Raw genomic sequence first — 72,089 nt, 5'->3', positions numbered from 1 at the left:
AATGTTGAACCTTAAGCCAACTTTTTCACTCTCCTCTTTCACTTTCATCAAAAGACTCTAGTTCTTCTTCGTTTTCTCCCATAAGGGTGGTGTCATCTGCATATCTGAGGTTGTTGAGATTTCTCCTGGGAATCTTGATTCCAGCTTGTGCTTCCTCTAGCCTAGCATTTCTCATGATGTACTCTGCATATAAGTTAAGCAAGCAAGGTGACAATATACAGCCTTGACGTACTCCTTTCCCAATTGGGAGCCAATCTGTTGTTCCATGCCCAGTTCTAACTGTTGCTTCCTGACCTGCATATAGATTTTTCAAGAGGGCAGGTCAGGTGGTCTGGTATTCCCATCTCTTTCAGAATTTTCCACAGTTTATTGTGATCCACACAGTCAAAGGCTTTGACATAGAAAGTAGAAATAGTGCAGAAATAAAGCAGAAATAGATGTTTTTCTGGAACTTTCTTGCTTTTTCCATGATCCAGTGGATGTTGGCAATTTGACCTCTGGTTCCTCTGCCTTTTCTAAAACCAGCTTGAACATCTGAAAGTTCACAGTTCACATACTGTTGAAGCCTGCCTTGGAGAATTTTGAGCATTACTTTACTAGCATGTGAGATGAGTGCAATTGTGCAGTAGTTTGAACATTCTTTGCATTGCCTTTCTTTGGAATTGGAATGAAAACTGATCTTTTCAGTCCTGTGGCCACTGCGGAGTTTTCCAAATTTGCTGGCATGTTGAGTGCAACACTTTCACAGCATCATCTTTTAGGATTTGAAATAGCTTAACTGGAATTCCATCACCTCCAGTAGCTTTGTTTGTAGTGATCCTTCCCAAAGCCCACTTGACTTCACACTCCAGGATTTCTGGCTCTATTTGAGTGATCATACCATCGTGATTATATGAGACCTCTTACCAGTCTTAACAAAAGAGGTCATGTCAGAAGAGTGCTCCCACTCTCTCACTCTTCATATCCAAGAGGCTCCCACTTGGCAAAGGTAGAATCAAAATGCGAAGATGATGCCTATGGACTGAAATGCATTAATATATAATTATTCATGAGCTCATAATGGTCACCTTTGTACCAGAATTGATCAATAAAGAGAATTAAACACTCTGCTTTTTCCTGTACAGACTATATTTCAATCATAAAATAGTCAATGAGGGAAGTTCTTTAGACCAGAGTTAATAAATATGGTACAAATAATAGAAATAGAAAAAAAAATCACCATTTTGCAGTGCCTAATAAAATAATGGATTTAAGCAACAATCATTAATGTCTGCTAAAACCGTTAAGTGAAAGTTTAGTGGAGAACTTAATAATACGGTAGGACTGACATCATCTTGAACACACTGATCAAGCTTAACATCATTAAAAGTGGAAGAAGCACATCCTAATCTGATGTATTTGGAATTACACAGCACTACCTGTGATGTATGCTTGACCAGAAGAAACTGAACCTCATACTTAAGCCTGGCTAGATCTAACTGCTGGTTTACAGAAAATATGAAGGATAGAAGAACATGTTAAATGACACCATGATAATAAAATCAGCAAAATCCAGAATATAGACAATTTTAGAGGCTAAATGATCCATTTTCTCCAATAAATGACAATGAAAGGAAGGGTTGGTGGACTGTTTGTGATTAAACGGAATTTAAGATACTTGTTGACTAAGTGTAATATGTGGACTTTGTTTAGATCCTGTTTCAGACGAACCAACTGTAAAAAAAGAAAAAAAAAACACTTTTCTTGGGCAATCAGTAAAAATTAAACATGGACTATACAGGACAATATTAAGGAATTGTTCCTAATAATCTTGGACTTAAAGATAGTATTGTAGTTATGTTGCTAGTTTTTTTCCTTAAGCCCTTATCTGAGATGCCTACTAAAATATTTAGGGGTAACATGGCAAGAACTGACTCACTGGAAAAGACCCTGCTGTTGGGAAAGATTGAGGGTAAGAGGAGAAGTGGGGTTCAGAGGATGAGATGGTTCGATGGCATCACCAACTCAATGAACATGAGTTTCAGTAAACTCCGGGAAACAGTGAAGGACAGGGAAGCCTGGCATGCTGGAGGAGCCTGGCAGGCTACAGTTCATGGGGTCACAAGAGTTGGACATGATGTAGCAACTAAACCACCAATATATCAATGCCTACTTCAATTTTGGGGAGGAGTGGACCTGAAGTATTTAAAATTAAATCCCACACATAATGCCACTAGAGAAGGAAATAGCAACCCACTCCAGTATTCTTGCCTAGAGAATCCTGTGGACAGAGGAGCCTGGTGGGCTGCTGTCCATAGGGTCGCATAGAGTTGGACATGACTGAAGCGACTTAGCATGCATGTATGCATTGGAAAAGGAAACGGCAACCAACTCCAGTATTCTTGCCTGGAGAATCCCAGGGACGGAGGAGCCTGGTGGACTGCTATGGGGTCACACAGAGTCAGACACGACTGAAGCGACTTAGCAGCAGCAGCAGCATAATGCCATGTTCTTGTTGTTCAGTCACTCAGTCATGTCTGACTTTACGACTCCATAGAAGGGAAACCCATTGATAGATTAAATAATAAGAAGAAAATTAATATATAATTAAAATTAACATATAATTAATGTAAATATAATTATATATTGTTATACCAGAGGCTTCCCTGGCAGCTCAGTTAGTAAAGAATCTGCCTGCAGTGCATGAGACCCGGGTTCAGTCCCTGTGTCAGGAAGATCCCTTGGAGAAGGAATGTTCTATTTGTGGATCTCTAGGGGTAAAATGTTTCTGTTATAACTTAACCATAATGTCTTTTTTTTTTAATCCAGTTAAATTTTGTAAGTCATAATATTACTTCATAGAAGGAACATTGTTTAGGTATAGTGCTGTTAACAAGCTTACACATCAAAATACATGGACATTATATGCTCTCTTTTAGACCAAACCACCCTGGTAGAACAAGTAAAAAGAGTCAAAGAAATTGAAGCCATTGAAAGTGATTCTTTTGTTCAGCAAACATTCAGATCAAGTAAAGAAATCAAAAAGGTAAGTTTTCATCCAGGCATTATGAATAAGCCTTTACATTCCAACTAAAGAGAAGCTTTATTAATGGATTTTACTTAAATATAAGTTCTTCTAGTAGATGAAGTAGGGCAAGAGAGTGTCAGCGTGTTATTGAGAGAAGAATCGGTGAGAATCAGTTTGTTTAAATTGTTAAAAAAAAAAAAACTGTAAAAATGTTTCTGATGGTATTTTTATTTTAAAATTCACCAAGAAGACAAAGTAAAATGTCAACATGACAGTTCTATAGCAGTAATGTGCATTTTGTGAACATACACCATTTTCTTTTCAAATGGATACACCTGCTTTTTGAATTGACATTGCTAGAGAAAAGTTAGAAAAGAACTTCAACAATAAAATTATTGCCCAAATAGTAACGTATATCTATCTACACTCTTTGTCTATATATGGATATCACTTACTCAACTCTAATAAAAGGAGCTTTCGTTGGCATTTTATTTCTGTTGAGTATTTGATTTATTCTTTCAATCATTATCAGGGTTATTTTTTGGAATTTGTGTTCTTTTAGGAAGAAAAGGCTGTCTACTGTGAAGTACATGTATTCTTTAATATCACACATATAATGAAGATGTAGTGTAGTTACTACTTATTCAAAAATATTCTGCATCTGTAGATATATTAATGACTGTGTGTATGGCATTCTCCTGATGAATGTATTGGATTGGCCAAAAAGTTCATTCAGATTCTTTTGTAAGATGGTACGGGAAAACCCAAATGAACTTTTTGGCCAACCCAATATCATAATTCGTTCATTTTGTTTCCTCTGATAAGTAGATATTTAAACAGTTGTACATTTGGAGGTATTATATATATGTTTGTGAATATCCATTATTATCACCAGAGGATAAATTTTTCAAGATGGAGTTATTTGTTAAAGGTTAATATTGTTTATTTTTGTACCTATTTCCAAAGTCATTCTCCCAAAATACTGTATCAGTTCAAATTCCACCCCGAAGTACAGGGAGAAGTGTGCCTCTCACAGCCTGGTTAACACCTAACTTTTTAAGTCAGACTTTTTCATGTTTACTGACCTAATAGGTAAAAATTGACCTTTTGTTGTTCTGTTAGCATTTTATTTTATTGTTAGTGAGATGGATGGCTTTTCAGTTACCATATATATTTTAAAATGATTCATTCTGGAGACATGAATTGAGCATGTGCAAGATGCCAGGATGTACTAGACAACCTTGGTTAGTTCATGCCCCTGCCCTGTTATTTCGCTGATTTCGTGTGAACATTTTGTAGTTTGCCACCACAATCTCTGAAGAAAAAGGAGCTGTGAAATGCACATTCATAAATATAGCTGCCCATTTTATTTAATATCTTACTTGTACATGTTATGGGGTCATTCACTTCTCCTAGGAGAATTGTAATTTATTTTGAAGTTGACTTCAGTAGTATTTGTTTTCTAGAGTTCACCTTGAGTTCCCAGTTCTCACCGGACACACTTAAGATAAACTAGCATTTTCTTTCTGTGGAACTATTTATTCCTCTATGGTTAACACACTGAGTTTTCTTCTAAATAACTTTTTCCCATTTTGTATTAATTATTAATATAATAAATTTATTTGCAGTTCTGTTCCTCTCTTCCAAGATAATAGCAGTTCTTCCAGTAACTAGTAAAATTGACAGTGATTGAGGAAATTGATCCAAACCCTGTTTAATATAGTGGAAAGAGCATGAACTTTGGACTCAAGATCTGACTTTGAACTTAACTTTTACACTTCCTACCATAATTTATGATCTAGAGCAAACCTCAACCTCTTTCTAAGCCTCTGTTTCCAAATTCATAACATTAAGCTAATAATATCTACTTTTTAGAGTAATTGAGAATTAAATATAATGATTATCAAATATCTAACATGTTTCTTAATCCATTAAATGTTTATTTTTAAATTATAGACTAGCATCTAAATTATTTAATATCTAAGTATGTTCTACACACCAAGTATGTATAGTGTATACAAAACTTGAAAAGTTCTACTGTAGGTATTCAATCCGTCTTAAGTATAAACTTTACTTCATTTATGTTTTTCTGATACGCCTCTTAGTTTCCCTGAGTCTCCTTGCTCACAAATCAGAGACCTTGCTGATAAACACAGAAATTCTTCAGAATTTCTTAAAAGACTTCTGAAATGTATAAATGTAATAATATCTATATTTTTTAATTTCAGGATTAGTAATTTTTCTACCTTGTTATATTCCCAAGAAAAGTTTTAAAATATTATTTCCTATGGTTATTAATCTTAAGATAACTGATTAAATCCAAGAGAAAAACTGTTCTTCCCAAATTTATAACAAACCCTTTGTGTAGTTAAATGGGCTTCCTATGAAAGCAATATAAAGGAATTTCACCTATCTCTATCATCAGAGGGACCACCATTATTAATTATTTTAATAATCAGCTTTTATTTGCTTTAGTTTTTAGTGCTGAGTTGGAATTTACTCAGTTTCAATATGGCTTTTCTTATACTTCCAATTCAGATGCCACAGTTAAGGATTAAGAGGACAAGGATGGAACCCCTGGGGGGTCTCTTCATTTTGTAAGCAACCTTAAGAAATCTGTGTGAGGGAAACCCACCTTCTGTCTCAACTATCTTTTAAAAAGAATTTCCCCTTAACAATAATTCATAGAAAGATATAAAATTGGAACAGGCTAGCTCTTGGCTGGATAAGAATGACAGAGAAGCAGAAGCAGCCTCAAAATATTAATCCAGCACTGTGAGTTGAGCCACTTAGAAATATGTTTAGTTTAAATATTTTACCAATAATTTTATTTATTTCCTCTAAAATGCAAACCAGATTACAATAAATCTTGCATTTAGCAATTAGGAAGCAGTGGTCAAAAGCATGAGATGAGGGTCAGACGTGGAGCCACATTCTGATTCTGCCATTTGCTGACTATATCCTTCAACTATGTAATGGTTTCATTACACCTTGACTCTCTTCTCTTAAAATGGGGATAATACCTGTAGCAGAGGTTTTTATGAGGATGAACAAGATATTTACATAAAACAGTTAACCACATGCCTGGCATATATAAGTATTCAAGAAATGAAAGCTGTTGCCACGCCTCGTCTTCCTGCTACTAATCTACCTTCTCTCACTGAAGACCAAGTGCTGGATGTGTGTGCGACTTCCTTCAGAGCGATTTTAGACACAAAAATTTCCATTTTAGTTATGCCAGAGATTGTTTTATGTAATTTTTTATGTTCTCTAGACCTAAAATTCTCCTTGCTTGAGGCTTGGTGATCTACTGTATTACCAAGCAAAGAGTTTTAAAATTACTTTACACAGTAACTTACTGGTTTCGTGTATAGACATCAGCTTGAAACCTGTTTGTTTCGACACAGCCATTTGGAAATGTTAAAGCACTAAGCAAATGGTATAAAACAATGTTGTATCCCAGCCCCACTTTTTCATATATATTTAAATAACAACTAAAATAATAATTACCATTATAATGGCTACCATTATACTAGACATTTAACTTTTATAATTTAACTAGTATCCTAGTAACATTTATAACTGAGGTTCAGCAAATTTTATAATCCATTGTTAAATCTAATAAATGATTGAAAGCAGCATCAAAACCAAATTTGTCCAACACCAGAACCCACTTTTTTCCTACTGATTAAATGTCTCTCATAATTGTAACTCAATGCATATTCCCTGTTAAGTTATAAAGAAAGCATGCCTTGAAGTGACCCTAACAGGGGAATATGCTAAAAAGCCTCAGAAGATGGCATTTACCTTGGTAAATGTACAGTAAGGCTAATAAAATATTAGCTATCCAACCCTGGGCTTGTATTAGTCGTCACATATCAAAATCATCAGAAGAGCAGTGATGGGCCAGCAAAGCATAAATTCGCACTGGACTGTAATAGAAAACAGTGGGCCAATTTATTAGTTTAGAAAGTGATATCCCTTCCATTTGCTAAAATGTCTGTGTCTGCAATATGAGGTAAAGATTCAGGATGTCCAAGAAGATGAATTATTTATCAGGAGATGACTTAGCAAAGGGAGGTAAATTATCTAGAGGACCATTTCATCCAGGTCATGGGGAGATCTTATGGGCTATCCTTTTCTTGAAAATTAAATTATGACCCAAGTTTCAACATCCTTTTCTCCTGGACAATTCTACACACGTTTGGTATAAAATTTGTATCTCTAAAGAAGGCTTTTGTATAACCTAATGACCCCTTCCATTGGTAGAGTCTTCAGCTGTATAAATTCTACTAATTTAACTAGGGAGATATTACCAGAGAAGTGGCTATCACCAGTGACATGCTAGATGGTGTGTCTCCTGCAACACAGTGATTTAACTAGTTTTAACTCTCTACCATCCTATTTCTCTAATGTGAGTAGATAGACAATCTGATAGTTCCTGATACATCATCAACTTGAGGAACCAAGATGCAACTTGTTTTCAGACTGCTCTCCCAGATAAACTTATTATCAGTTATTCAGTCCTAACCTTGTATTTGGCTGATATCCACCAGTATTCAAAAAGGGTACCTAACTAAGCAGCGTGGTCATTTGTTCTTTTACTTACAAAGTGCAGATTAAAACAAATTGTTCCAAACTGAACCACCAGGTGGCAGTGCTACTTGAAGCCAGATGTTTGATCGTGGGCTGGCCATATTGAGGGTTTTTTTAAAGTCAAATTTTCTCTAAAACAGCTTTCCTCACTTAAAGAAGCAATTAATCATTTTCCTCACGCATTTTTAAATTAGCCATTATTAGATAATAACTTTTATGTTCTGATCCTAACCATTGAGAACTTTGTTTTCTTTTTATACCTTATGTATATATAAGCATACTGTGTAGGTAAAAACAAAATCAGATTACCTGATTTTTATAATAGAATGTTATCTCTGCCACCTGAATATGTGCAGTCCGCATCTTTGGCAACTAGAATAACAACACTTCACAATTTTTCAAGGTTGTTCAATATGGACAGCCAGTCTCCTAGCTGAGCCCTGTCATAGCCCGGCCTGGTTACGCAGAACAGTATGCCCACTTCAGTATTTTTGCTTGGAGAATTCCATGGACAGAGGAGCCTGGCAGGCTGCAGCCTGTGGGATCGCACAGTCAGACATGACTGAAATGATTAGGCATGCACGTACACATACTCTTTTATTCCCTGTATGGCAACATATAATTTTAAAAAATTGTGTCTTGGACCTCACTGGGCTAGGATACTTCCCCACTTCCCTCTCTGCGGAATATGGGGTTTTACTGTTACATGCCTTCAGTTTTATAAAAAGTCAGTGTCATATCCCTTAGGGCTATGAGTCTTCTGTGACCAGTATTTTGGAGATGTAGTAATGTTAGAGGTCTGGGGTAAAATATATTGGCTGCAAAATAAAAGAAAAAAACTTCCAAATCAAATTTACCAAATATTTCTTTAAACAGCTCTGTTGTAACTTGTTGCAATTTGTCTTTATATATATATTTTGGTATTTTTTTGTTAGAGATCTGTCACCCCTTCAGCAAAATGTCATCTTCAGTTCGGACATGGAACATGTCTTCTTATTCTCCCTGGTGTACCCAGTGCTGAGCAATTAGTAGTGCTTAGTAAGTACTGGTTAAAGAGACTAATCTCCAACTCTGAGATAAATCATTCTAATAACTAATTCATGCGTATTTCATTTTCTAGATGTTTTCCCCAGTGACATCTGTTTTACACTTCATTCAGAGAAGTGGATGTTCAGAAGTAGGAAAGTCAACAAAACATGGAAATTGAAAAGCTATAGGTTTAGAACAATGGGTGTAGAAAAAAAAAAGGCTAGTCAATCATCTAGAGTTTTTTAATTTTAACTTTTAATTCCAACTTCTCATCTAGTTTATCTCATCATTCATTTCATATTATCCCTGCAGCCTTGCTGTTAATTAGGCACTTCCCTGGCCTTTTAGCTCAGGGAAGGAGATGTTGAAATTAACCTGAGCAGCACTACACTCTTGGTTCTTTCCAAGCAGGCACAATGATTTATTAGTCTTTTGTCCCTGGTACCAAGCACAGTACCTGGCCTATAATATTTTATACAGTGGAATAGGATTCAACCACAAACAGGAATGAAATACTGATATACATGTTAAATGAAAGAAGCCAGTCACACACACACAAAAAAACACATATTGTATGATTCCTTTTATATAAAATGTACAGAATAGACAAATCCATAAAGACAGAAAGTAAATAAGTGGTTGCCTAGGGATGTCAGAGTTGGGGAGAAATGGGGAGCAGTGACTGCTAATGGGTATGTGTTTTTTTAGGAGGGTTATACAAATGTTCTAAAGTTGTTTGGAGTGATAGTTTCAGAACTCTGCTGATGTAATAAAAGCGATATGAATTGTGATATGGAATTATATTTCAGTAAGGCAGTTAAAAGACTCTGATGCTGGGAGGGATTGGGGGCAGGAGGAGAAGGGGACAACAGAGGATGAGATGGCTGGATAGCATCACCGACTCGATGGACAGGAGTTTGAGTGAACTCTGGGAGTTGATGATGGACAGGGAGGCCTGGCGTGCTGCAATTCATGGGATCACAAAGAGTCGTGCACAGCTGAACGACTGAACTGAGCTGAACTGAACTGAAGGCACTTATTTAAGAAATAGTAATAAAAATCTTTAGATTTGCTTTTTATACCTAAAGAGACCAGCTCAATGGAGATTTGTTGCCCACGTGTTTCGATTAATAGAATTTACATCTGTGTAATGTATATACTTTTTCAATAGTATAGACTCATAAGTACAAATTTCTTAAGAAAAATATGTTGATTGAAAGAATAACATTTTCACAATTTCTTTGTATTTGCTTGTTTGAGGAATAGTCTGTTATTCAGTATCCTAGGGCCATGTTGCGGTTAGTATCATCTCAAAGGAGGCCAGTTTAGCAATTATTATTCAAAATCTAAAGTGTTTTATGTTTCAGGCAGTGGAAGCTAGTGAAGTGAAGCATGCAGCAACCACATCAGGACCCGCATCAGTGGTGGCTGATCCACCGAGTAATGAAAAGGAAATAGACCCAAGCAACATCCCTACTGCTATCAAGTACCAAGATGACAATTCTCTGGCTCATCCAAATGTAAGACCCTTAAGCTTTAAGAATGTCAGTTTAAGTCTAGTTCACTGAAGTTAACTCAGACTGCTGTTCTTTTGGGCTGATGACAAGAAGACCATTGAAGAAAATGGATTCATATGTTCATATTTGCCAAACATAAGACAGCTCACCCCCAGCCCTTAGAGCTGTTACCAGTATTTGAATCTGGTTTGGGCCACCCTATGTTACCTGATTTCTAGAAGATTCTTTATGTGGTTAAGAAAAATAGACAAAAAAGAAGAGTTTTGTTTCATTTTTTCATCTGGCACTAAAAGATCTAATTCTGGCTCTGCTTATTGACTTATTGGCTTATTGACTGTGGGCATGTCTTTAATGTCATATTGTGCTGTCTTCTGTGAATTAGGGTCGTACCACTCTGTCTCTCAGAAAGTTTGTAGGAAATAAACTTTACAAAATGAAATGTAAAATTGCTAATGATTTTTATATTAGTCCTTTCAAACTTTCCAAGGGTTATTCCAAATAGATGATCTTCAGTTAAGAAGTCATCAAGAGTTAAGTAGTATCTAAATGTTGTGCTAAAGGATGTATTCTATAAAGATGATTTGTAAGATCAAATCCAAGTTATTTGGCAAACAGTGATATTTTTCTTCTTCTTTTTTTTTTCATTTCAGTTATTTATTGAGAAAGCTGATGCTGAGGAAAAATGGTTCAAGAGATTAATCGCTCTCCGACAAGAAAGGCTAATGGGCAGTCCTGTGGCCTAAAGTAATATTCATGTGGTTGAATTAACAGTAACATTGGAAATTTAGGTTTTTAAATCCTAGTATTAACTTTTTACTCTTAAAAATAATTTAGCTGATTATATAAAAAGGGTAATCTCATTTCATTCTTTTCTCATGTAGGCTCTACTAGTTGATTTGAACTTAAACATTGTGAATATTGAAACTAGTATAAAGTTTAAGAATGCATGAAAATGTCATACTGTTAATAAAGCTAATCCTAGAAGTATTAGTATTAAAATAAATGGTATACAGTAGTGTTTCTGAGTACAGTTTGAAAAATACCAAGTTGCTGTTTTAAGACACAATTTTGATTAGTCGTGAATATAAAAGAATCAAACTATATGCTGTATAAGTGTGAGATTTCATCTTCCATGTATTTTAAAACTGTTTGGAATGTTTTATTTCACCTTACTGCAAAATTTTAAGCACAATAACAAGCACTGTAAACAATCTAAGCAGAATGAGCCATGGTAATCTTAAAGGAATAATACATTTAGTGAAAAAGCTACTTGAAAATTAAATAAATTGATGGTTTGTTTGCTTTGAGATCAGCTTTTAATAGGTACTTCTTTGGGACATGTTAGCAGTTCTCAGCTCCTTCTTTTGAAAATTACACATTCACACAAGACCTAACCAGTTGACCAAATATTCATGATGGAGAATCATTTCTGACAAAACTGGTAAGAGCTCTCACTTCAGCCTTACTTAACCAACTGCTGTATACTGCAGAAGAATCCAGCTAATTGTAAGTTTGATAAGGCTATCTGTCATTGTAGAATGCCTTTCTCTGGTGGCTGAATGAAAATCAGCTATGCATTCCATACTGAACATGCCAGAGATAAACGCTTTTAGGCCTGTCTTACAAACTAGTTTTCAACAGCTGACATGAATATTTCCCTTTTCTATTCTGCTCAATTTTGTATCTGTGAAGCTAAGAACAGAAGCTAAGCATGAAAAGCTCTAGGGCTCAGATTACCAATATATAGGACATTTTGATGCCATCTTTTTATATTTCTGAAACTGTTAAAATTGTAATCCCTGTTAAAAATGAAAACTCTAAATAACTTAAAATCAATTACAAAAGGGTTGGAAACAGACTAATGACAAAATACTTGCTTTCCATGCAAACATGTTTCCATTCTCTCAATATACACTAGTGGATATTTTTCCTTAGTTATAAGTAAAGTGCCCAGTATGAGCTCAGGTTTGCGTGATTTTTAACATATACAAAATTTTAGTGACTTTAAAAAGGGACCACAGTTACTGAATAATTTTATATTTCATTATTACATAACATAAATAGTAACAGAACTATCACCCTTTGGGGAAGTATTTTTTAGTGGTCTGGGAAAGAATACGGTTTGTCATTTGGGCCACTAATGATTCTCCAGAGAAGGTGGACTAGGCATTTTTTCTCAGAATGCCTGATATTCCTCATATATAAAATAGTGAAAATACTATGATCCACTTTAATTATACTTAACATCAGAGTTCCTCTTTGGCAAGTAGTCTAAATACAGAGGTTTGAACCGCAGTAGATTTATATTTTTGGAGAAGGCAATGGCACCCCACTCCAGTACTCTTGCCTGGAATATACCATGGACAGAGGAGCCTGGTAGGCTGCAGTCCATGGGGTCACTAGAGTCGGACACGACTGAGCGACTTCACTTTCACTTTTCACTTTCACGCACTGGAGAAGGAAATGGCAACCCACTCCAGTGTTCTTGCCTGGAGAATCCCAGGGATGGGGAAGCCTGGTGGGCTGCCATCTATGGGGTCGCACAGAGTCAGACACGACTGAAGCAACTTAGCAGCAGCAGCAGATTTATATTTTAAAACTAAATTTTTCATGAGATAGAGAATCGTTATTTTTTTAATTAACTAAACTTTAGTCCCTGCAGGAACTCAATGACTGCCGGGGTCCAGCCCCGGTGGATCCAGGGAATTCGAAGGCCCGTGGCAAATGACTATTCCCCTTCTTCCTGATTTCCAATGTGATTTATTTTAATGTATTATTAACTTTGTTTACCCAAATTCCTGTTGAAGACTACAGTGTTACCACATAAGTGAAATCAAATTTAATGAAAAAGACTTCATAGACCACTATCAAATATATCACCAAATTCAAGGTAGGCGATCCATGCAGGCCTTCTTTAATATCCTAATATAATGAATCTATAAAACAGAACAGTTCCTTTCATACCAGTTGATTACTGGCAACAATTTCGACTTACATGAGATCTCAACGTACTTCTTGAAACGTTGACTTCATACAAAATGATGAGAACTATATTTACAAGTTTTCATTTCTGAACAAGTGTGTTCTCAGGGAAAATGGAAGAAGAACATTTTCTTCTGTGGCCTTCTCTAGTCAGGAGGAAGCAAATGCCCAAGGATATGAGAAGAAAGCACTTTGAGTCATTCACCTACTTCTCTTTAGCATCCCAGCAGGTGAAATGAGGATACTGATAGCAGAAATGCCTACTTTGATTTTTCAGTAAAGTAACACAAAAGAAAGCCCTTGATAGAAAAAGTGTACTATTTATGCCAAGGGAGCATTTTGTCATGGCAGCCCATCTTAATGAAATATGGAACAAATGGTTGCATGTGTAATTATTTGAGAAGCTACACTCCAGCTTCAGTGTACTCCTTGTGTCTGTGCTTGAACTGCCGTGGCCAGTAGACCCCAGCTTTGTCCCTGGATTTCCCTGATCTCCCTCTCTGCCAAGACCACAAGAAGCACCAGATGCTCTGCAGTTAGTAACCTACTATCTGCTTACTCGAGGAATCTCAGGTCTTCTTCAGTCAGACTTATCTACTTACTCATTAATATTTTTCTAACTACCTAGTTTTTGCTGGACAGAGTAAGGGTGATTGGGTATACATGGCGAATCCAATGGGGATCCTGCCTTCAGGAGGTTTAGTTATGAAGCCTAGACATATGTATGACATAAAAGATATAATACTTAGTGACAGGGAGAGGACATGGTTGCAAAGAAGAAAGTTGGAAAATTAAGGAAGTTAATGTAAGTTAGAAAATTAAGGAAGACTTCATGGGTGAGATCACAGCTAAATGGAGACTTGAAGTATGAAAAGCCCCTGGAGCCACAGGATCTCTCAGCTATCCATTTCCATCTTCCTGATAGCTGCTCAAGGAGGCTGGAAACTGTTGCACTTCCCACCCTGGGAAGAGTCCCTCATGTAAAAGACCCAAATGGCCATTCCCTCTCCATCTTATTAAAAATCGTGGCAAAATCTTAGGTTCCTGGTTACCCTCTAGCCTTCTCTGATCATTGCTTCCTTTTGGTGGAGAATCAGAGGAGTAAGCCAATTTGGCCACTGTCTTCTGTCACCACCATGCTTGCGTGACACGTGCAATGGTAGCTGACGGAGACTTTGAGTGCTTCTGAGAATGAATCGCATCTGCCAGTAAGGCTTGCACAGCCATGGGGCCGCTGTGTGTTTCCTGACCCTGTTTGGTTTCCCAGCGTGTACTGTTATAGAAGACATTGTTTTGGAGAGAAATGATACAATCCATTTGCATATGGTTAAACCCCTTGCCAGACTTCCCTTTGGTTTGGATATCAAGTGAAAATCTTTAAGTGAGCAGCTAAGATAGTAACAAAAGCTAGAAATGAAACTAGACACTGGACATTTTTGGTCACTAAACTATGGATGAATTGATCTGGAATTCTTATACCCATGTTACTCCTTCCTTCCCCCCTGCCTTGCCACCCCAAAATTCTTTGTGAGTGTGACAAAAGAGGTTTTGAACCATCTCTTGGCCATTACTCAATAGATACAGCTCTTGGATTATTTCAAAAATTTTAAATGCCATTCTTTAAATGTAACCCTACTTATTACTCTTTGGAACTTCCTTATGGAATAATGGAAAAGCAACTCATCTTGATAAGAAGACATCTGAGTCTTTACAGAAGAACAGAAATAAAAATGGAGGTAAGAAAGAACTCTGAATTGTCTACTCATCTTCACTTTTATCATAGAGATGGACGTTGATCAGCATTCTGTTTGGTGGAGTTTTTTTTCCAAATCAAAGAAAATGCTCTGTCATCTTGTATTTCCAACTTATTTTTGCTATCATTGATCCTATGATCAAGAATCTAGCCCTTGCCTGACACAAAGAAAGCTCTCAATAAATATTTTTTCAATGAAGGAAAAATGAATTTGCCCATCTGAAATGAGCAGTCTGTTTAACAATATGCCTATTTATATTACTCAGACTATTTGGAGCCGAAAATAAATCGGTGTCCAGGTATATACCCAAAAGAATCGAAAGCAGAGTCTTGAAGAGGTATTTGTACACCCACAGTCATAGCAGCATTATTCATAATAGCCAAAATATGGAAGCAACCCAAGTTATCCAGGGATGGATGAAGTAAAATTGTAGTATATATGAATGTGTATATATACAATGGAATATTCCTCAACCTTAAAGGGGAAGAATAATATGTTGGCCTTTGAATGGACTAACTCCCGCTTGGGCCAGATGTAACAGTACACCTGGACAGTATTGCCTTATGGGTTTGGGGACAGCCCACACTTGTTTGCCCAGGCCCTGGGAAAGGAACTAAGGAAACTACACCTAAAAGAAGGGGCTATTCTACAGTATTTAGACATGTGAATATGTAGCCCCTCCATGGAGGCCTCAGATCAGAACACCATTGAAATTCCTAATTTCCTTGGGACCCAGGGTTATTGGGTCTCCCAGAAAAAGGCACAAAATCTCAAAGCAACAAGTTAAATACATGGGACACATTATAAATCCTGGAAGTAGACAATCATGTCCAGATAAAAAATGAGCTATATTAGGCCTGGGCACTCCAAAAACAAAAAGATATCTCTGTACCTTGGGCTTCCCAAGTGGCACTAGTGGTAAAGAACCCTCCTGCCAATGCAGGAGACATAGGAGACGTGGGTTCAATCCCTGGTTCAAGGAGATCCCCTGGAGGAGGACACAGCAACCCACTCTTGTCTGGAGAGTTCTTGTCTGGAGAATCCCATGGACAGAGGAGCCTGGCAGGCTACAGTGCATGGGGTTGCGAAGAGTCGGATATGACTGAAGTGACTTGGCACTTAGTGTAAGAGGAAGAAAATTGTGCAATCTGCTACAACATTGATGAACCTTGAACACATTATGCTAAGAGAAATAATCCAGTCACAAAAAGACAAATACTATGTGATTCTACTTATATGAGTAATTAAAGTCATAAAAGCAGAAAGTATAATGGTGGTTACCAGGGCCTAGTGGGGAAGGGAGATGGGGCTATTCTTTAATGGGAATAGTTCCAGTTTTATAACATGAAAAGGGTTACAGGCATAGATGGATGCACAGCAATGTGAATATGTTTAATAACACTGAACTGTACACTTAAAAATGGGTAAGAGAGTAATTGTGTGTACTTTTACAATGCCAAAAAAAAACTATTTAAAAAATTAAATTAAAAAAAAACACAAGTTTTGTTGCCAAATGAGTTTGGTTTCTGTGATTTGTATCTCCGCATGTCTCTGAACTGACCAAAGCCTTTGGATACCGTGAGGAAATAGAGAGTACACAGGGCCTTCTCTGTTGCATTAGTGATGAGCAACAGTGGGACCAGAGTTTAAGCCAGGACACTAGTTTCACTTGCCCAGACTTTCTTTCTGGTCCAATTTTTAAATTATAGAAATAATATTTTAAGTGATACAGATGTGGTCATTTAGGGTCCACACATGGATGCTGTGACTGCTCTCCTCACAAACGACAGGTCCGTTTCAAGAAGTAGACTCTACCAGCATAGTAAGACAACACTTTCAACTCAACAATGTACCATTTTATTTTTAGGTCTTGAATGGCAAAATGATCCTGCAGCAGTGCTAAGAGAGAATGATGAACTGAATTGACCCTTTCTTCTTCACATCTTGTAACATAGTACTCAGGCTTAAATCCCAATGTAAAAAAAACCTAGTATAGTACATGCTCCCTTCATAATCTTTTAAATAATTAACTGCCAAAATCCCACATCTTGAATAAAATCAATAGCTATAGTTTATCTACCTGTGCCTGTTCTATGAAAATATCATAAGCTTAAAATGGAACTGAAAACAATAATTGAGAAGTAAATAAATATTTTCGACATACCAGTACAATGGATTGAATGACTATATTAAAGAACAGGTAGATTTTTTAACTGGATTATTTAGCCCCATTGTAGCTTTTTTCTTTCCTCTTTCTGCTGCAGCAAATCTAGATAACTCACTTATTAATAGTTTGAAAAAATACTTTTTTGATAATGCTGTATATTTGAATTGGTTGCAGTTACCACATGCAGTGGAAACGAGAAGTCATCCAAGGTTATAATCTTCAATAAATATACTTTCTCCATGTTCAAGGTAGATTATTAAAAAAAATTTTTTTAACTACCATAAAGCATAATTAGCAGCCCAGTGCCTGTGTTATATAATAGCTATTCCATCTAAAACACTTGAACTTTCAGGAAGTAAACCATTTTCGTATTAACATTTGTTCTCCCACAAGCACACTTGTGTTTCTGAGGTCATGTGGGCCGTTTTCAACAAAGGTGCTCAGAGACTTTTAACTCACCTTCTTTATGGTTAACTTAATAAGAGAAGGTGACAAATGATTGGTAAATAGGTTAGTATTTGACACAGTCTAGAAATTCCCAGAGACTCCGTTTCTGTTTGGGGTTCTTAAAGTTCCACTTTCTAAGTATGTTTATCTTGCCATAATAGTGTAATATAATTCCCAAAAGACATTGTTCAGTTAATTTTTAAATCCCTTTGAAAGGCATTTACACAGACTTTCAGAGAATTTTGAAAGGGTTACAAAACTCTTTCAAAGAATTATCTTCTTATTTTTTGAGAAACCTATTTTAGAATTTATCACAATCCATGATAAAGATCTTTTACTAACAAAGATAGCATAGATTTGAAATGTATTTTTACTTTGGGAAATTTAAAATATACTGTTTAAATGTCAATGGGAGATTTGAATATTGGATTCTTTTTTTTTTTTTTAAGATTTCTTTAAATGTGGATCATTTTCAAAATCTATTGAATTTGATACAATGTTGCTTTTGTTTTAAGTTTTGGGTGGTGTTTTTTGTTTTCTTTTTTTTTTTTTTTAACCAGGAGCATGTGGGATCTCCTCTCCCCAACCTCTCCCTGGCCAGGTCAAACCCACACCTCCTGCATTGGAAGTCAAAGTCATAACCACTTGACTATCAGGGAAGTTCCTGAATGTTGGATTCTAATTCAGATGTGGAATTTGTAAATTAAATATGAACGGCCACCATTTTACTAAACTAATTCTCTTTCTGCTAAGTACTTCAAAATATTCTCAATATTCATTTATATATTTTTCTATAAATTATATAATTTATGCCAGCTAGCAAATGATCACATACAATTTATTAAATTTGACCATTTGCTAGTAAAAGAATACATAAAATGAGATTTATATCAAGAGTTAAGCTTTTTGTTAAGTGATATCTTCCACACTTTTGTGATTTGGATTTTTTTCATTGAAAAATACCAACAAAACACAAAAGGAAAGTCATCCATATGGAACCAGTTTTTCTTGGTCAGCTGCATTGTCTCTCCCTACCTAGTGACCATTATTTTTTTTTCTCTCTTTTTAAAAATTTTTAAATTTATTTTTAATTAGAGGATAATTGCTTTGCAATATTGTGTTGGTTTCTGCCATGTATCGACATGAATCAGCCATAGGTATATGTATGTCCCCACCCTCTTGAATGTTGCTCCCACCTCCCACCCCATCCCACCCCTCTAGGTTGTCACAGAACACCTGGTGACCACTAGACTGGGAGAAAAAGTCCTCCCAGCCTAGCCCTGTACTTGAACAAATGCATTTCTATTGAGATATTGACACATGGGCTCTCTTTTTGGACCAGGAAAACAGATTTGTCTGCAGTTAATTTTTTTCCATGATCATATGCTTTAGAGAACTTTCCAGAGCAGTCTACCTGTACCTCATTCTTTTTAACAGTTGCATAGCTTCCTAAAAGTGTAATTGCTGAGCCATAAACCAGTAAATAACAACAGTAAGTAAACTTTCAAACTGGACAATTTCATGCAAATCATCATCTCAATCTGTTTTTCAAATCATTTAAGAATTAAAAAGTCAGTTTATAATGAGGGGACATTGTATATAGCTTGTTCTCTCCATCGCTCATTCAGATTCATTCTTCACTCTCTTCTTTCTTTTTTTTTTCTCTGCAGTGTCCCAGGAAGCTGTCCTTTACAGACTGAATCACCCAGTTTTCCTTGCCCTCTGGCTTCTGATTGGGTTCAAGCAATAGCAGGCTCTAACAGAAAATCACAGGAAGGAAGAGAGAATTGGGTCTCCATACCCTGCTGTTTCTGCTGTAGCTGGTTTCCTAAGGCCACAACTCCTGCAGGCTAGCCCCTCTCTCAAGGGTACAGCTGTCACCCTGTTACAGGTACAGCTTCCTCCCTGGCCCTTGTCACCTGGAGACTGGTGTCAGTCCCTGATTGACTCCTTTAACCCTATTCACATCTCTGTATATAATGCCTTCATTAAACTCTTTAGAGTATGTCATTTGTTTCCTGCTGGGACCAAAGCTGGTAAAACTATTTGCAAGGGCAGTGGATCAATTAGGATTAATTAAGTACACCATTTAGTTTTGCCTTCATACACAATGACAACAGTTAACAACAAACAGTAGCTTAAATAGAATAAAAAACACACACATTTATTTCTCTCTCAAGGGAGAGACATTGAAAGGCGGGTATGGTGGCTTCATATGGTAGGAACCAGGCTCTTGTTCTAACATCCTCCTCTCTGTCAGTGGCTTCCACAGTGTGGTTCAGTGCAGCTCTAGCCATCATATTCACATCCCACTGCCTACATTCCAGGCAGTGTGAAAGATATACTTACTCCCTTTCTTTTAACAAGACTCAGAAGTGGAAAATAAAAGAAACTTGGAAGCTTATACCTCATCCACTAGAACTTGGTCAGCCGACAACTCCCCTGTCACAAGAGAGGTTAAGAAATCTCCTTTAACAATATAGAAAATCCTAAAGAAATCCAGCTACATAGCATATCTACACACTCAAATTTCTGCTTGTTCAGAAAATAGTTCCATCAAATGCTGCTGACTGGCATACTCTTTTTTTTGTAATTGAAGGATAATTGCTTTACAATATTGTGTTGATTTCTGCCATACAACAACATGAATCCACCATAAGTATACATATGTCCCCTCCCTCTTGAACCTTCCTCCCTCCTTCCACCCTACCCCACCCCTCTAGGTTGTCACAGAGCACAGGATTGAGCTCCCTGCATCATACAGCAAATTCCCACTGGCTGTCTGTTTTATATAGGGTAATGTATATATTTCAATGCTGCTCTCTCACTTCATCCCACCCTCCCCTCCCCCTGCTGTGTCCACAAGTCTTTGAGTCTCTACTGCTGCCCTGCAAAAGACTCATCAGTACCATTTTTCTAGGTTCCATCTATATGTGTTAATATATGATATGTGTTTTTCTCTTTCTGACTTAACTTCACTCTGGATAACATGCTCTAGGTGGATGAACCTAGGGCATACTCCTTTCTCCAGCTCTCCAAAAGCTACTCAACAAGCCATCTTTTCATGAAGATACATTAAGCTGTGACAGTGGCAGCTTTATGTGCAAACACTTCACACACGAAGTGAGTAGCATCTCAACTCTGAGATTCCTAATCACCATTGCTCCTCAGCTCTCTATTCCAGACCAACACTAGTCATTGAAGAGTGGTTCTCTGAGCCCGAATGTATCCGATTTAGAGAGGTCTGGCATGAACGTTTCAGCCTATGTCAAAATGGTATGATTATCTTGAAGTGAAGCCTCAGGGAAAAAGAGGCACCAAATCATCAATTTAACCCTTGGTCATAATCACCTCCTTTCCCATTTAGGTAGTTTCCATGTCTATTCAACTTTTTCTCCTTTAAAGGACAAAAAAGAAATTTTCATTCATCTTAGGTTGTAAACACATGGAAAATGCTCAATTCAATTCTAATTCTGCAGTTATCAGCCAACCTTTTCTTAATGATTTCTATCTACCCCAGCAGGGTCTTCCTGTCAACAAATATTTTAATTTACTAAAAATTGAATTAACCAGGTGTGTGATCTCAGGTGAGTGAAACAATAAATTTGGATTTTTTTCAGCTCTAGCTCCTGAAAAGCCAAGCAAAACCATCTAAGGTAAACGAGAAGCATAGTCTGGCTCTCTCGGTCTTAGAAGAAAAAGTTGAGAAGGGGACTGCCAGTGCTTCAGCTCTTCCCAGGTCAATGTATTAAGGCCATATATCAGCTAGAAATTAGGATCAGAAATCCCAACTAGGAATAGAGGTGCATTTACCTGGAGCATGCCCTTGCTTATATGTCTGGGAACCGAGTTAGCCAGCAGGAAGGGGCAGAGTGATAGATGAGAACCTTAACTCCAACACATCAGTGACAGGTAACAATATGTAATAGAATATTTTTTACCTACTGTGATGGCTTTAAAGCATGTCTTCAAATTCCTTGACACCTCTCATTGAGGGGTGGGAGTCTATAACCTCTTTCTTGAATCTGGGTCAATCTTAGTGACTTGCTTTTAACCAACAGAATGTATCAGAAGTGACACAGCATAACTTGCAAGACTAATTCACAAAAAGCTTATGCCTAATTCACTTGGGATACTCACCCCAGAGCCCTGAGCTGCCATACAAGATGACCAATGACTCAGGGGTGGCCATGTCCCAAGAAAACCCAGGCCATAGGGAGGGTCTACATTGTTGGTGTTCTGGTGTTCAGTTCCAGCTGAAGTTCCAGCCAACAACCAGCATGTGGATGTAGACTCCTCCAGCCACAGTCCCCTCCAGCTGAGGCTCTACAGACAAGCCATCTTCATTTCCCAGTCTATACTCCTTACCCACAGCATCTATGAGCATAATAAAATGTCACCCCATACCACAAGGTTTTAGGGTGGTTTGTTACACAGCTAGAGTAACCAGAACACCAACCCTATAGAGTCACTGAAAACTTGGTTAAACCATACACTGGACAAACACTAATGTTTATGTGGAGGTCTGCTGAAAGCTGGGTGATTGCCGCAATAGCAGAGAAGCTGTGTGGTGTATGAACATGAGCTATAGAGTTAAACCTCCTGTCTCCTAAGCATTTATTCCATATCTAATAAGCAAATAATAATTCCTATTTTGCAGAGTCTGTATGTGGTTTAGAGTTGATGTGTTTACAACACTCAGCACAGTGCCTAGCAAAGAACTAGAATCAATTAAATAGTTAAAAAATAGCAGTGCCCTATTTTCTGATTTTATATTCCTTATCATTTCACTTAGATTGAATCTTTATGCTCTTGTGAGTGATCTGATTTTATAATGTTGACTCATCATATACAGCTCAGTTGGACAGACAAATCTGTAACAGTATTTGGGTTAAATGGTAAATATAATTAGAAAATGAGAGTGCTACATAAAACCAAATACTGGGTTATTTGTTCTAGCTAAATACTAGCACCTTTAGCTAGAAATAGCATGACCTACAAGCTGACTGCCATAACACTGAAAAAGTGATAATCATCAAAATGACTGAGAATTAAGGAAGAAAATTAATTCCCAAAGGTAATCACTATAGATCTCATTAGCTCAAGAATAACCTACCTTAGGACTTTAATTAAAAATAATATTTATCCCAGATAAATGAGTGCTGGCAGGTTTCTGCAGGATCCATAATCTTGGTTATGCTAAATCTTCTTATATTAAGGCAGACATCATTAATCTCATTTGCAATGCCCTCCAGTCTGACAGCTCTTATAGCACTGGGGCTATTTCTTACAATATCCTTTTTATCTTCACAAAAGAGTTATAACTCATGCAGATACCTAGTGTAAAAAGATCTAGGCAATTAGAGACATCACTCCGAGATCTACACTGGCATTTTATCATGTCAGAAGGCTTCTCATAATGAGTTTGTTCTTAAATGGAGGCCAATATCTCAACACTACCATCAAATTAATGGTGGTTATGTTATTATTTTATTTATTTATCCCTATCATTCTTTGTTCCAGAGAAGCATCAAGTATTTTATAATTCAAAGGATATGACCAGATAAAGAGAAATTGTAACAAGTCAGTGAAGAAACTAGGGCCAAGAAGAAAATGAAAGTAGAGACAGCAGGAAGTTAGAAGGAATGAGGTTAATATCATAAATGCATGCTGTAAAGTTCTGCAGAATTACACACCTGCAAACTTGTCAGCTGATGTTGGCATATATTCCCAATCTTTGGCTCCTCCTGTGGCTCAGCGGTAAAAAATCCACCTACAATGTAAGAGCTGCAGAAGACAGGTTTAATCCCTGGGTTGGGAAGATCCCCTGGAGGAGGAAGTGGCAACCACTCCAGAATTCTTGTCTAGAGAATCCCATGGACAAGAGCCTGGTGGGCTACAGTCCATGGGGTCACAAACAGTTGGACACAACTAAAGTGACTTGGCATTCCCAGTCTTATATAGTGATTAATCCTGAGAATTTTTCTCTACCTATTCTGATTATTTTTGTACAAGGTACTAATAATGCATGCACTGGGTTGAAGAGCATCTCCCCAAAATTCAGGTCCACCTGGAACCTGTGAGTATGACCTTATTTGGAATTAGGGTCCTTGCAGTTGTAATCAAGTCACACTGGATTAGGATGGGCCCCAAATCCAGTGCCTGGAATCCTTATAAGAAAAGGGGAATTTGGATTCAGAAACACACGGGGAGCAGGCCATGTGATGACTGAGGCAGAGACTAGAGAGATGGGGACAAGCCAAGGAGCAGCAAGAATTCTTCCCCAGAGCCTTCCAAGCCAGCATGGCCCTACTGACAGCTTGCCCGCTATCCTCCAGAACTGTGAGAGACTAAACGTCTGTTGTTTCAGCCACCTAGCTTGCAGTATTAGCTCTACGAAAGTAATACAACCCTTAAACACCTTTTTTCCCAAGAACCTAGAGTACATGCCCAGTATGAATATAAGGATTTGAAGGGGAGAAAATGAAGAAAACAAATTAAATTCCAAATATGTTGTCTGTTAAGCTTTTTGTTTAAAACCTATGGCTCTCCCATACATGCTGAACAGTGACAAAACAAGTAACAAATAAGCGAACAATGTTAAGAGGGAAAAAACTCTTGGAGGCATCCAGTCACATTTAGTTTAACAGCTTGTTTTTCTATGGGTAAATAGGCTTTTGATATTTTACTGCATATATTATGAGAGTCTGATTTTTCCAAAGCTCTACAGGGAGGACAGTCTTGAGCAAGACTGCTGTCCCACTGGCACAGAGGAGACTGGCTCTTCCCTTAACTCCCATTGAGGGAGGGGTTTACTGAGAGCTGGAGTCAAAACCTACAAGTACTTCAGTTTGAAAAACTGGAATGTGAACTTTTTAGAGAGCAGGCAAGATGATTTCAGATCTACTTTAAGACACAGAACTAGAAAGGTAATGTAATACCCGAAACTGATAATCAACTTGTGCCAAGCTTATGCAAACCAGATGAAAACATTATGTTTATAATCTAAATACCTTGCAGAAATGAAGCTAGTGCTTCATAGTATCAATATTGTAAGATTTGTGGTGACTGGCGTCCACTTACAAAGGCCTTTGTCTGGGAGTCGGGGTGCTTCTCAGTTCTCACAGGACAGGCCTCGCTGTCAGTGTGGTTTTGAGCTACATTCAGAAGCCAGTGTACGCAGATGCTACCAGGCTCAAGTATCCTTTCCTGCCATGACAGCTCACTTTCACAGTAACTAGATCACAGGCTTGGGCCAGATTCAGCCCACAGGCTTGTTTTGTTTGCCTTCTAAGGTATCTTGTTTTTAATTAATTGCTCACTTTAAAAAATGGGAAGATTTCATATGAAATCCCATACTACCAGTGGACGTGAATTTCTGCAGGGCAATCTGGTCTGCTAGAGACAAATCCATTCAGTGCCCCACCATGCAGGACCCTCTAGGAGCCCATGGCCATACAGCACAGGTGCCCAGCAAGACTCGCCGGGTCCCACTTCCCGCTGTGTGACCTTGAGCACGTGATTTCTCTTCACTGACCCTTTCCTTCCTCTTATGTAAAATGGGTGTAATAATAGCACCTATCTCATTAGACTGTTTGAAAGACTAAGAGAGTTAAAACAGGTCAAGCACTTAAAGTGCCTGGTGCACAGTGGAAGCTCAGTACATGTTTGTTGTTATTCTCTCCACTGTCTTACCTGTTCCACTTTTCCCACTTTTCTTACTTACCTGGCCCTTATTGGTCTTGTGTTTCTGATGTGGGCTCTAGGTAAAGCCCCACCCTCAGTTGGATGTAGAGACAGCTAGTCTTCTATGTGCTAGACAGTGGGAGTTACAGCCAGTGCACTGAGTAAGAGCCCAGGTTCTAAAGCCAGACAACCTGATGTCCAGTCCCACCTCTACTGCTTGTTAGCAATAGCTCTTGCACAAATTATAATATTTAACTCTCTAAAGCCTGTGTTTACTTAATTCTATAAAATAGTGACAGAACTGCTGTGAATTAATGTGCCTAGCACATAGTAGGTTTTAGCTTTTATTATTAAGAACACTCAGCAGACCACAGCATTCTGCCCACCAGCAAACCCAGGCCTGGCCCACCTCAGTTTCTCTCATCAGGGTCCAGGGGCTTCCAGGTCTGAGGGAGATACGAATTAGGAAGAAACCAGGTATAGCTTGGAGCTGCTGCTGCTGCTGCTGCTAACTCGCTTCAGTCGTGTCCGACTCTGTGTGACCCCATAGACGGCAGCCCACCAGGCTCCCCCGTCCCTGGAATTCTCCAGGCAAGAACACTGGAGTGGGTTGCCATTTCCTTCTCCAATGCATGTAAGTGAAAGTGAAGTCGCTCAGTTGTGTCCGACTCTTAGTGACCCCATAGACTGTAGCCTACCAGACTCCTCCATCCATGGGATTTTCCAGGCAAGAGTACTGGAGTGGGATGCCATTGCCTTCTCCAAGCTACTTATTATTAACTCCTTGTCACCCTTTTATCATGTTATCCCAAAATATTTATCCCAGGTAGCTTTAAAACTTGCATGGCTCTGAGATTAAAAACACTTCCTCTAAGATGAAGCAAAATTTTTCCTACCATTTCAAATAGTAAAAGCATCTAAGCATATGACAAAGATGAAGGCATTCAAGTTTTTAAAGTTTTCCAAAATAATCCCCTCAAGCCCTGACAGTCTTCTCATATGATTGCCTTCACAGTGGGACATCCACCCACAGCTTGAATTCTCTCCAAATCTTATCAAAGGTTTAAAAATAACTTTTGAAATAATGCTTTAGACAGTCACATTAAAAAGTTCCTGAGAACAGATGACCTCAACAGTATTTCTTAAAGAATGCTACCTACTATTCAACTTGTTTTAGGCATCATGATTCTAAAATTTTTCATTTTTTTTAAAAAAAGCAGCAAAGTGCTTCTTCTATTCTAGACACAAAAGAAATAGACAGTTGCAAACATCAAAGAGTTGACTCAATAGAAAAATCCTCCTTATGAAATTATTGTCTGTAGAAAGTTTTCCAAATTTCAATGAAAATAAAGATTTTAAGAACTGAATGTTAAACTGATTTTTTAAATTAATCAAGTCCTGGGAATTCCCTGAAAGTCCAACAGTTAGGACTCGGCACTTTCACTGCTAGGGCCCAGGGTTCAATCCCTGGTTGAGTAACTAAGATCCCATTAGCTGTTCAGCCTAACCAGAAAATTTAAAAAATTAATCAAGTCATGTATAAGAAGGCCATGGCAGTGTTAGTCTTAAACATCAAAAAAAAAAAAAAAAAAACTTTTTCAGCAGTAGATGGGTAAATTACTTATGGTAAATTCCTACAATAAAATACTACAGAGCAATGAAAAAGAATAAACCACTGCTATATGCAACAATACAAGTGAATTTTTCAAACATGTTAAGCAAAAGAAGAAAATCTCAAGATGCTAGTTACCTTTGAGAGAGATGATCTGGGAGGGAACATGAAATTTTAAAATGTTTTGTGTCTTCAGCTGGGTGGTGTTTACATAGGGTTATTCAGGAGATCCAACCAGTCCATTCTAAAGGAGATCAGCCCAGGGATTTCTTTGGAAGGAATGATGCTCAAGCTGAAACTCCAGTACTTTGGCCACCTCATGCAAAGAGTTGACTCATTGGAAAAGACTCTAATGCTGGGAGGGATTGGGGGCAGGAGGAGAAGGGGATGACAGAGCTTGAGATGGCTGGATGGCATCACTGACTCGATGGACGTGAGTCTGAGTGAACTCCGGGAGATGGTGATGGACAGGGAGGCCTGGCGTGCTGCGATTCATGGGGTCGCAAAGAGTTGGACATGACTGAGCGACGGAACTGAACTGATTCATATGTAAATCTTATTGAACTGTACGTTTAAGCTTATTGGAGTTTACCATATTTATACCTCAACTAAAAAGTAAATTTAAAAAAACTGTTAGTCTTTGTGGATTTTTGAAACTACATGTGGCTCCATTATAGACTCTCTGGAAGTTTGTCACAGAAAAAAAAGTTATTGTAATATATTTGTACTTTACATTGTCACTCAGATTCTTTGGAGTAATAACTTTTGTTTTATTCATTAAATAACATTTTTGTTACTGTTTGTTTTTCAGGAAAATTCAAAAATCTTTTGATATACTTAAACCAAACAACCTATATCAATGTTCAGACAGCCGTAGGAGCTTCACGTGTATGCCATTTCACACCACCAAGTTCTTTTTTCATTATGTGAACTGCCTAGGGGTGTAGTGAGTAGAAAATGACCTTGAAGTGGTCTGATCTGGATCAGAATCCCTATTCTACCAGTCACCAGCTAGAGGACCTAGCAAATCACTCCATCTCCCTGAATCCATCTCTTCTGCAAAATGGAGATGGTGCCTCCCTTGCACCATTAATGAGAGTACAGGTTGGGATAAATTTTGTAAAACTTTTGGTAGAAAATTTATAGATGGAAACTGTCACTAAATGGAAGTGAGCCCTTATCTATGTTTATATTTTAAAAATATAGATGTGCTTAAAAATGTAGACATGCTATATTTTTAAAATGGCACATGCTTCAAAATATCCAAGCCTCAAACATTTACATCTAAGAAATGTGGGAAAGGCCAAAACTTGCCCATATTTAGCAATAGTATAATCTTTGGTTCAGCCCTGAGTCTGAATGAACTCTGGGAGTTTGTGATGGACAGGGAGGCCTGGCGTTCTGCGATTCATGGGGTCGCAAAGAGTCGGACACGACTGAGTGACTGAACTGAACTGACCCTACAGTGAGCCCTCACTCCCTCCCCAGTGTTTTCTAGCACCTCCATCCTCTCTGTCCTTCTAGAGCAGAACTCTCCCTGACTGCCACCTGAATGTTAGGACCCCACCCAGGGACTAATGGGCTTCCCAGGTTATGCTATTGGTAAAGAACCTGCTTGCCATTGCAGAAGCAAGAGACATGGGTCAGGAAGGCCCCCTGGAGAAGGAAATGGCAACCCACTCCAGTATTCTTGCCTGGGGAATCCCATGGATGGAGGAGCCTGGCAGGCTACAGTCCATGGGGTCGCAAAGAGTTGGACATTACTGAAGGGACTTAGCATAGCATAGCAGGGACTAAAGCCTCTATTTCTGCTCTCAAGAGCCAACTACAGCAACTTTGGCAAAGGCATATCTCTTGTAACCAATACCCCAAAGGTGATATTTTCTCAATATTTTTCCAAGTAAAATATGACTCAGTTACAATTTGTGCATAATAAATAGCCAGCCATGAATATATGTCTCCACAGAGAAAACGAGATATAAAAGTAAACACAACTTGGAAAGTGTGCTGCTTATTCATGGTTTGGTGTGAACAAAACTGAGAAAGTGTGCTGCTTGTTCTTGGTTTGGTGTGAACAAAACTCCTGGCTGTCACCTCAGTAGCAAGCACCGAAAAGGAGGATTTGACATGGAAAGTTTTTCTCCATGAAGTCAATTTGCTCTGTTACTTCACTGGAAGAAAAACTTGCTCTAGAGAGCATGTTTCTCAAAGGGAGAAGAATCCTATTGGCATTTAGGACAAGACAGTTCTTCCCTGTGCCAGACTGTGAGATGCTTAGTGTCCTGGTTCCATCCAGTGAGGGTATAAAGCTGCCTTCAGGGATGCAGCATGGTTGGCAACCAACTCCACTTTGGCATTGTCTTCCTGGGAGTGGGAAGGGTCACCCCTGGTAGATGGGAGCACAGAACATAGACTAAGGTCAGCTACAGAAAAATAAAATTACATTTCTTACTCATGAGTTTGTGAATGAGCTGGGTACATTAACTTCTTATGAGTAGAATTCAGGCTTGGGACTGGGGTGTCCATTACTAAGTGGGTGACTCCTGAGCGTGGCACTAGTCATATTGTACACATTGTAGACTTATAAATGATTGTCTCCTTAATGGAAGTATCTTGAGAGAGAGAGATGCCTGTTCCTAATTTGAACAATGGTGCCATATGGATCAGAGGTGGCCCCACCAGGGATTTTGAAGACCTTGGACCTATGCTTTTATTTTATAGGTCATGTAGCACTATGTATGATTTCCCCATTTCTCATAAAGGTATAATGCAAACCTGTATGAGGGCTGGTAAGACAGCTGGTTGAAAAGAGGATGTACTCTAAAAGGAAAATGAATCACACCTTTTAATAAAATTGGATTTGTGATACAAAATTTGAAAAAAAAAAAAAAAAAGATCATGGGGTTAGGACAGATGTTCCCAGTTCAGTTCAGTCATTCAGTTGTGTCCAACTCTTTGCAATCCCATGGGCTGCAGCACGCCAGGCTTCCCTGTCCATCACCAACTCCGGGAGCTTGCTCAAACTCATGTCTGAGTCTGTGATGCCATCCAACCATCTCATCCTCTGTCATCCCCTTCTCCTCCTGCCTTCAATCTTACCCCAAATGATCTCAGTTCATGACCCCTTCCTGCCTCAGTAATATTTACAGTTTCCCCTAGATCTGAAAAACTACTCAGTAGTTGATTCTGTTTATTACCAACAACTTAAGTATGTATGTCCTGAAAACTCAGTAGCCTTTTAAAAAATGAATAAATTGAAAAAAAAATAATTTTTTATGATTCTAAATAATCATACTGACCAATGTGTACCTGTTTAGCAAGCTCAACATTTCAAACATTGGGAACAGACTGAGATTTGCCAACAACATATCCTGTTTCATATTGATTTTCAGAAGGTACTTCCTTATCATCATGCTGCTGCTGCTGCTGCTGCTAAGTCGCTTCAGTCGTGTCCGACTCTGTGCGACTCCATAGACGGCAGCCCACCAGGCTCCCCCGTCCCTGGGATTCTCCAGGCAAGAATACTGGAGTGGGTTGCCATTTCCTTCATGAAAGTGAAAAGTGAAAGTGAAGTTGCGCAGTCATGTCTGACTCTTGCTGACCCCATGGACTACAGCCCACCAGGCTCCTCCATCCATGGGATTTTCCAGGCAAGAGTACTGGAGTGGGGTGCCATCGCCTGGGAACATCTAAAAACCTAGCTTTCCAAAGCTATGGCATCCCCTAAAGGAATGTAGCACAATATTGAAAAAAAGTATGTGAAATATCTCAAGATAGTAGTTTCACAGTGTCCAACAGACATCGTTTCAAATTCTCTCACGTTATAATGTCCCAGAATCTCTGCACAGTTTAAAGCAAATGAAACCCTAGACGCATTGAAAGTAACTATAGTAAGGGGTTTATTATGGCCTAACACCCATCGTTCTGGAGAACTAGAATTAAGTGTGAAAGTACAGCACCCAAGAGCCTGTTCACTTCTTCTTGGGCACTTGAGATAAAGTCTTCAAAAACATCTTGAAAATTCTGAGGTGCTGTAATAATAGTAACTGCAAAATTAGCTGGTGAAAGAACCATCTACTGGAGAGTAAGCTCCAAGAAGGCCGGGAGTTTTGTATACTCAATGCCTAGAATAGTGCCCAGGATACAGTTGGTTTTTTATAAGTAGTTGATGTATGAACTCCTTATTGCCATATTCAGACTTAAATTGAAGAAAGTATGGAAAACCACTAGACCATTCAGGTATGACCTAAATCAAATCCCTTACAATTATACAATGGAAGTGAGAAATAGATTTAAGGGACTACATCTGATAGAATGCCTGATGAACTATGGACAGAGGTTCGTTACATTGTACAGGAGACAGGAATCAAGACCATCCCCAAGAAAAAGAAATGAAAAAAAGAAAAGCAAAATTGCTGTCTGAGGAGGCCTTACAAACAGCTGTGAAAAGAAGAGAAGCGAAAAGCAAAGGAGAAAAGGAAATATACAGCATTTAAATGCAGAGTTCCAAAGAATAGCAAGGAGAGATAAGAAAGCCTTCCTCAATGAGCATTGCAAAGAAATAGAGGAAAACAACAGAATGGGAAAGACTAGCGATCTCTTCCAGAGAAGGCAATGGCACCCCACTCCAGTATTCTTGCCTGGAAAATCCCATGGATAGAGGAGCCTGGTAGGCTGCAGTCCATGGGGTCGCTAGGAGTCGGACATGACTGAGCGACTACACTTTCACTTTTCACTTTCATGCATTGGAGAAGGAAATGGCAACCCACTCCAGTGTTCTTGCCTGGAGAATCCCAGGGACGGAGGAGCCTGGTGGGCTGCCGTCTCTGGGGTCGCACAGAGTCGGACACGACTGAAGCAACTTAGCAGCAGCAGCAGCAGCAGAGATCTCTTCAGGAAAATTAGAGACACCAAGGGAATATTTCATGCACAGATGAGCTCAATAAAGGACGGAAATGGTATGGACCTAACAGAAGCAAAAGATATTAAGAAGCAGTGGCAAGAATGCACAGAAGAACTGTAAAAAAAGATATTCATGACTCAGATAATCACAATGATATGATTACTCACCTAGAACCAGACATCCTGGAGTGTGAAGTCAAGTGGGCCTTAGGAAGCATCACTACAAACAAAGCTAGTGGAGGTGATGGAATTCCAGTTGAGCTATTTCAAATCCTAATGGATGATGCTGTGAAAGTGCTGCACTCAATATGCCAGCAAATTTGGAAAACTCAGCAGTGGCACAAGACTGGAAAATGTAAGTTTTCACTCCAATCCCAAAGACAGGCAATAGCAAAGAATGCTCAAACTACCACACAATTGCACAGATCTCACATGCTAGTAAAGTAATGCTCAAAATTCTCCAAGCCAGGCTTCAACAATACGTGAACCGTGAACTACCAGATGTTCAATCTGGTTTTAGAAAAGGCAGAGGAACCAGAGATCAAATTGCCAATATCTGCTGGATCATCGAAAAAGCAAGAGAGTTCCAGAAAAACATCTATTTCTGCTTTATTGACTATGCCAAAGCCTTTGACTGTGTGGATCACAATAAACTGTGGAAAATTCTGAAAGAGATGGGAATACCAGACCACCTGACCTGCCTCTTGAGAAATTTGTATGCAGGTCAGGAAGCAACAGTTAGTACTGGACATGGAACAACAGACTGGTTCCAAATTGGGAAAGGAGTACATCAAGGCTATATATTGTCACCCTGCTTATTTAACTTCTATGTAGAATACATCACGAGAAACGCTGGACTGGATGAAGCACAAGCTGGAATCAAGATTGCCAGGAGGAATATCAATAACCTCAAATATGCAGATGACACCACCCTTACGGCAGAAAATGAAAAAGAACTAAAGAGCCTCTTGATGAAAGTGAAAGTGGAGAGTGAAAAAGTTGGCTTAAAGCTCAACATTCAGAAAACGAAGATCATGGCATCTGGTCCCATCACTTCATGGCAAATAGATGGGGAAACACTGGAAACAGTGACTTTATTTTTTGAGGTTCCAAAATCACTACAGATGGTGACTGCAGCCATAAAATTAAAAGACACTTGCTCCTTGGAAGGAAAGTTATGACCAACCTAGACAGCATATTCAAAAGCAGAGACATTACTTTGCCAACAAAGGTCCGTCTAGTCAAAGCTATGGTTTTTCCAGGGGTCATGTATGGATGTAAGAGTTGTACTACAAAGAAAGCTGAGCGCTGAAGAATTGATGCTTCTGAACTGTGGTGTTGGAGAGGATTCTGAAGATTCCCTTGGACTGCAAGGAGATCCAACCAGTCCATCCTAAAGGAAATCAGTCCTGAATATTCATTGGAAGGACTCATGCTGAAGCTGAAACTCCAATACTTTGGCCACCTGTTGCAAAGAACTGACTCATTTGAAGATGCTGGGAATGATTGAAGGTGGGAGGAGAAGGGGACGACAGGATGAGATGGCTGGATGGCATCACGGACTCAATGGACATGAGTCTGAGTAAACTCCATGAATTGGTGATGGATTGGGAGGCCTGGTTTGCTGCAGTCCATGGGGTCTCAAAGAGTCGGATATGACTGAGCAACTGAACTGAACTGAACTGATGAATTAAGGGATAAAAAGAAAAGAGGACACAGTGAATTCAAACTCTTTGTTATTGTTGTCGTTCAGTCAGTAAGTCGTTCCAACTCTTTTCGACTCCATGGACTGCAGCATGCCAGACCTCCCTGTCCATCACCAACTCCCGAAGTTTACTCAAACTCATGTCCATTGTGTCGGTGATGCCATCCAACCGTCTCATCCTCTGTAATCCCCTTCTCCTCCCACCTTTAATCTTTCCCAGCATGAGGGTCTTTTCCAGTGAGTCAGTTCTTTGCATCAGGTGGCCAAAGTATTAGAGTTTCAGCTTCAACATCAGTCCTTCCAATGAATATTCAGGGCTGATTTCCTTTTGGATGGACTGGCTGGATCTCCTTGCAGTCCAAGGGACTCTCAAGAGTCTTTTCCAACACCACATTTCAAAAGCATCAATTCTTCTGCGCTCAGCTTTCTTTATAGGCCAACTGTCACATCCATACATGGCTACTGGAAAAACCATAGCTTTGACTAGATGGACCTTTGTCAGCAAAGTAATGTCTCTGCTTTTTAATATGCTGTCTAGGTTTGTCATAGCTTTTCTTCCAGGGAGCAAGTGTCTTTTAATTTCATGGCTGCAGTCACTGTCTCCAGTGGTTTTGGAGCCCAAGAAAATAAAATCTGTCACTGCTTCCACTTTTTATCCTTCCAATTGCCATAAAGTGATGGGGCCAGATGCCATGATCTTAGTTTTTTTTAATGTTGAGTTTCAAGCCAGCCTTTTCACTCTCCTCTTTCACCCACATCAAAAGGCTATTTAGTTCCTCTTCACTTTCTGCCCATAGAGTGGTAGCATCTCCATATCCAAGGTTGTCGATATTTCTCCCAGCAATCTTGATTCCAGCTTGTTTCTCATCCAGCTCATAATTTGTCATGATTTACTCTGCACAGAAGTTAAATAAGCAGGGTGACAATATATAGCCTTGTCGTACTGTTTTCCCAATTTTGAACCAGTTCTTTGTTCCATTTCTGGTTCTCACTGTTGCTTCTTGACCTGCACACAGGTTTCTCAGGAGGCAGGTAAGTTGGTCTGGTGTTCCAATATCTTAAAGAATTTGCCACAGTTTGTTGTGATCCACACAATCAGATGCTTTAGTGTTGTACAGGAGGCAGTGACCAAAACCATCCTCAAGAAAAAGAAATGCAAGAAAGCAAAGTGGTTGTTTGAGAAAACTACAAATAGCTGAGAAAAGAGAAGTGAATGGCAAAGGAGAAAGCGAAAGATATATCCAACTGAATACAGAGTTCCAGAAAATAGAAGGGAGAGATAAGAAGGCCTTCTTAAGGGAACAATGTAAAGAAATAGAGGAAAACAATAGAATGTGAAGACTAGAGATTTCTTCAAGAAAACTGGAGATATCAAGGGAACATTTCAAGCAAGAATGGGCACAAAAAAGGACAGAAATGGTAAGGACCTAACAGAAGCAGAAGACATTAAGAAGAGGTGGCAAGAATACACAAGAACTATACAAAATAGGTCTTAATGGCTCAGATAACCAGGATGGTGTTGTCACTCACCTAGAGCCAGACATCCTGGAGTATGAGGTCAAGTGGGCCTTAGGAAGCATCACTACGAACAAAGTTAGTGAAGGTAATGGAATCCCAGCTTAGGTATTTCAAATCCTAAAAGATGATGCTATTATAGTGCTGTACTCAATATGTCAGCAAATTTGGAATACTCAGCTGTGGCCACAGGACTGGAAAAGGTCAGTTTTCATTCCAATCCCAAAGAAGTGCAATGCCAAAGAATGTTCAAACTTCCATACAATTGCACTCATTTTAAACTCTCAATGTTTTTAATAGAGTTATAGGGTTGGCTTGGGTCTCATGTCCTTCACTGTGTTCTTTGAACTTGGTCAGTGACCTTCCAAATGTAAGCTGTAGTGAGGTTAGAGGTTATATACATAAAAATGCCTAGTACATGCATGCATGCCAAATCTCTTCAGTCTTATCTAACTTTTTGCTACCCTGTGGACTCTTGCCTGCCAGGCTCCTCTGTCCATGGGATTCTCCAGGCAAGAATACTGGAATGGGTTGCCATGTCTTCTTCCAGGGGATCTTCCCAACCCAGGGATCAAACCCATGTCTCCTCTGTTTCCTGCATTGGCAGGTGGTTCTTTACCACTAGTGCCATGTCTACTACATAGAGGTGCTCAATAAATAATTAATTTTTATAGGGAGATATATTAGGGTGATGGCAAGAATATACACTTTGGAATAGGACTAATTTGGATTTGAGTTGACTAAGTGAAGTGAAGTGAAATTGCTCAGTCGTGTCCGACTCTTTGCGACCCCATGGACTGCAGCCTATCAGGCTCCTCTGTCCATGGGATTTTCCAGGCAATAGTACTGGAGTGGATTGTCATTTCCTTCTCCAGAGGATCTTCCCGACCCAGGGATCAAACCCAGGTCTCCTGCATTGTAGACAGATGTTACTGTCTGAGCCACCAGGGAAGTTCTGAGTTGACTAGGCAATCACCAAATCTCTCTGGGTTTTCCATATGTAATATGGAGATAAACATCTTAGTATACAAAGTTGTTATAAGGATTAAGAAAATGTATGTGAAGCACTGAATGCAATGCCTGGAACATAAGTACAAACAGGAGCTATTATGCTAGTAGGTTATTTTCACTTTACTTGGCCCATCTTACTCCTCTGACCTATGAATGGATTGTGCATTATATACACCAGGCACATGCTACCTCGGGGCCTTTGCATTGGCCTGGAATGCTCTTCTCATAGATGTCCACTTCCTTCTAGTGAGTCTGCTCAACCTCACCATCTCAATGAGATCTACACAGATCTCCTTGTTTAAAACTGCATTCCTCCAGTCCCCTTACCCTGCTCAGTTTTTGCTCGTAACACCTAGCACCTTTTAACGTACATACTACTTTCTGTGATGTCATTTTTCATTTGCCCATTCACAAGATATAAACTCCAAGACAACAGGAATTTTTGTCTGTTTTGTTCACCAACACCTCAGTGTATAGATAAGTGTCTGACTAGGGTAGGCACTCGATATTTGTAAAGTTATGTTGATTTTAATATATCCCCACTGAATTTTACACTTTTTAGTATGAGCCCATTATTTAGTTTGTTTACATGATTTTGAGAAATAATAACCTGCTTTCATCTGCATCTCTCAGTGTGGCCCATCACCCACATTCCATGAAAACAGCACCTCCTAGCAAAAACTCCAGGCACTCTGCCCAGTTCAATTTCTGGCTGTGTGAAGTTTGGAAACTTTCTTAGCTTCCCTGTATCTTGGTTGCATTACCTATAAATGAAGATAAAACAATCACTACTCCATAAAAATTGTGAGGATTTAATGAGTTAATGTATATGAAGGGCCTACCATAGTACCTGGCACACAATCAGTACACATGATCTATTGTGATTCTATTTATAAGACAGTGCAGGGCCCTCTCCCCACAGTCCTGCTTTGCAATTCTATTTTTCCCTGCTCCAGCTTCTACCTGTTACCCATCTGATCTGAAACTGATGAGGTCTCTTTAGCATCCACTCTCCCTTTTCCTCTACTAACATTTTTTAAGTGTTTGCCGTTAGGCCCAAACTGCTTTTAGAAGCTCCGGATAACACCCTGAACTAACCTATGCTTGGACTAAAGCTTAAATGTTTCAACAGTGCAATGCTAAGAAAAATTTCCCCATGGGAACAAAAGGGGAAAACTTCCCACAAACTGCTTTGTTTGACCTTAATTCAAAACTATTTTAATGCTATCATTGATCACCAATAACTTTCCCCATTTCATTTAAGTTTTTTATTTTAATGTAGCCTCCTTAACATCTTGGGTTGTATTATTTTAAACAGAAAATAATTTCAGTTCTTCTAAAATAATTGTTTTGCCTTGAAACTAATTAAGAATATCCCTAATATGTATATGCTCTCTGAACTTTATTCTGAGGCTGGAGAAAAAAAAATATCCTCTTTCTCGGAAGGGCTATGAGGTCTTAACCTGGGCTGTAAAGGCTGCCCAACCTCATGTCATCGGTCTCAGGATGGGGTGGGGGGTGGGAATCAAAGAACTTGGCTAAAGGTGGGGAGGTAAAAGGTCCAAAGGATTAAATTTCCGGCTCCCAAAATAACTCTGAGTATTCCTGCCACCTCCAAATCAGGCCCTGCACACTTCTTCATGCTGGCAGAGTGCCACTCTGCTGGCCCAATCCCAGGAGGCCCTGTGCAGCTATGGATAACACTCTATCTCCATGTGACAGCCCTCTTAGGGTAGCCCTAAGAGGCTGGGTAGCCCACTTAGTTAAGGATGGACATGCAACATGCATTTTCTCTGTTCTTAGACACCTAATCATTCTTCTCTTTCTCTAATGTTCACTCTCCTCCATATTTTTATAGGCTCCTGCAATGCTTCACAGAGAAGGCAATGGCACCCCACTCCAGTACTCTTGCCTGGAAAATCCCATGGATGGAGGAGCCTGGTAGGCTGCAGTCCATGGGGTCGCTAGAGTCAGACACAACTGAGCGACTTCACTTTCACTTTTCACTTTCATGCATTGGAGAAGGAAATGGCAACTCACTCCAGTGTTCTTGCCTGGAGAATCCCAGGGACGGGGGAGCCTGGTGGGCTGCCGTCTCTGGGGTCACACACAGTCGGACACGACTGAAGTGACTTAGCAGTAGCAGCAGCAGCAATGCTTAAGGACTGTTTCCAAGCTCAGTACTGGAAATGTGAGAACCACTGTCATGATACCCTCCCCTCCCACCGCCCCCCCCCCCAACATATCCACATCTCACCTGTACTATTTCCTGAAATTAGCACATGGTTTCACTTAAATGTTGAAACTTTTAAACTTTCATTTAAAGTTACTGTTTAAATTTAAGACCACTTTCCTTGCCATAAACAGAAGGCTCATATATAAATATAATTAAAACAAAAATATACAGTAATGGAATTTTAGTTGACTATGGCTGCTTGCTGCAGGCCTTGGGCCTGAGTCCTGCTCTTAGGTTAAGGAATGCTGGAGAAGTGTTGAAGAGACACACCAGCACCAAAGTGAGACTTGCTCCTTGAAACGGACTTGAAAGAGGATGGAAGAGAGCAACATTCTCATCTTATTTTTTAAATACCATGTATACGTAAAACGTAAGCATTTCCCACTTGGGAAACACTACTTTCAGGTTAGGCTCACAAAAGACAAATTTGTTGAAATCTAATAGGCCTCATCCCATTTCCCTCAAGTACTGAGTCACACTATTTACTAAATGTACTCAAAAACTTTTTGCACATCTTTTCTTATTGTTCACAGCGTTAGGTCAACCACCTGCTGTGGACTCTGCTGTGGATCGTGAGGCCGGTAAATGGGTCTTTGGATGCAGTGTAGCCCAAATCTTGACCCATCTCCGTTTTCCCGAAAAGAGCCTTTTCGAGGCCGAGGGTGATTTACCCAAGGTCACACAGAGGGTAGACTAATTTCTGTGTTCCTGCAGCCCAGAGAACAAGCTCTCTTGTCCCACGGGAGGCTTAATGTTGGGTTCCCCGGCTGGCGCTTGGCCAAGCCTCTAGCCTCCACCGTGTTGCTTGCGGTTGCCATGGCAGCGGCACACTGTTTCCCCGCCTCGTCTTGGTGACGTTTTGGGATCTGTGCCCAATAGGAAAGCAGCTCCGCGTCAAGCACCGCCTTTCGCGACGGCCACGGCCTTTGCGGCTGGGAGACAAGCGTTGACAGTGCTGGTCAGGCTGGCTCGGGTCGCGGCCGCGGCGAGTTACACCGTTTGCCAATCTGTCCGCGGACGCCGCTGCCGGAGACAGGGCCAGGATGTTCGGGATGCTGAGCAGCAGCTTTGAGGATGATCCCTTCTTCTCGTGAGTGTCGGGGGCGGGAGTCCGCAGTCGCCCGGGAACTCGGAGATCTTGAGAGGAGCTACTTTAAGGGGAAAGTCAGTTAAAACGCGAAAGAAGGAGAGAGAGAATTCGGATGACTCCAGGAGACCGTTTGAGGAAGACTCGCGGGGCGTGAAAGGGAAGGGAGAAGAGGATATAGGGGCGTGTGAGGGAAAGGAGAGGAGGATTTGGAAAAGAAGAGAAATTTGGGGGCGTAAGGTGGGGAGAGGTCTATGCAGACTTCCCCGCCCAACCGACCCGCGTGCGAGCTGCTTTTAACTCGGCCCGATTTCGGGTACCTGGCGCCCCCTAACCTCTTTGCCTCTGGCGCTCAGAGTCCCGCCTTCGCAGCTGCAGAGGCTTTGCAGGGGATGGTAACTGCCTCTCGGTGGAACTTCTGAAGAGAATTATACTTAGAGGGCCCTTTCCATACCTGCTTCTACTCCAAAAGAGAGGCAGGGAATATTTAATAAGATGGCAAGTTTTCGAAAAGGGAAACGTTTTCTAAAATAGTATTTTCCATAATATGTGTTTATAAGAGCATTGGAGAGTTTTGCCGTCTCTCCCTGGAAGTGGTTGGAAGTTGCCAGGTGCACGGTTTGTTTCCTTTCTTGATTTGTTACAAAGGTAGCCTTGTTTGGAAAGGGACTCCTCTTCCTATGAAAAGTGCAAGTAGGCAGGGAAACAGAGGCTGCATTTAACACCTCAGGTAAACAAGTGCCAAGCCCAGTGCAAGGTTTCAAGTGAGATACTGTGATGTCTAAAGAGGAAGCCATCCAGAAAATAGTTATTATGATCTAGTTTTCTAGGGTTTCCTGGGTTTTGTATTTTCTATAGTTCTTCCTTTGGTGGTTATATAAAAGTGTAACACAACCTAGTTGGATCCCTAAAACAGGAAGGTTTGTGTTATTTTTTTACCCAAGTGTTTTGCCAGTTTGAATTTTGACTTGCAGTCCTAATTTATTTTGATCACTTAAATTCTCTGTGCAACTTGATCTGTTTAAAAGGTTGAAATGTTGCCAGTTTACTACATAGATTTGTTTTTAAAAGAAAATATTATATTGGCTTAAATGTAATAGTACTATGTTAAAACCAAATAACATAATGGTAATAACTGAGAGAAAATTAACAGTAGAAAAGATGAAATTATTAGTGTGAAAAAACAATTATTAATATTTTATTCTAAAGGTTATTCGTTATAATTAAGGGGTGTACAGTGCAGTGTTAGTCACTCCGTCGTGTCCAACTCTTTGCAACTTCACAGACTGTAGCCTGCCAGACTCCTCTGTCTATGGAATTCTCCAGGCAAGAATACTGGAGTGGGTAGCCATTCCCTTCTCCAGAGTATCTTCCCCACCCAGGGATCAAACCCAGGTCTCCTGCATTGCAGGCATGTTCTTTACCATCTAAGCCACCAGAGAAGCCAGGGAGTGTGTGGGCTCAGGTACATTTATCATATTGTTTTAGTTAATGTGGTTAGGAACAGTTGTGACATTTATGAACAATGTCATTTTAACAGATTTCAAAGTTTGTATTATAATTTGCTCTTTTAAAAGCCTGTGAGAGTAGGGACTAAATATATCCATAGTTTAGTTGAGCTGTTGAAGTGGTTCTTACGTAACTGTGACCTCAGTACAACGGGCGGCAGTTAAGATTATGACAACTTTTGAGTTGTATTGTCTTGATTATATCAAAAGAGCAATGGCCGTAACTAAACTAATGTATGATTAGTACTTTCTTTAAAACATCTCACAAAAGTGTAATTTAAACTCTTGGATGCCTTTTTCTGAGCAAAGGCAATGAACCCAAGAGGCAGGGTCAGAAATAGTAACAGAACACAAATAGTAGGCATACATCAAAGAACACTCTTGCCCTGCACTGAGGATGGGTAGGAGCATCAGTTACATGGCGGTAGGTTTTCAGTCGTCATTCTCTGTAGCCGTCTTCAAATCCAGGCAGCCATACCGTAGAGATTGGGGATAAAATTAACTTTATAAAACTGACTTATTTCTTTGCTCCACAATTGGTAATATAGAGAGTAAAAATAATTAGAGGAGATAAGAAAGAGAACGTGAGTTTGTATTTATTTCAAGTAAAAAATTAAATTTTATTTATTTTCAAGTAAATTTCAAATATTTATTTCATTTGACTCACCCCTTTTACCCGAACCCCAAACAAAATGAATATCCATTACTTAATATGTCAAGCATAAGGAATTGATAAAGGTGATTGCTGCTGCTGCTAAGTCGCTTCCGTCGTGTCCGACTCTGTGCGACCCCATAGACGGCAGCCCGCCAGGCTCAGCCATCCCTGGGATTCTCCAGGCAAGAACACCGGAGTGGGTTGCCATATCCTTCTCCAATGCATGAAAGTGAAAGGTGAAAGTGAAGTCGCTCAGTCGTGTCTGACTCTTAGCGACCCCATGGACTGCAGCCTACCAGGCTCCTCTATCCATGGGGTTTTCCAGGCCAGAATACTGGAGTGGGGTGCCATTGCCCATTCTCCGGATAAAGGTGACAGAGTCATTATTAAATCATCCACTGACCTTAAGGAACACAGAGGGGGTTCCATGCCCTGTATCTTTTATATAAATATTATCCCTATTGCTCACATTATGTGTCTGGTCATTGGGTTGCCTGGTGGCTATTTTAACTTCTGACATGTAGAAAATGTTCAAGAGATACTATTTAATGACAATCTAGCGTCTTTTACTCTCTGTCTTGTAGTTAATATGGTATAGTTGATTGTTGGATTGCTGAAACTGATTGCATTTGGTCCCCAATTTACAGTGGTTCCACTTAACATTTTTCAACTTGACGATGGTATAAAAAAAATACACATTGAATAGAAACCATACTTTCAGTTTTGAATGTTAATCTTTTCCCTGGCTAGTGACATGGGATATGATACTTTCACAAGGTGTGCAGTAGCAGGGGTAGCAAGCCTCAGCTCCATCAGCCACGAGATCATGAGAGTGAACAACCCATATGCTTACAGGCATTCGGTTTTTCACTTTTAGTATAGTATTCAATAAATTACATGAGGAATTCAATACTTTTTTACAAAATAGGCTTTGTGTTAGATAGTTTTGCCCAACTGCAGGCTAAAATAAGTGTTCTGAGCATATTTAAGGTTTAAGGTACACTAGACTAAGCTATTGGAGAAGGCAATGGCACCCCACTCCAGTACTCTTGCCTGGAAAATCCCATGGATGGAGGAGCCTGGTGGGCTGCAGTCCATGGCGTTGCTAGGAGTCGGGCATGACTGAGCGACTTCACTTTCACTTTTCACTTTCATGCATTGGAGAAGGCAATGGCAACCCACTCCAGTGTTCTTGCCTGGAGAATCCCAGGGACGGGGAACCTGGTGGGCTGCCATCTATGAGGTCGCACAGAATTGGACACGACTGATGTGACTTAGCAGCAGCAGCAGACTAAGCTATACTGTTTCGTAGCTCAAGTATGTTAAATGCATTTTCTTCAGGGTTATTTTCCACTTCTGATGGGTTTATGAGGATGTAACCCCATTACGGCTTCCCACGTGGTGCTAGTGGTAAGAAGCTACCTGTCAACAGAGGAGACGTGAGAGAGGAGGGTTGGATCCCTGGGTCAGAAAGATCTCCTGGAGAAGGACATGGCAACCCACTCTAGTATTCTTGCCTGGAGAATCCCATGGACAGAGGAGCCTGGACGGCTACAGTCCATGGGGTCACAAAGAGTCAGACACGACTGAAGTGACTTCGTACACACACAACCCCATCATAAGCGGAGGATGATCTGTATTTGCATTCAGTAGGTGCCATTGTTGATGCTGGCACTTCCTAATTTAAACACTATCCATGGGATTTCTAGGCAAGAATCCTGGATTGGGTTGTCATTTTCTTCTCCAGAGGACCTTCCTGACCCAGGAATCCAACCCACATTTCCTGCATTGTGGCGGACTCTTTTACCACTGAGCCACCGGGAAACCCAATTTAAACACTGCCATTTTCTAAATAATTCATTAGTTCAGAATCAGGGATATCAATCATAAGCACACTCTCCAAATTTACTAATTAATCAAAAGTTGGCAGACAAAAAGAACATACTTCTTGGATATAAAATTAGAATTTTTAAATAAATTGAGGCTAATAAAATATGGTATCAAATTGTCAAATACTTTAGAGCTTTGAGTAAAAAACAAAATCTAGTTTTGAATCCAAATATATTCATTTTTAATGTTTACCTTTCTATAACAGCACTTTAAACATTTCATGAGAAAAAGAGAAATTTTAAAAGTGATTAAGTTTAGTGTTTTATCGTATGCTTGGGACTTTTGGGGGTTTCCTTATATGTTTCAGAGCTGAAGTTGTTTCACAGTATATATTCTCATCAGTTCAGTTCAGTTCAGTCGCTCTGTCGTGTCCAACTCTTTGCAACCCCATAAATCACAGCAGGCCAGGCCTCCCTGTCCATCACCGACTCTCGGAGTTCACCCAGACTCACATCCATCGAGTCAGTGATGCCATCCAGCCATCTCATCCTCTGTCGTCCTCTTCTCCTCCTGCCCCCAATCCCTCCCAGCATCAGAGTCTTTTCCAAAGAGTCAACTCTTCGCATGAGGTGGCCAAAGTACTGGAGTTTCGGCTTTAGCATCATTCCTTCCAAAGAAATCCCAGGGCTGATCTCCTTCAGAATGGACTGGTTGGATCTCCTTGCACCTTTTCAAATAAATAATACTTGTAATTTGGTTAAAAACACAAAGGTTCAAAGCTAGCACTTCCTGGCATGCAGAGTTGGTTTTTGTTTTTTTTTTAAATCATCTTATCTTTACCTTTTTTAAAATGTAGATACACATATTTATATGTGGATTTTACAAGGAAACATGGAGCACAATTTATTTTCTAGCTCTCCACTGTGGTTTTCTCTGTGGACTTTGTTTAAAGTGTTGAGATAGTTTTCTCTCAAGAATACTACTTTCTTCTCCCATTTGCATTTGCTTAAGAATAGAAACATGTATGTACTGACAGGAAAATTAATTTGAGAATAAAATGGTCTTGACCCCTCTTCTATGCCCTAAGAAACATTGATTATTAAATGTCAGAGTTTACATATATCTAATCCAGTCTAGAAATTTCTACTGCTTTGTACAGAAACATGATCTTTGAACCTTCTGAGCTACAGAAATGAAATTCTGATCATGGACATCTGCAAAGAATAGCTATGTTACCACTTATCAGCTATTAGACATGAAAGGCTCAGAAACAGGTTGGAAAGCAGCCTTATTTTTCATTATAAATTGTTAGCATTTCTTTAAGCCACCCAGACTCTTCTTGTGGGCACTGTATTGCGATGGCCAGTCTTTAAAGACACCCTGCATATTTTCACAGACTGTTACTCTATCTCCTTGGTCTCATTAGGGGCTAAAAAATATATATCTATAATCTCTATTTTTAATTTTTTTAATTTATTTATTTTGCACTTGGGAAGTAGTCAGAGGACACCACTTTTAGCTACTTACTGAGTTGAAAGTGAATGTATTACACATGCAAGACTGATATTTTCTTAATTGAGAATATTGCCACGGCAGGAAATAAAACAAAGTCACCTTTATTAGATAAGCTAAACTGTTCATCTGGGGCATTTCTTGGTTCCTTAGGTGCAAACCATTGAATTAGGAGCCAAGGAACACAACACAATTATAACATGGTTGCTGGATCGAGGAGTGCCATTTGGTACCAACTGATTACATCATAATGCTTAGTTCTATCAATGAATTTTGTAAACATTCACACAAAAGCAAGGGAGTGCTTACAGGACGGGAGGGAGCCACAGTCACTCCTGCAACTCTTACAGTATCAAAGCCTTCTGCCACACCACCATTTTAAACTGTGCTTCTGAACAGTAGGCAAATGAAATTGCCTCCATGCCTGCATGCCAAGTGGCTTCAGTCTTGTCCAACTCTTTGTGACCCTAAGGACTGTAGCCCTCCAGGCTCCTCTGTCCATGGGGTTCTCCAGGCAAGAATACTGGAGTAGGTTGCCATGCCCTCCTCCAGGGGATCTTCCCGACCAAGGGATCAAACCCGAGTCTCCTGCATTGGCAGGAGGGTTCTTTACCACTAACACCACCTGGGACACCTGGGAAAATGTCATTTATTCTTCAAGCATTTCTTAGGTTTCTACTATATGCCCAGTGCTATAGACTTGATTATAAATTTTTAGAAATCATGGCCCATGCCCTAAAAGATTCTCTTAAGAGTGTTGTGAAAGAAAGTGAACGTGAAGTCGCTCAGTCATGTCCGATTCTTTGGGACCTATGGACTGTAGCCCACCAGGCTCCTCTGTTCTTGGGATTTTCCAGGCAAGAATACTGAAGTGGGTTTCCATTTCTTTCTCCAAGGGATCTTCCCGAACCAGGGATCAAACTTTGGTCTCCCACATTGCAGACAGACTCTTTACCATCTGAGCCACCAGAGAATTCCTTGTGTGTTGTATGCATTATTTATAGTGTCTAAACATAAATCACTTGATGCATTTTCTTTATGGACCTGCCCACCTTATTGAAACTAGGGAGTGTTTCTTTATGATCTGAGAGCCATAACAATCTGCTTATGCCACTACTAGGTATAGTAGAAAGAAGGAGTTTCCCTTGATGAGTGGGACTGCCATGTCAATTATCTGAGACTTTTATATAATAAAGAATAGTGTGATGCTTTTTTACTTAGAAGCACAAATATCTGTATTTTGTACAAGGCAATAAAACTATAACTGGTTAAATATATATAATTATATTTGAGTTTTATATATATATACATATATATAACATATATTTGAGAGCATCTTAAAAACAGGAACTTATTCTGAAGTGAAATATTACCAGTCCTTTAAAAAAAAAAAAAAAAACTTATGTTGAGATTATCCCAGGAGACCCAGAATCAATCCAGGAGTTAAAAATTTTTTGGGGGGGCAACATTTTTCCTGCTTCTGATAGGTAAATAATGTGGAGTAAAAAACATGTTTGGTGCCAAATTTCATTCTGTTTGATTGTGGTTTGTGTCAGCAATCCGGAAAGAAGTCATATAGTCATCATAGTACTATAAGTAAATTTTTCCTCACTTAAATGAAAATGTATTCCCATGGAAAATCTGAATGCTGAAAATTTGGTTTAAGGGAATCACGCAACCCAAGATTTTGGTTCAGTCAGTTCAGTCACTCAGTCGTGTCCGACTCTTTGCAACCCCATGGACTGCAGCACACCAGGCCTCCCTGTCCATCACCAACTCCCAGAGTTTACTCAAACTCATGTCCATTGAGTCGGTGATGCCATCCAGCCATCTCATCCTCTGTCGTCCCCTTCTCCTCCCACCTTCAATCATTCCTAGCATCAGGGTCTTTTCAGATGAGTCGGTTCTTCACAACAGGTGGCCAGAGTATTGGAGTTTCAGCTTCAGCATGAGTCCTTCCAGTGAATACCCAGGACTGATCTCCTTCAGAATGGACTGGTTGGATTTCCTTGCAGTCCAAGGGACGTCAAAAGTCTTCTCCAACACCACAGTTCAAAGCATCAGTTCTTCAGGGCTCAGCTTTCTTTATAGTCCAACTCTCATATCCATACATGACCACAGGAAAAACCATAGCCTTGACTAGACGGACCTTTGTTGGCAAAGTAATGTCTCTGCTTTTGAATATGCTATCTAGGTTGGTCATAACTTTTCTTCCAAGGAGCAAACATCGTTTAAGTGTCTTTTAGATTTTGGTTACTATTATTATTTTGCTTCTATTTTCCATATATGGATTTTTTTCTCCAAAATTAGACCAAATTTTGTGGTTATAAATAAACTATTTTCCTTAATATATACCATAAGCATTTTCCTAGTCTTTAGATATTCTTTCAAGCTTGAATTTAGTGTCTGCAAAATATTGCATCCTGTGAATATGCAAGGGCTTCCCTGTGGCTCAGCTGATAAAGAATCTGCCTGCAATGTGGGAGACCAAGTTTGATTCCTGGGTTGGGAAGATCCCCTAGAGAAGGGAATGACTACCCACCCCAGTATTCTGGCCTGGAGAATTCCATGGACTGTATAGTCCATGGGATTGCAAAGAATTGGACACGACTGAGCAACTTTCACATTTCACTAACTTAACAGGTATGCAAAGAATATTTTTCATGTAAATATTTAATCATATTTCAAATTATTAATTTACTTTATATACATGGTATGACCTGTTTCTAGTAATAGCTTTGCAAAGTGTCATCATATTTCCAGTATATTTTCCTAGAAGAATGAAACATTCATTTTCAAGAGAACAATATGAATAAGTAGAAAAATATAAAAACTCTGCTTACCTGAGAAAGAAAACTATGCTGTTAATTTGTAAAGTTTTAAAACAACTCCTTGCTACCATTAGAGATTTACCCTTTGTTAAAAAAATTTAAGCTTGAACAGGAGAAATCTTAAAAGTCTTATTTCTAAGCAATTGCTGTTTTGGGTGGACATAAGTTGAACTCACTTCAGGATCCAGCCAGAGTTCTTCCTGAACAGTTCAGACAGGTGCAAAAGCCAGACTGTGAGCCCATTTTTTAAAGCAGCCTTTTGTTTATGTCAATAAAAAGAAAAAGATGTTTTTTGACATTTGTTCTATGTACAAATACACCTACTCCTATTTGAATAAAGAGAAACCTGGACAACATTTTTAATGAGCCACACTTAGTGCTGAATTTTTAGCCCAATTAGAAAAATAAATCTTATTAAATATTATGTTTCTATAGAAAAGTAATAGCTGTTTAATTCTCATCTATTTACTGACCAAAACTAGTATTCCCTGAAGTATCTTTCCTTGTTGAAGTTGAATCTCATCCATGTATCTAAAGGGAACGCTGAGTGTTTTTTTAAGTGTCTGCATTTTAATACGAATGAAGAGTTTAATCCCCATACTTGTACCCATATCCTAAACTCTAAATGTCCAGTGAGTATAAAGATCTCAGCAAAAGGAGACTCTTTTGAATCATCCATTTTGAAACATCAAACAGTATAAAATTGTTTAATTCTACATAGTTCTATTTCTTTTTTATTTACTTTAAAGATTTTTATCATGACACACTTTGAATGTATATTATAAAAGTATAAGAGTATAGTACAGGGTGTACCCCTTAATCAGAATTTCAAAATATACACCTGCTTTACCCATCTCTATTGCTGCTGCTGTCTTTAAAGTGTTTTAAAACAAATTCCAGAGTTCTTGTATTTCACTCATGTGTATTTCCAAATACATCTCTGAAAAATACTATCTTTCATCACCACAAAGCCATATTTACATCTGACAAGATTAACAATAATTCTAGTTTCTTGCTATCACCTGGCGTTGAGTATCATCTGGATATGAAACACTTCAAAATAATCTGGTTTTGAGATAAAAACTAGGAATTATTTCTTAGACAACTCACTTATCGGTTTCAGAACTACTTGAAACTCTGTACCTTTAAGTAAAAACTGGGAAGATAACATACACCAATTTCTGATTCCTTAATTGTAAACTAACTTTTGGACTTCAGGTCTTTATTTGGGAAAGCACAAAGCAACTCTCTTTCTGCCTGCTAGTTTCACTGGGTGCCATTGATCTATTTAATCTTTAAATTGTCACAACTTCCTCATAGTGCTGCTACTGCTGCTGCTAAGTGGCTTCAGTCATGTCCAACTCTGTGCGACCCCATAGACGGCAGCCCACCAGGCTCCCCCGTCCCTGGGATTCTCCAGGCAAGAACACTGAAGTGGGTTGCCATTTCCTTCTCCAATGCATGAAAGTGAAAAGTGAAGTCGCTCAGTCGTGTCCGACTCTTTGTGACCCCATGGACTGCAGCCTACCAGGCTCCTCCATCCATGGGATTTTCCAGGCAAGAGTACTGGAGTGGGGTGCCATTACCTTCTCCGCCTCATAGTGCTAGTTGCCTATAATTCTGATGAAATAGTGATTATCAAACTTTTTAATAGGTGGCAAATCTAAGGACAGTAATCCGTTACATTTCCCATGCCCATCACTCCTATCAGTAAGACAGATCCAAAACTTTATCCTACAAGAATTCATGGGAGAATGATCTTATTTATGGCATTTTTCTGCATTGTATGTGTAATGTTTTTACTTGATCATTCCTAAATAGATTAGAGTCTGCTTTTAGCTAGAAAGAATGAAATATGAATAATCTCTAAATAAACCTAAATGCTCTAGTGTCTTCATTTTATTATATTTCTTAACTGAATTTAGGGCAAGTGTATTTCTGTAATTAAATACTGAACGTTTAGCTAAAGAAACTCTTCATTTTCAGAGATTGGGTTACTAATTTGGTCAAGAGTAGTTTAATTTTTGGACTCCTGCTGAAATTTTTGTGTTCTGCTGCACTAAGAGCGTACTCGGCCTGCACACACTGGAGAGCACTTTCCTTTTATGACTTTCTGTAAAATTTGTCAGCAGGAGGGAGGCTGAAAAGTAGGGAAATGTCCCCAAGTGGATGAGTATATAAAGGACAAGAGAAGGACAGAAAGAGAACAAATGAAGAAGAGTACTGACTTGTTACAGTTTTTTAGTATATGGATCTGTCATCCAGACCAGCACTAGTCCTGCTGCAGAAGTGGTTGAAAGTTATTGTGTTGGTCAGATATGCAAAGGAGCTGCTATTTATCATTTGTAAATATATTTCTTTTTCTGCTTAACCAACTTCCTTTAGAACAATTGATACTTCACAGGAATAAACAGATCTGAAGAACAAAACAGTCAGGAAACACTCTCATAAACATCCTTCCTATTAGATTTATTTGTTGAGAATACTCATTTTAGTTTTTCTATAAACAAAGATTTTATTTGAACATTCCATCAATATCTAAGAGAAGTCTTTAAAGTTTTTAATCTGCTAAAACTCACCAACATACAGAAAGTGGAGCTAAAGACTAACTTCTAAAAGAAGTTTCTGAAGACATAAAGGAAAAGCAAACGTACAAAGTGCACCTTCCTGAGTTTTGTTGTGATCACGGTGAGTGGTATGAAGCCACTGAAATGTCCAAAAATAAATTGTTGTGGGGGGTATAAATTATGATCACACTAGAGAAATGCTAGGCAACAGGATAACACCCTCCTCCTCCTCCTGCAAAAATCCTAGTGACATAAGCATTCGTGGGAGAATGAGCAGAAGAACATAGGCATAGCTATAAGGAAGGTCAGTTCTTTTTATTTTTTACTGTAATATCTTGTAATATACTCATATGTACCTGGGAAGTTGTGCTCTTTCTGAATGAAATACTAGATTATAATTGCTGGAAATCCTTTAGACGAGTTAAAAACACTCACCTATACACCGTTATAGTAAAATCGATATAATTATTTGAAACTTTCTACATAACAAATTTCTACATTCAATTTTTAGAAATTATGTTCAAGTTGAATTAAGGCAATAAGACTTCAGAACTACACAATATTTTTGGAGTAAAGTTCTGTTTTAGCATATAATTAAAACTGATACTTTACTAAAAACAGTTAGGAAATGTATTTATTGAAACAAAGCTTAGTAACATCTTACCATGAATACCAAAATCTGACAAGCTTTAGGGTTTTCACAAAGATAAATTAGTACTCAGTTGTGTCCAACTCTTTGCAACGCCATGGACTGGAGCCCACCAGGCTCCTCTGTCCATGGGATTTTCCAGCAAGAATACTGGAAAATACATTTCCTTCTCCACACAGAAATATATTGGTGTACTTTATTTTACATTTTAGTGAGAGTTGCCAAGAAATAAGCTTTATTACCATTATGGGAAAAAAAACACATTTATACAGTCTGAACTGAACATTTACATTGGATTTAGTTGTAGAAGTTTTCCCCCATTTCATTTTTCCATATTTACACATGCACTATAAGACTTTTAAAAGTGAGAAAACTCTCATTTTAAGATGTAATAACATCCAATATCTAGCAATTATGACCTTACTTTATAAAGTATCAAAGTGCTTTGCATTTTCAAAAATGTGTTTTTTTAACTCCTTTTGTCTCTTTAACAAGCATATTAGCCCCAAATCATTCTTTGTAGTATTAAGCTGCCTGCGTATTATTTAAATTCCAACATTTACACTTACATGATTGCATGTATTTTCAATAGTGATTCTTTTATCGCACACCGAGAAAGTATGCGACAGATGATGAGAAGTTTTTCTGAACCTTTTGGAAGAGACATGCTCAGCATCTCTGATAGGAGAGGAAGAGCTCGTAACCGTATGGGACATGAGGATGAAGAAAATTCCTTGACTGTAAGTTCTGTATTTTAAAGATAGTGAAGAAAAGTATTACAGAAGAATTTATCTCTGATGATAGGATAGGATTAATGTTATAGAAATAACCGTTATACACAGGGAAGGACCTGTTGAAAAAGGAGAATCCTTTGACAATGAAGTGTTAACTGTATAGAACTGCACTGTGATACCAAAACTTTTAGCACCATAGGGTTATATATTATAAGCCAAACTTAAGACATTCTTTTCCATGTGAACCATGTAAGGAAGAAAAACCATGATAAGGTTTTTCTCACCTTATCATTTACTCCCATGTCTTAAATTAGGACAGGCATGGAAATAACCTTGCATAAAGCACTTTTTCTTCTCGCTTTAAAATAGCATCCAAAACTGTAGTATAATGCTTTTTATCTACTGGACCAGGAAAACCCAATCTACTCCTTGGCTACCTTGGACCCTCAAAACTTAGATTAACTTTTAAAAGTTAATTTAAAAGTTAATCAGAAGCCTTGTAGAACTACAGTATATGTTCAGAAGTCTTGTCTGAGAGCAAAACTAAAAGGTTACAAACAAACAACAAAAATCTCAGGACATTTTTATACCTTCAGTTCAGTTCAGTTCAGTCACTCAGTCGTGTCCGACTCTTTGCGACCCCATGAATCGCAGCACGCCAGGCCTCCCTGTCCATCACCAACTCCCAGAGTTCACTCAGACTCACGTCCATCGAGTCAGTGATGCCATCCAGCCATATACCTTAGCTGTTTTCTGCTTATTTGTGTTGCTTTTTCAGCTTCAAGAATGGTAGTTCTAGAACAACAAATCCACAGGAGTTTCTAAAACATAAATCTCTACAGTTCAAATGTAGAGCTTTGGACCTCAGTAAACATTTTTTAATGTATTTCTTTTTAATTGAAGGATAATTGCCTTACAATACTGTGTTGGTTTCTGCCATACATCAGCATGAATCAGCCACAGGTTTACATATGTTGTCCCCTCCCTCGTGGCACTGTCTCCCTCTTCCCACCCCATTCCTTCCCCTCTCGGTTGTTGCAGAGCCCCAGATTGAGTTCCCTGAGTCATACAACAAATCCCCACTGGCTATCTGTTTCACATATGGTAATGTATATGTTCGCATGCTACTCTCAATAAACATTTTTAATTGGTCAGTTGGGAAACTTCCAGTACCTTCCAAAGAAATACTTTCATATTTTTTATTTGCAATAATGTTGTTAGAGCAAAAATGTTTCAAATACTCCTAAAAGTTTGATGGATAAAATTACATTTGCCATTTAAATGAAAGTAATCTTCACATTCTTTTTCACATACACATTATTCCTATATATATATTAATTTCATTCCAATTATTTTTAAATTTGTTAATGTGGTCATTATGTTATTTTTTTTACTTTTAGGGCTATAAATTTCCATAAAAGTCTAAAATTAAGCTCAAAGGAAAAAACTGTCAAAGAGAGCAGAAATATCAACTATGACATTCTTAAATTTTATCTTTCACATGAGCATTGAAGTATTTTATATATCTGTTATAAACATAGCAAAGAAAGAGTAGGGCTGTACATACTGCTTTATATTATTTGCATGCATAAATGAGCTGCTGGTAGCCTTTGTGCAAAAAGTAGGAGGTGACGATTTTATTCCCTTGTAAGCACAGAAAGGAGATCTGTTTATAATTCAGCTGTGAAGTTCTTAGTGAGGATGCCTAAGCTGTAACTCTGCTGGTTATCCATTAGAAGAAGAAATGTTTTTTTCCTGAGTACCTGTGCTTAAAACATCTGAATGTTTAATGAGCTGGAATAAGAAATATATAACCAATAGATAAATTTATTTGAAACTGTAGTTTATCTGATTCATAACTTAGAACGATTTGTATTTTAGCTTGCCTCATATTTGTCTTGCCAATGCGGCTTGAAATCAAGTTTTGGGGAACCAAAAAGACCACATAGCTGAACTAATATGGTTGCATAAATGTGAGGATTAAATAAGGAAAGTCAAGTAAGAAAACAATTCTGAATACAAAAGAAGGCCGAGACCAATCAATATTTGAATGAAAAACTAAAATAGTTGCTACCGAGTCCAGTTTCTAGTGGCATAAATTAACTTTTGTCTAACATGATGAGATCATTGGCCTTATTATTAATCAAATCCCTAACAATTATACAGTGCAAGTGACAAATAGATACAAGGGATTAGCTCTAATAGAGTGCCTGAAGAACTATGGACAGAGGTTCGTGACATTGTACAGGAGGCAGTGATCAAGACCATCCCCAAGAAAAAGAAATGCAAAAAGGCAAAACAATTGTCTGAGGAAGGCCTTACAAATAGCCGAGAAAAGAAGAGAAGCGAAAAGCAAAGGAGAAAAGGAAAGGTATACCCATTAGGATGCAGAGTTCCAAAGAATAGCAAGGAGAAATAAGAAAGCCTTCCTCAGTGATCAATGCAAAGAAAGAGGAAAACAATAGAATGGGAGACTAGAGATGTCTTCAAGAAAATCAGAGATACCAAGGGAACGTTTCATGCAAAGATGGGCTCAATAAAGGACAGAAATGGTATGGACCTAATAGAAGCAGAAGATATTAAGAAGAGGTGGCAAGAATACACAGAAGAACTATACAAAAAAGATCTTCATGACCCAGATAATCACAATGGTGTGATCATTCACCTAGAGCCAGACATCCTGGAATGTGAAATCAAGTGGGCCTTAGGAAGCATCCCTACGAACAAAGCTAGTGGAGGTGATGGAATTCCAATTGAGCTATTTCAAATCCTGAAAGATGATGCTGTGAAAGTGCTGCACTCAGTATTCCAGCAAATTTGGAAAATTCAGCAGTGGCCACAGGAGTAGAAAAGGTCAGTTTTCATTCCAATCCCAAAGAAAGGCAATGCCAAAGAATGTTCAAACTACAGCGCAATTGTACTCATCTCACCCGCTAGGAAATAATGCTCAAAATTCTCAAAGCCAGGCTTCAACAGTATGTGAACAGTATGAGAACTTCCAGATGTTCAAGCTGGATTTAGAAAAGGCAGAGGAACCAGAGATCAAATTGCCAACACCCGTTGGACCATTGAAAAAGCAAGTGAGTTCCAGAAAAACATCTATTTCTGCTTTATCGACTACACCAAAACCTTTGACTGTGTGGATCACAACAAACTGGAAAATATAAAGGGATGGGAATACCAGACCACCTTACCTGCCTCCTGCGAAACCTGTATGCAGGTCAAGAAGCAACAGTTAAAACCAGACATGGAACAACAGACTGGTTCCATATAGGGAAAGGAGTAAATCAAGGTTGTATATTGTCACCCTGCTTATTTAACTTACATGCAGAGTATATCATGCGAAATGCCGGGCTGGATGAAGCATAAGCTGGAATCAAGAAATATCAATAACCTCCGATACTCAGATGACACTGCCCTTATGGCAGAAAGTGAAGAACTAAAGAGCCTCTTGATGAAAGTGAAAGAGGAGAGTGAAAAAGTTGGCTAAAACTCAACATTCAGAAAACTAAGATCATGGCATCCGGTCCTATCACTTCATGGCAAATAGATGGGGAAAACAATGGAAACAGTGAGAGACTTTGTTTTTCTGGGCTCCAGAATCACTACAGTCATGAAATTAAAAGACGCTTGCTCCTTGGAAGAAAAGCTATGACCAACCTAGACAGCATATTAAAAAGCAGAGACATTACTTTGCCAGCAAAAGCCTGTCTAGTCAAATCTGTGGTTTTTCCAGTAGTCATATATGGATGTGAGAACTGGACTATCAGGAAAGCTGAGCATCAAAGAATTGATACTTTTGAACTGTGGTGTTGGAGAAGACTTTTGAGGTCCCTTGGACTGCAAGTAGATCAAACCAGTCAATCCTAAAAGGAAATCAACCCTGAATATTCATTGGAAGGACTGATGCTGAAACTGAAACTCCAATACTTTGGCTACTTGATGTGAAGGAGAGACTCATTGGAAAAGACCCTGATCCTGGGAAAGACTGAAGGCGGGAGGAGAAGGGGATGACAGAGGATGAGATGGTTGGATGGCATCACCAACTCAATGGACATGAGTTTGAGCAAGCTCCAAAAGTTGGTGATGGACAGGGAAGCCTGGCATGCTGCAGTCCATGGGATTGCAGAGTCAGACACGACTGAGCGAATGAACTGAACTGAAGATGATGAACCATAGGTGTCAGCTAAAATCTGTGTGTAGCATTATCCAATAGAATGCTCTGGATGATCTAAATGTTCTGAATCCACCCTGTCCAGTATGATTAGCCACATATGACTACTGGATGCTTGGGGCTGGTGCACTGAGATGACCCAGAGGGATGGTACGGGGAGGGAGGAGGGAGGGGGGTTCAGGAGGGGGAACATGTGTATACCTGAGGCAGATTCATGCTGATGTATGGCAAAACTAGTACAATGTTATAAAGTAATTAACCTCCAATTAAAATAAATAAATTTATATATAAGAAAAAAAACCTTTGAAATGTGCCTAGTGCTACTGAGGAACTGAATTTTCAATTCTAATTATTTAAAATTAATTTTAAATAGCCACATGTAGGTTTTGACTACCTTAATGAAGGGTAGGATAATATTCAAAAAGAGTGCAAAGCTTTTAGCATTTTTAAAAAAACCAACACTGAGTAAAGGACACTAATCACCTACAGGTGAACCTATCATCTTATTTTTTTTTAATTTAATAATAATCTCTTTCAACAGTTTCCCAAGAGAAATTGCAGTACTCATCTACCTATTAAATAGAAAGTAAATGGTGATTTTACTATATCAGATTTAGACCAAACCATTTCATAAAACTTTGAATTTCATGGTGTTTTATATAGTAAATACTGCTAGGTAGTATTTACTTACCTCTCCCATCTAAAATCAAGTGGTATATATAATATTATATTCAATTACATTATATTGTATCAACTGTCTTAGAAAACTAACACCAGTGAGTTTTTTTTCCTTGTTTAAGCTATGAAAACTCTTTGCTAACCAAGAGTGCTGAGCATTGCCCTAGGGCAGTTGAAGGGCAGTAGTAATTTTTAAATATAGGAATTTCATATGGTTCAGTAGGTTTTCCAAGGAACATTCAGCTTCTTTTTAACCAAAACTCTTCTTTTCCTCTGAATGAGTTATACTGGTGAGATATGGCTCTCCTTTGTGTGATACATTTGACATGTTTATGTCTCAGTATGAAAGATTTATGTAAAAGCAAAAAAAACTAAATACATTAATTAAAAGAAAACAAACAACAGTAACAACAAAAGACCTCTATCCCAACTTGACTTTTCTAAGTCAGTGTCCTATAATTACATATGAAAGTAGGAATAAAAATTAGAAATTGACTATAGAAGATGGACAAATCAGCTGCCTAGTTTGAAAGCAGCACAGCTAAGTAGAGTAGGCTTTTTGAGCATGCTAGCTGTTCTATTTGAACTTTTTAATAATAATTTACACAAAGATTTTTTTTTCTCTTTTTGTGAAGTTATAAATTTTAAAATGAATATTTTGATTAAGTAGTGAGTAATATGCTGATGCTTTTAAGCATAGTGGATGAAAATTTATATTTCAAATATATACTTGATAACCCTTTTCTTTATTTTTTGCCCATTGGCATTTGTCATCTTTCTCAGCCCTATTATGAGGGAAAATAGAGATTCCTACAAAAGTAGGAAAGGCATCAGTTACGCCATTTCTTTGTACTATTAGCTTTTTCTTCAGTTCATGATTTCTTTATTGGGATGTTTTTAAGCCAGTATCTGTAAGTTTATTTCATTAGGCAGTTTATAATTCAAGATATAACACATGACCATCTGACAGATTGTGAGATGGTGCCAGAGTCAATGTAAAATCTGTTTTTCCTTTCAGTTAAAAGAAACAATGAGGAATTTTACTGGTGTACAAATACACTTTGGAGATTACTGTTTTAATTTATTATAAAATTTAAACACAGTTTTCTATAGTTTTTTGACATAACTTACACAGGGAAAAAATTATCACTGAATGATGGTATAATTTTGTATATACCTTTTACCAAGAAACTCAAAATTTATTTTCAACAACTTCCAAGTAATGAAAGTTTTTAATTTATATATGTATCTAAAAATTTATTTTTATTATTCCATCTATTACGCTTAACATTCTTTTTCCTATCAAAGACTAAATATCTTTAAACCTATATGCATGATCCTTTCTGAATTCTGTATTTCTTATTCCATATTAGTTCTTAGGAGGTATCCATTAAATTTTTTGACCAATATCTCTTCTAAGCTTTTGAAATGTTATTAATATAGATACTTTTGATTTTTAATTGGTTTCAGGCAAGATTAAATGATTTTTTAAAAATATGGAATCCTTGAACAAAAGAAAGATGATATAATCTTAATCATTATACCTTATGTGTTAATTTTGGTGTGAATTTGCATTTTCTTTGAAAAATGTTTGTCTTAGTCCATAGCAATTACTTTCTCTTTAATAAATACTAGAGTAGTCTTATTTAAAAGAGATATGTGGTCTCCTTGTTTGTCGTCTTGTCTCATGTCAGACTCTATAATGAATAATAAGCAGATAACTTTATATATTGAGCTCTTTTTGATTAAACGGTTTTGTAATTTGGTTAGCTCTGAACTATGTGATTATGTAGTGTATTACTTTCTTTTTCAGAGATTGTTGTATAATAAATATACCAAAATTAATTGGATTTTTTTCTAGGCAATGAGTTCTCTTGTGCCTTTTGGCAGTTTTGGTGGTATGGTTCGTATCATAAGACACAAGCCATTTTAGCAATATTTTCTGACAATATTTTATTTCTCATTAACTCAAGCATACTGAATCGGCATGCCATCTCACTTTCATAACAGCTTTTAGCATTTGTTACTGAAAACTTGTTTCGTGTGTTAAATTTGTCTTAGAATGTTTAGGCCTGTGTTTTGTGGAGTACCTCACGTCAACATAAAAAAAATCAGTTTTCCAAAAGAAAAAGTACATTTTGGTTGATGATGATTTACTTTATTTACAAAAGGGATCCCCGTAGTTGTGTTTAAAAGTTGGAGACTTCCACTTGCTTATGCTGACTTTTCAAAAAGTAAAAAAGCACCAAATTGAGGATAGACAAGCACATCTGGAAAAGCTCAGACTGACTGCTTTCTCTATCACTCTGTTGTCAGTTCAGTCATGCTTTCCTTTCCCATGTCCAAGCACTCTGCAGCCAGCTTTTTTCTCCCACCCGTTTTTCTCTGAGCCTTTGGTCCTCTTTTGCTGTGCTGCTAATTTCTAACACACTTAAAGGCAATCTGGGGAGTAGCAGAGAATAGCATCTCACCTTGGAGCACTTTCTATGCATCCATCTATACGCTCATGAAAAAGTTTTTTGAATTCTCTTGTGCTAGACTTTAGCCATTTCTTACCTTAAAATTTGCTTTATAAACTTTGTTCTTCCTAGTCATAGTTTTTAGTGGGACAAGCAATGAAGGAAAAAAAAAACAGCTGTAGCACAGAGTTATCAGTCAAGTAATCAGGAAATTCAGCATGCTTTGGGCACACAGATAGAAAAAACCCTTTAGCCCAGACCTTTGGGTTGGTGGAGTGGAGGTCAGTTGGAGAAGACTCTTGAGCCTTAAGGATTAATAGGAATTAGCCAGGAAAAGCCTGGAAGGGAGAAGAGAGATCAACACAGAGGAAATAGCATGTGTAAAGACTGGGAGGTTAGGGAGCCCAAAGATATTTGGGGTTATTTGGCCCTAGCGTGTGAGTTGGAGAATAGGTATAGGTAAGGATGATGAGGTACCAGGGGGACTTCTTTTGGCCCTGATAAGGACTGTGGACTTTAACAAAAGAGCAGGAGAAGCAATTTATGAATTTTAGTCAAAATAGTATGAGAATCAGATTCTTATTTTTTGAAAAAGCATTGTCCCTGCAGGGAAGACAGGTATTAGAAGGGGCCAGAGTGGAGGCAGAGAGGCTAGGAGGCTGACAAAGTGTTCTGAGAAGTATGAGTGATAGATAGCTTCTACTCAAGTAATAGCTGTGGTGATAAAGAGAAATAATCTCTTTTGAGAGAGTTAAATAAGTCAATGGATAGCACTTGGCGATTCATTGGGTTGTTGGATCAGTAGAGAAGGGGAAGAAAAGTTTTATGCTTATTTTTCTGGCCTGAGGAATTAGATGAAAATGCCACTGAGCTAAGGAACAGAGCATTGAGGCAGTGCCAGTATGAGGGCAGGAGTGCTCAGAAAGATCATTTCAGGTCTGGGTGTTTTGCAGTTGAGGCATCTGTGGGCTGTTCAGGTTGATTTATCCAGTAAGCAGTTGGATATATGAGCTTGAACTGAGCTACAGATAATTAGTTCATTCATTCAGCAAATATTTATTGAGCCCTCCTATGCACCAGGAGTTGTTGCTAAAGTACTGGGAATAGGGTGATGAGTAAGACAGAGACGATAGCCCTGCCTTCACAGAGGTTATTTTCACAGAGTGGGAGGACAGACAATAAAGAACAAAATAATTCAGATAGTCAAAGTGCTTCTAAGTGCTCTGAAGGAGACGAAATGGGCAAATGATACAGGGACAGGTTCAGGTGGAGCAAAGATTAGACAGGTAACCTTTCGAAGGAGGTGATACTTGAATGATGAGAAGAAACTAATGATACTGAGTCAGGAGAGAACATTCTAGGCAGAGAGAAGAGCAGCTGTACAAAGTTCCTGAAGGCCTCCAAAGCCCACTGGAATCTCAGCTCTAATTTGTACCTCCCCTTTTTGTCAAGGCGTTGGGCCACCCGCATAACAAGTACAGAAACATCTTTTAATGGCTGACGGTGAATTGAGAAGAGACAAAATATACCCAAAACATGTGATCTTTTTTACCTCACTTTCCTTAGGCTAGCTCTTTAGCCTCTCTTGAATTATCTCTTAAACAGCATTGATTTTCAGTGTAACGCTGAAACAAACAATTCACAATGTTTCTGGAATTGTGTTGAATCTCTGAAATGCGGATTAATTCTGTTGCTGTCCTTTGCATCCTAAGTGTGAAAGTTGCTCAGTTGTGTCCGACTCTTTGTGACCCCGTGGACTATACAGTCCATGGAATTCTCCAGGCCAGAATACTGGAGTGGGTAGCCATTCCCTTCTCCAGGGGATCTTCCCAACCCAGGGATCAAACCGGGGTCTCCTGCATTGCAGGTAGATTCTTTTCCAGCTGAGCCACCAGCGAAGCCCAAGAATACGGGAGTGGGTAGCCTATCCCTTCTCCAGAGGATCTTCCCAACCCAGGAATCAAACTGGGGTCTCCTGCATTGCAGGTGGATTCTTTGTCAGCTGAGTTATCAGGGAAAGATGTATCATATTTACTAAATGTGTCTTTGTTGTTCTGTACTATGGTTAGAAGGGAAGTGATGTGACAGTCGCTCAGTTGTGTCCAGTTCTTTGCGGTACCATGGACTACAGAGCCCACCAGGCTCTTCTGTCCATGCGATTCTCCAGGAGAATACTGGAGTAGGTTGTATTCCATTCTCCAGGGGATCTTTCTGACTCAGGGATCGAACCTGGATCTCCGGCATTGCAGGCAGATTTCTTTGTTACTGAGCCACAGGGGAAGCCCACAATGGTTAGTGCAGATTCTAAAGAGGAATTTGATTTGCATGTGAACGTGTTAGTCACTCAGTTGTGTCCAACTCTTTGCAATCCCATGGACTGTAGCCTTGGTTGATAGAATTCTCCAGGAAAGACTACTAAAGTGGGTTGCCATTAGCAATAAAAACCCAATAGAAGGCAGAAACGTAAACAGACCTTTGATAATTCTTTACTGAGTCCCAGAAGAGGGTACAAAGCAAAAGAATCTCCAGAAGGGCTGAAATAGCAGCACTGCTTAACAATGCCTTACATGTAGGAGTCAAAAGACTCCTCCTGCTTGAGCGAGGGAGTCCCTGGAACCAGAAACTCCTAACAGTAGGCAATGCTTTGGCTGACATACTAGAATATGTGCTTTGCTTTTTGATTCCTGGTGATCGTTCCAGTGATAAAACCTAAAATCAATAGGAGATTTTTCTGAGCAGTGTTTCTCTGCCTCGATGCTGCTACTTTCATGTTGGGCCAGATGACTTGTTGTGGGGAGCTGTCCTACATTCTTGTGCTTCATAGGATATTTAACAGAATCCCTTGCCCCTGTCACTGTGTGCCAATCATACACCCTCCTCAGTTGTGACAAACAAAAATGAGTGTAATGATTTAAAAATGTCCCTCTGGGGTAAAAATCACTCTTGGCTAAGAAACCACTGTTCCAGAGGAATTCTTAACTGTTCTTGGAGAGGAGCACACCTCATGCTTCAAGGGGATGCCCTACTGAGCAATCAGTGATAGCCCACAGTTCCAAGACCTGTTAGTGGAATGATTCAACCTCCGTCACTTGGCACCAACTCTGATGGAAAGGCTTCCCTGGTGGCTCAATAAAGAGTCTGCCTGCAATGCGGAAGACCTGGGTTTGATCCCTGGGTTGGGAGGATCCCCTGGAGAAGGAAATGGCAACCCACCCCAGTACTTTTGCCTGGGAAATCCCATGGATGGAGGAGCCTGGTGGACTATAGTCCACAGGGTTCCAGAGTTGAACACGACTGAGCAACTAACACTAACGCTGATGGAAAGAGGGCTAGCTACTCTAGAGTCAGCTTCTCTGAGCCATGTGGTCCTGCTGGAGATGACACTGTTATCTTACACTCAGGTTTTATTTATTTGCCTGGTGGGATATACAGAGATAAGAAGGAAAAATTTGAAGACTAGTCTATGCTAAAGCTGTACCAGCCCAGAATATACCACTCAGTATTTAAATAGCAACCAAATTATGTTTTCAGCAAGTTGAATGATATGTATGTGTATATTTACCTGTTCTTGCATGTATATTCATGTGGATATATACACATGTATGTATGCATGTGTTTATAGTGTTACAGCTTCCTAACCATTTATATGCTGGCTGTCTAGGATTGTGTGTATGCTTCAAAGTGTTCTTTAACAAATCGCTTTCATTGTATAGTCCTTAAATTATTTTTGCCTGGTTGATCACTGCATGAGATCCCACAGCAAAAGTCAAGATAAAAAAAGAAATTCAGCTGTTTGGGGAAGGTGGATTTGCTTCTTTCGTGTTGTATTTATAGTTAATAACATACTTCCTAATGTCCTGTAGCATACAGATGTCAGCCCTTTTCAGGCAATGGACCGAATGATGTTAAATATGCGAAACAGTATGCAGGAATTACAAAGAAACTTTGTAAGTACTAAAAGATGGATGAGAATGTTGTTTTCCACTATTGGTACCCTATATTATAGTGGCTTTCAACCATTTTCTAACCATAGTCCCCAGAAACTAATAAATATATCTTAAATCATGACACTGCTTGTGTACTGTATATATTATACACCTGAAATGAAAGTTTCATGAGAAAAGGATCATGCTGTTTACAGTGTCTATTGATATTTTCTATTTTATTTCATATTTTAAAAATCCTGGTCACAACCTATCAAAATGATCTCATAACCTACAAGTTTGATAAATAGCATTACTTAAATTTTCAAAATAAAAAATTCAACCTCAAAAAATATTTATTCTGCTGAAGGTCACTGTTGTAATGAACATTTTATATGAGTTTAGATTTTTTATTATGTATAACTTGTCTACTTAAAAAAGTTATAGCATCTAAGTTATTAAGTTTTAGTGTTTAAAAATAACTCAAAATAGAAATTTTAAGAATGATATTTAGAAACTGGATTAGAGTCATATAGGCTGAATACTTATAAACTAGTACTAATATTCTTACTTTTCTACTCATAACATTAATCATAATCAAAATAATAACTTAATTCAGTATATGAAGACCAACCATATTATTTTGGTCATCCAGTTTGAAATCTAAGCACATCTTATAATGTCCAAATCTTGGACATTAGAAGTGTAGCATTGGTATCCACAGAAGGTATAAACTTCTTGGCATATGGTTAATTGGCTCAACATTGGCAAAATTGCTCACAAAAGTTAACCACTGACTATAAAAGTATCATGTGCTTCAAAGCATAACATCTATAAACTTAAGCCTTGAAGTCTTTGACCTCAAAGATTTGAGGAATTCGAAGTGAATCACTTGTTATTCATTATTCCTCACAAGAGGAGTGTGAATTGGTACCTAAAATGGAAGGAGGTTAGGGCCTTCATGGGGGTACCATTTGGATACATCATACTAACCATATACAGTATCTTTACTAGAACTTACAGCTAGTGTTGTTGCTTATTTGAATCTTCTGACATTAGTCTTCATATTTGACTGAACTCACTGGATATACAATTTATATTTATCTCCAGGGTCACCTTTCAATGGATCCAAATGGACATTCATTTAGTTCCTCCTCTGTGATGACTTATTCCAAAGTAGGAGATGAACCACCAAAGGTTTTCCAGGCCTCAACACAAACCCGTAGGGCTCCAGGAGGAGTAAGTACTTTCTTGGAACTTTATAAAGTTATGGAATGATAGATCACCCATATCAAATTTTAGCTATTAAAACTTGACCTGCTACTGGTGCGGAAAAGAGAAGAGGGAAGGAAACACAAAGCAGAGTGAAAAGCAGTGAAGTTGACGGTAGTTTTTATCTTAAGGCATTCTTTGTCTCCCCCACTGCTAGTGGGGGAGATAGTGCAGGATCCATTCTGGACCTCTGCAATCAAGGGAACAGTGCAATAAAATGTGTCACACGAATTTCTGGTTTTTCAGTGCATATGAAAGTAATGTTTATTCTATTCTGTTATTACTAAGTTTGCAATAGCATTATGTCTAAAAAAGCAATGTACTCACCATAATATAAAGGCTACCCACTCCAGTATTCTGGCCTGGAGAATTCTATGGACTATATAGTCCATGGGGTCGCCAAGAGTCGGACACGACGGGGCACCTTTCACTTTGGCTCACTTGTCTCCCCACCTACCTCCATTTGTGCGCCCGGGTGCTTTTTTATCTTTAATGTCTACTGATGTTTATTACCTTTACATGTTGACAAGGGAAGTAGACACTAAAGTCTTTGTTTCATGAAATAAATGTCTACAGTTAGTTTATATTTGAAGTAAATGAATTTTTTAACTCAAAATATTTCAAGAGTACAGACAGAACATAGAGAATAATATAAATACCCCATATTTCTGTAATCCAGTTTAGTGAAGTCATAATGCTTTTCTCTAAGTTGTCTTTTGTTCTCTTTTTAAGCAAAAATGCAGTTAAAATTTCCAATATGCTCCTCCCTCCTTGGTCCCTTTTCCCTTTCTCCCTCCCCAAAGAGAACCATTTTCTCATACAGGCATACCTCATTTTACTGGTCTTCGCTTTATTGCACTTCACAGATAAGTTGCATTTTTTGTAAACTGAAGGTTTGTGGCAATCCTGTGCTGTCAGGTCGTAGTTAGCAATTTTTAGCAATAAAGTGTTTTTATATTATGGTGTGTACATTGCCTTTTTAGACATAATGCTACTGCAAGCTTAATAACAACAATAGAATAAACATTACTTTTATATGCACAGGAAAACCAGAAATTCGTGTGACACATTTTATTGCACTATTTCCTTCATTGCAGAGGTCCAGAATGGATCTTGCACTATCTCTGAGGTATGCCTGTACCTGGAACTTACCACTTTTATGCATGCTTTTATGATTTCATTAGTTATGTATGCTCCATATACAATATAGTGAATCATTTTACAGGTTTCTAAACTTTGTATAAATGGTTTCCAAGCACACGTGACTTTGCTCTGCAACTAGACTTTGCTCAGTAATTGCTTCTGAGATTTGTTCAAGTTGATATGTGTAGCTCTGGTTTCTTTATTTTAACTTCTATATAATGTTCAAAATATGAATATACCACAGTTTTAAAATCTCCTTTTCTAATAATAGATTATGTAGGTGTTTATAATTTTTCACTTATTCATCTTCATAGCTGTCTCCTTGTGAAAAAAGGGCTAGGAATACTATTGTTGGACTGGAGGAAGTGTGTGTCCTCATCCTCACCTAGAAATTACCAACTTTGTATCATGTAGGGATTGAAACAGTTGACTCCTACAGATTTTGGTATGAGTTGCCACTTTTCCATTTATTCTATTTGTTAGTACTTATCCTAAAGAAAATTAGGGGTTGCCTGTGTAATGGGTGACTTAAATGAAAACAATATTTTAAGTCATTTCATGACTGCTGAATAATTAGTTGCCCTTACATGTATTCTTTTTTTAAATAATTATACTGGTTCTGCTTGTCCTAGACATTTTAATTTTAAGCAGGTCAGGAAATATCAGAGAATTATTACCATAATTTTACTACAAGTTGGTAGTGGAACTAAGTACCCATTATTTTTAGAGCAATATATTTATTTTCTTACCTGTATAGGTAAGTAGGTTGAGGAGTTTATATGCTATATTTATATAAATAATAACTAATTTTTATATTCTTCATTTTCACAGATAAAGGAAACCAGGAAAGCATTAAGAGATTCCGACAGTGGACTAGAAAAAATGGCTGTTGGTCATCACCTCCATGACCGAGCTCATGTCATTAAAAAGTCAAAGAACAACAAGACTGGAGATGAAGAGGTCAATCAAGAGTTCATCAATATGAATGAATGTAAGTTATCAGAAAAAATGGCATTCTTCCTCTTGAAGTTAAAATAGCAGCTGTACCAGTAGCACTTGGTGAGAATTTTTTTAATAGAAACATTTCATGTGATCTTTCAGGCAGTTTATGAATTGTATATGTAGGCAAGACATCATCAACATAGTAATAAAATTGTGGTTTCATTGTTTCATAGTACATCTGTTTTTTCATAGTGATTTTTTAATGTTGAGTATCATTTATTTTTTGTTTTATACTTGGAAAATGGAATCTTTCGTTTTTTAGTAAAGCTGTCATTAGTAAAAACGAGTCTTTATATATTTGTGGTTATCAAAGAAGTATATTTGAAAAGCATAAAAAAGTACAAAGAAAGAAAATAAAATCATCCATAATTCCAACCCAAAATACTAGTATTAATGTTTTAGTATATATATTCCTAATAGTTTTATGTGTATATAAACATATAAACACACATACTTTTCTTTTTCAAAATTAGTATTTTACCATCTATATAGTTTATATTGTGCTTATTTTAATTCCCAACTATAATTGTGAACAGCCATCTATGATGTTACTTTTTCAAAAACATTCTAAATGGTTACCTAAAAGTGATAATATATATGGATCAAGCTCATCTCTTCCACTTCCTATATTTCCTACTCATTCTTTAATGCATTCAATTCTTTCTAGTGTCCTAACTCTTCTCATTATAGTTTTTAAGTTATATTCATTTCCTGTTTTTAGAAAGTATTTTAAGTAAAACTTTTATAATAGTAAAGAGTTTTAATTATTGTTTCATTTTAGAGAAAGAAATTCTCTTCAGGTTGGAATTGGAGAAAATTATTCTTATGCAATGAGATGAAAGCCACAACATCTTAACCTTTCTTTAATTTTAACCTTTGCAATTTGGTAATATTTATATATATACAGAATACTTCACAATAATTAACATATTGAAGAAAATTTTGGCAAAGTAACATTGTTGTATAGGCAATCTGAAAGAACAAGTATTGTCATTTACTTATCATTATTATAGAATTTAGATTACCTACTTCATAGCAACATAAATTGGCAGATGAGTAACCTATCTTAGGAAACTGAAACAGAAACTTGTGGGGCCAAACTATGTAGTGAAATTGTGAGATTAATAGGAAGTGCTAGTCCCAGGAGGAGTGTCCTCCAAGTACAGAGGAAAAGTGGGATCACTGTGAGATGACCCAGGAAAAAAGAAAGACTGTAAGTCAGTGTCACTGGGTCATGGGGTCCAGGGATAGAACAACATGATATCCAGGCAGGTTTGTGAAAAAACAACTCATCAATAACCAAATTACCAGCAGGATAGGAGAGGAACAAACAGAAAAGGAAGTATCACTCTGAGTCAAAGACCTTTATATTTGAAGCAGTTTCCTATCTCTAAGGTTAGGCCGATGGAAACACCAGGGAACATGTAGGGAGCAAAGCAGTTACTGACAGTTGACACCTTACTACTTACCCTTTCATTTTGATATTTAATGTAGGTGATGCTCATGCTTTTGATGATGAGTGGCAAAATGAGATTCTGAAGTACCAGCCAAGGGGACAATGGCGCAATCTAGATAACTCTAGGATGCGAAGTGTTGCTCATGAGAATTCAGGATCCCGAGAACTTAAAAGAAGGTAAAAGTTATTTCTAATTAAATTGTGTTTTTAAAAAACAAATTAGAAGGAAAGTTATGTAATTTTACCTCTCTTATCAGGAAGTTTTGATTTATGACCAGGTGGCTTGTATCAATGTTTTGTGAAAGATGTAGTAATTTTAAATTACATCCGAGTATTCCAACAGAAATTTAAATTTGTACCTGAAACCCAATAATATTTTAGGATTGTATGACTAGTAACTCACTAGCAAATTATGCTTTAGACAGTAGGACTAAAATCCTCCTAAGGAAAAGTGATATACTATAATGCAGTTATTCTTATGCAACAGATTCTTATCTGGAGAGAGGAGGAGTTGTACATTTTGTACTCGGTAAAGAAACCGGTGTTGTACTAGGTAAAGAAACCGGTGTTGTACTAGGTAAAGATACTGGCGTTTAGGGATATGGTAAGGGGAGAGGGACTGTAGCTGAAAGGCTGAACAAAACTTCCCTAACAGATCAAAATTGAGCATTTAATGGCAAACATATTTTTAGATACTTACGTATTAAATAGTATGTTACAATATCTGTATTAGATATTCTGGAAGAATTTTTCAAAAACTTTAGCCTCATTTGGAATTATCTTTTGGAATAGATGTGAAAAACAAATATCCTTAACCAACTTTAAAGATGAGACTTGGACACGTTTAGTGTATATTCTAGAGTTACCATTTAATTTGGTTCTCTGGGGGAAAATTGAAAACACTACCTAATTCCTGTTGCCATTAGACTTAAGAGAGAGAGAGAGGCCTCACCAGGCCTCAAAACAGAAATCTGTTCTAGGCTATAAGAGAGTGGAGGATCGCTGCAGAAGGTGGAATGCTGCCCAGAACCAGCAAGCAACAAGTGGGTACCAAGTAAACCAGAAGCCTTGTGCAGAATTTTGTGTGCTAACATCTTTTATTTTAAAATACTTGTCTAGGAATTTAGAGCCCTAATGTTTTCCATAGAAAACTTGCTCCCCTATTAATTGTAAACCATAATTGTCTCCCTTTGAAAAGTTCATTGATAAAAACCTAACAGTGCTATAATCAAACCTAAGTTTGCCTGTGAGATTCAGGTCCCAGCTAGAGAAAAGCATGCTCCTTATAGATGGTTTATAAATCTATAACCCGATCAGTGGCATTTTCTGTAAACCAGCACTGTCCAGCTGAACTTTCTGAAATGATTTTTTGCAGTGATGAAAACGTTATACATCTGTACTGTCTAGTATGGTAGCCACTAGCCCCACGTGGCTGTTGAATCACACTTGAAATGTCAGTGATGCAACCAAGGAACTGAATTTTGAAATTCTATGTTATTTTAATTAATTTAAATGTAAATAATGTGGCTAGTGGCTATGATGTTGGACAGCATGGTTCAAAGGTAAACAGTTAAATCTGTCTCAGGGAAGCAGCTGTTGCTCTCTTAAATGTTAAGTGAAATTGTCTGCCATATGTTTTTCAAAGCTATTACAGAACTCTTAAGATAAAACTCACCTTAAATTACAGTGGCCTTTATCAAGTTTGTGTTGATGTTTTAATGACCATTTAAAAATGATGTTAATGTTCATATGTATATTTCTTAGGGAGAAACATCATCAAAGTCCAGCCATTGAACATGGAAGAAGATCAAATGTTTTTGTGGACAAACTCAACATCAAAGGATCACCTGTGAAAATCAACAAAAAATAAATAGCATTGCATTTGATTTCTTTAGTTTTGATTATTTTAACAGAGAAAGTAATGGTGCTGGGTAATACACATAAGACCAATCTTTTGTTATTAAATCAGTACTGTTCTTAGCAACTTTCTTCTGAATGTTCTTGAAAGTGCTCGCTTTATATTGTCCCTACTTTAGGAATAAAACTTGAATCTTCAACAGTGCAAGCTGTTCTCTAACACTCTTTAAAACATAACATATGCTGATTTTGCTTTCATAATTATTTTTATATTGGTTATGTTTTCCCCTGTATATTCAAGATTGAACGTACAACTGTTCTATCATATAAAATTAGTTAAAATAAGTAAACTGCTCAAAAATAGTCCCAGTTTTTTAGCAACACTGTAATAGAGTGATGTTAATAAAGGTTAAAATTATTTAGCTCAAATTTTATAATGTGTTTATGTAGCCAGCCAGCTTAAAGAATTTTTAAAAATAAAGCAAAAACTATACTAGTACTCTTTATAAAAAGTTAGTTGTTATTTTGATAAAGGACATAAAGAATAAGCAAATAGTTCATTTTTGAAGAGATTTTAAATTGCTAATATACCTGAATTTTCTTCTTATCATTTCTTTATACAGTGTATTCTTTTTTTGTTCTGTATTACATTTTTAACACTCATCAGACTTTCCATTGACGTTTCTCTTTAACATCTTAAGGTAGCATATTTCTGTTCTCCTTTCTCACAGACAGCTTAATTTATCTCCGTGGTTAAGATTCTAAAGCTGGATTGTCCTTGGAGAAACTCTGCTCAGCCTCTTTGTGACATTTAGAAAAATGCATTTGGTATTCTGCAAACCTTAATGATTGATTGTCTCAAAATTTCTTAGACAGGTGATGTGTGTGTTTGAGCAAGGTACTTAATAATTCAACTGTTCCCTTTTTAATTATACTATTTAAAAATTCAGCTCTTGAATTTTTTGTTCTAGAATTATAGCATTGATCTGTTTATATAAATTTAAGCATAAAGCTGATGAAAATATAAAATCTTAACTCTTTAAGTTTTTGTTGTTTCAAAGGGAGAAAAAAAGAACAAAGTCAACTAACACTCTATAATCCTAATATCTTCCTTTTTAAACTTTGGAATTAGAATTGTGTAATTGTGCTTATACTCTTCTAATTTTCTGTATCATATCCTGTTAATATTAGTAGTTGTGTTTCATGCCTTTAGTCACTAAAATAAAATGCGAATGTGTCATCTCATTTTTAGAATGGAAAATAATTGAGCATGTATCAGTTAAAGATGTTAAAATTTTCCTCTTATGAATAATGATTATACTAATAACATACTATTACACATTGGGAACTTATCATAAGGCATTGGTTTTAAATAATACGTTTGTGTAAATTCACTGGATAGATCAAAATCCAGTAGACACTGTAGTTATTCTCCTAAATTATTACACTGATTGTTAACTCAAATCATTGTATTCAAATATGAAACACACTTGAATAAATATTGTAGTTACAAGAGTATAACTTCCACGCATCATATAACAGAATTCATAGATGCCTTTTTCACCCCAATTTGTTCACTGGGGCAGTCATGTTAAAATTGATTTAAATATGTAATTCATCTTCTGCCACAGTGTTTCCTGCTACTGCTAAGTTGCTTCAGTCGTGTCCGACTCTGTGCGACCCCATAGATGGCAGCCCACCAGGCTCCCCCGTCCCTGGGATTCTCCAGGCAAGAATACTGGAGTGGGTTGCCAGTTCCTTCTCCAATGGATGAAAGTGAAAAGTAAAAGTGAAGTCGCTCAGTTGTGTCTGACTCTTCGCGACCCCACGGACTGCAGCCCACCAGGCTCCTCCGTCCATGGGATTTTCCTGGCGAGAGTACTGGAGTAGGGTGCCATTGCCTTCTCCAACAGTGCTTCCTAGGGGGCCATTTATAAAATATGTGACATCCAGAGATTAAATGTCAATTCTTTACGTTCACACACTACTGAAATTGACTTTTTCCAGAATTTATTTTTATCCTAATTCTGAAGTCAGTGAAAGTCACTCAGTCGTGTCTAACTCTTTGCAACACCATGGACTATACAGTCCATGGAATTCTCCAGGCCAGAATGCTGGAGTGGGTAACCTTTCCCTTCTCCAGGGGATCTTCCCAACCCAGGGATTGAGCCCAGGTCTCCAGCATTGCAGGCAGATTCTTTACCAGTTGAACCACAAGGGAAGCCCATTCTGAAATCAACTAGTATAAAAACTATACTTGTAGTTTTTATATTATTTTTTCTTTATTGACAACCACTGATCTTCCTGGAAGTCTGTGTCTTTGGGGAATGTAAGGATATTAGCTGTTTGGTGAATGTGGCCTTGACGGTAAGGTCAAGTTGAGTACTTAGGTTCTTTGCTACTTTAGCAATTTTCCTGGTAACTCAGTCCCAGGGATAGATTTCCATTACTTACCTTTATGATTTCATTATCTATTACTGTCACCAGGCAGTGGCAGGAGCACATTAGTAGCAAATAGTGACTTGCTCATGGCAACGTGATGGTATTTGGATGTGGGGCCTTTGTAAGGTTATGAGGGTGGAGCCC

The 72,089-nt window shown here is 38.2% G+C and overlaps 2 protein-coding genes across 7 annotated transcripts in view; both read left to right on the top strand.

Annotated features, from left to right (window-relative positions):
* Positions 1-11,456, top strand: part of RSRC1 (arginine and serine rich coiled-coil 1) — a 451,806-nt gene extending 440,350 nt beyond the window's left edge. The window contains exons 8-10 of one of the 2 annotated variants that reach the window (XM_061417479.1): positions 2,919-3,025; positions 10,000-10,152; positions 10,800-11,456. In XM_061417479.1, coding sequence (XP_061273463.1) covers positions 2,919-3,025; positions 10,000-10,152; positions 10,800-10,892 — 353 coding nt within the window. In that variant the 3' untranslated portion in view covers positions 10,893-11,456. Of the gene's footprint in view, positions 1-2,918; positions 3,026-9,984; positions 10,153-10,799 lie in introns of both variants that reach the window. The other variant, XM_061417473.1, reaches the window with a different exon arrangement.
* Positions 11,457-39,056: 27,600 nt separating this feature from the next.
* On the top strand, positions 39,057-69,532 carry MLF1 (myeloid leukemia factor 1). Of its 5 annotated transcripts, XR_009736581.1 has the most exons (9): positions 39,065-39,256; positions 51,398-51,545; positions 58,253-58,294; positions 62,714-62,797; positions 63,884-64,012; positions 66,020-66,179; positions 67,685-67,823; positions 68,627-68,689; positions 69,411-69,532. XR_009736581.1 is itself a non-coding variant. In XM_061417494.1 (8 exons), the coding sequence occupies exons 1-8, from the start codon at positions 39,210-39,212 to the stop codon at positions 69,514-69,516; spliced, it is 855 nt and encodes a 284-aa protein (XP_061273478.1). In that variant the 5' UTR covers positions 39,057-39,209; the 3' UTR covers positions 69,517-69,532. The 5 variants fall into 5 exon arrangements, 4 of the variants coding, with proteins under 4 accessions (XP_061273478.1, XP_061273487.1, XP_061273499.1 ...); XM_061417494.1 differs by lacking the exon at positions 68,627-68,689 and having other exon boundaries at positions 39,057-39,256; XM_061417503.1 differs by lacking the exons at positions 58,253-58,294; positions 68,627-68,689 and having other exon boundaries at positions 39,057-39,256.
* The last annotated feature ends 2,557 nt before the right edge of the window (positions 69,533-72,089 follow it).

This window comes from Bos javanicus, chromosome 1 (genome assembly GCF_032452875.1).
Source record: "Bos javanicus breed banteng chromosome 1, ARS-OSU_banteng_1.0, whole genome shotgun sequence".
Lineage (NCBI taxonomy): Eukaryota > Metazoa > Chordata > Mammalia > Artiodactyla > Bovidae > Bos > Bos javanicus.
The sequence above is the reverse complement of the archived record's forward strand: the minus strand, read 5'-3'. Positions and strand labels throughout refer to the sequence as shown.

Excerpts from the sequence above, each read along its gene's own strand:
- MLF1 (XM_061417494.1), top strand. The coding sequence starts at position 39,210 with ATGTTCGGGATGCTGAGCAGCAGCTTTGAGGATGATCCCTTCTTCTC. Across the intron at positions 39,257-51,397 it reads GAGGATGATCCCTTCTTCTC|TGATTCTTTTATCGCACACC; the intron begins GTGAGTGTCGGG and ends TATTTTCAATAG. Across the intron at positions 51,546-58,252 it reads ATGAAGAAAATTCCTTGACT|GCAATGAGTTCTCTTGTGCC; the intron begins GTAAGTTCTGTA and ends ATTTTTTTCTAG.